Source organism: Carex rostrata, chromosome 8, assembly GCF_964058835.1.
Source record: "Carex rostrata chromosome 8, lpCarRost1.2, whole genome shotgun sequence".
Classification (NCBI taxonomy): Eukaryota; Viridiplantae; Streptophyta; class Magnoliopsida; order Poales; family Cyperaceae; genus Carex; species Carex rostrata.
The window spans coordinates 7,173,453-7,245,541 of NC_135925.1; the positions used below are offsets into that span (position 1 = coordinate 7,173,453).

Here is a 72,089-nt window from a genome sequence, read left to right on the forward strand (position 1 = left end):
CCATAGACATGCAACATCTTCCAACGTCACTGTCATCTCACCGACAGGTAGATGAAATGTATTGGTCTCCGGCCTCCACCTCTCAACCAGAGCACTAATCAAATGCGGATCAATCTTGCAATCATTAAGGCGAGCAATTTGATACAACCCTAATCTCTTCAGAGCATCTTCCATCCGACTGTTGTAAGTAATACGAGTCTTATGTGAATTTATCTGGTTCAATGAAGAGGAAGGCTGCCAAAAAGAAATAAAACATTATAAACCCTTCAAATACTTCATATAATATTTATTTGCAACAAATAATTAATAGATATAATCAAAATTACCATATCACGAACTTTCCATGCTCTGTGGTTCTGTGGTGCTAATTTCAATAGCTCCGGATAATTCACATTATCCATTGACTCTGTTAGAAAATTTGATAAACAATATTTTTGCAACTAATGAGAGTCATCACACATAATTATATAAACAAACATTTTTTCCAAGCATCTGGCTACAATAATCAAAATTTATGTAAACAACATATCATCTAATTTTGATTTTAATAATAAACTTCATGAATATTACTAATTTTATACATTATAATTTTATCTAATTTTAAACTTCATGAATATTACTAATTTTACACATTTATAATTTTATACAGATTATAATACATATTACTAAAAAGTTACATTATACTACATGAATACTTAATTACACAAATTTATTCTACATAAATACTAAATTACACTAAATTAACATCAAATGAACTATAAATTAACACTACATTAGCACTACATTACACTAAATTAAAATCAAATAAACGCTAAATTAATACTACATTAGCTTAAATTACACTAAATTAAAATTAACACTAAATATACTCCAAATTAACACTAAATTACACCAAATACTAATTTCACACTACATTTCACAAAAACAATCTAAAAATACTAAACAAACTAAATTAAATTAGTTATTTATTTTAATTCGGCTAAAATAAAAAAAATAAAAAAGAGGATTTTTTATCTTATCAAAATCGTAGATCTGAAGAGTTTCTAATTCTCTTCGACGATCTGAACATTTTGAAACAATTGGATGGAGAAATGGTTGAGTATATTGAAAGAATAAAAAAAAAAATTAGAAAAACTTACCGTTTGGAGAAGAAGCCTCGGACGGGGGAGAAGAAGGAGAAATGGGTGAGCTGCGGGACGGATTTTGAGAACAAAGCTCCACCGATCCCAGGGATCGGTGTAGAGCTTGCTGGGATCTTCTGTGGCCGAGTAATTGCGCTGAGGAAAAGTGAGCTACACCGGTCCCTAGGACCGGTGTAGTTTTGATTTTTTTTGCTCCACCGATCCTAGGGATCGGTGGAGGCTAGTTACAGAAAATCAAGTCTTGGGAGGCTTGTTTGAATGAATTATTTTAACGTAATTCTAAATAAAAAAAAAATCTATTATTTTTAATGAATTTCTAAATATTAAAAAAATCTTCTGTAGCACGCTCCCACCTAGGCGCTATCAAAAAAGCTCGCGGCTCGTGGCTCGCCTCTAGCTTGCTCGTTCGGTAGTGGACCGAGCTGTTAACGAGCCAGCTCGGTTCAGGCTCGGGCCAAAATAAACGAGCTGAGCCAGGGGTCAGCTCGGACCGGGCTAACTCGGCTCGTTAAGCTACAGTGGATTTAGGATTTAGCCCCGTATAATTTTAAGTCCATTCCCATTTTCAAAGACGCAATTATGCAAAATTGATGTATTTTTGGTCTGAGAAGAAAGGATATGGACTTCAGTTGCTCTTGCTCGCTCGGTAGTGGACCGAGTTGTTAACGAGCCAGCTCAGTTCAGGCTCGGGCCAAAATAAACGAGCTGAGCCAGGGGTCAGCTCGGATCGGGCTAACTCGGCTCATTAAGCTACAGTGGATTTAGGATTTAGCTCCGTATAATTTTAAGTCCAGTCCCATTTTCAAAGGCGCAATTATGCAAAATTAATGTATTTTTGGTCTGAAAAGAAAGGATATGGACTTTAGTTGCTTGAAGATGTGTCTGCTGAACAATTTCTTAAATTTTTTGAATGAGCTTTCTTATTTTTATATTTTTGAATTTGTATAATAGCAGCCCAATAAAGCCTAGCGAGCCAGCTCGTCAGCTCGCGAGCTAGCTCAAACTGGCTTGTCACGAGCGAGCCAGGAGTTTTTGACTCAAATGACCTAGGTCAAACTTGCTCGGTCCAGACTCGAGCCAAAATAAACGAGTTGAGCTAAGGACTAAGGCCCAGCTCGTTTACACGCCTACTCCCACCGCCTGTACCAGTGAATCAGACGTATACAACGCAACAGAGGAATTTGTTTTTTTATGGCAGTTGATCGTCAGCAATTACTATCGCTATCAACAAAAATAAAATATATATATTACTATCGCTACATAAAAGTTACACAGTTATGAACATTTTATCTTATCAAATCCGGACTACGTTCTATTTTTCAATAAGACTCTTTGGTGTGCTCCGTAATTGAGGGGAAAATCCGCAAAAGAGCTATAATAGAAGAGGAAGAAAGTGTTCGGAGGTGAGTGATCTTTACATTCTGATTTGGGGGTGAAGATTGTCGTAAAAAATCAGTACGCATTCACCTCTGCATAGTATGTGTTTACCTCCGCTTCTTCAGTTCTAGAGCAAGTGAAATTTTCGGAAGGCACGGTTCCCCTCCTCACAGTGTTTTCTCCTTCTTCTTCTTCCGCGTAACTCCAATTAGAGCACACCATTAGTAGCTTCTTTTGTAAATATCTGATTGGATTAATTATAGCTCTTTTTCTTTAATTCCTACTAGTAAAATGAGTTTATTATTGAATGTGCTAAAATTTCATGATTGTTTTCTATCTTTTTTTTTTTAATTTAAATATTTGAATATTTGTACAACAAATATGAATGACTAATTTGTCCAAAATTCATAAATTCACGAGAGAAAGAAATCGTGGTTTTAATGATCTGATGATGTTGACTAAAATGATTCCCAAAAATGAATTTAAGTAAAATATATTTTATTTTGTGATTTTTTTATTTATGAATTTTATTTTCTTAATAAATAATTCATGTACTTAAAATTATAATTGTTTTTCAGAATTACAGAGTGTGAAATGAAATTTTCTGTCCATTTGTAATATATAATGGAAAATAAATGTTTCATTTTCTTATTTTTAATATAACCGATGTTGTTATCTAGATAGATTGGAATTTACGTTTACAAACTTTTTGTTTAACGCTTATTAATTTTGTAACGAGTCAATTTATAAATTGATTGATTCTATAATATAAGAAATATTTGTTCCATTTAATTATCATATTTGGTTTAAAAAAACAGATCCTTGAATGACACGTGAGAGCATATGTATTTACAAGTGCATATCTTCCTCCTGCGATATTAATCGAATCTTTCTCTTATATTAAGCACGTAAGTATCTTGATATGCTAACAGCTGTGATTTAATTCGCTAGATTTTAAACGGTTAAGATGACAAAAAGTCTGAATTTAATTATCTGAATACTCGATATATTGATTTTCTCACAATTTCTTCATATAAATATTGCCATAAAAATAATTAATTGATAACATTTCTTTCTTTCCTTTTATATTACTGATGACAACAAAAAAAAGAAAGTAAGTAACATGTTTACTCACTAAAACATTGAATACTTTTGATTACTTTCCTATTTAACGGAGAGGTAAAGACAAAATAGTTCATTTCATTGCAGAAAAATCATAAGTTATAAAAAGACTAATATTGTTAAAGATGAAAATATTTTGACCTGCTTTGCTTCTATTTGTTGTATTTTCTGTTTGAATTCTGAAACGTAGCAAAGTACAAACATGATAAAAGTTTAATTTCTATTAATATGATACTAGTATTATATTAATAAAAGTAAATTATGTGTAAGATATTGATAAAATATATAAACTCGCGTTTTGATAATCTCCGATTGTCAAAAAATTATAACAATTTAATAGATTAAAAATAATTAATTCATCGCCCGTCCTTTTTCTTATGTTAAGATGTTTATCAAAATGTTTTAACTTCCAATTCAAAATTGTTTGGAGCCCAAAGAACTGAAGCGCTAATTTTTATATTACCAAGGTGATACACAAAAAGTTTAATTTCTCAATAAGCAAGGTCTTTTGTGATATTAAGGGCCTCTTCGACTGCAACAACGAAATTATTGTTTACGTGAAAAAAAAATTTACTAAGGACCTATTCGACTGCTCCCCACAAAATACTGTTTATGTGGGAAAAATAAAATTCATTTATACTGAATTTTTTTTTTTCATGTAAACAGTAAATTTCAGTTCAAAAAGTTTCTATTTCCTATTCCCATTATCACTGTGCAACTGAATAGACTCTAAAATTGAATTTTATTTTTCTCACGTAAATAATAATTTTTAATTCAAAAATTTTAAAATCCTGTACATATTCCCGTTCCCTCGTACCGCCGAACAGCCCTAAAGCTTTGACTTGATGCGGTAACCTAGGTTCCGGGGTATATACGCAAAGAGATGTTCACAAACGGATAATTTAATAGATAAACCAGCAAAGTGCAAGTTGGGAATGAATAACTGAGAACGTGTCTTCTATTGTGGAGCCAGCTCCTCGGAATAGGAAACCACTTGGCCACACATCTGATGGAACTCGGATTTCTGACAAATGGGACCACACTAGTGACTCGCTCCTCATGAGTCGCCGGTCTAGCCAATAATATAGTAATTTTCTGTCACGCCTGCATATTGTAACCAAAAAAAGAAAAATAATAATATACATATAATACATTTGTCCTCAAAGAAATGGAAAACTTCGTAGGTACCCCATGAAAGTGATGAAACAACGAATCACTCACCTAAGGTACATAATATTTCTGCTTAGATCCGGACCGTCCAATCAGAACAGCAGGAAATATTAATGAGATCTGGTACAATTTTTTATGTACCGAATTAGTTTGAATTCCGATTGAACGGTCCGATCTAAACAGAAATATTTTATTACCGTATGATATGAACTCTGGAACAACCTCATACTTCCTCTTTACCTTCTCGTATCTCCACGAACAAAGAAAAACAAAAAATGTGGGGCTGTAAGATGAAAAACCAGTGCATTGGATGATGTATTCAGAAGCGGAATCCACATTTTCCAATTGAAGATCAGTTAATCGATTACTCTAAAAGTATTTAAAGTTACACAATCAAATGTTTATTGTTATTTTCATGACACTCATACAAATTACATCCATAAAGATCCGAAGTTTCAATTTTTGATGTTTAAGACCTTTCAAATATCAAAATGAAACTCTAGCTATTAAGATACAAGCATATATTTAAGTCACACTTTTTACGAGAGAGCTAAAGTATTACAAACTTTAATAAAACAAAAATTCGATTAAATTTCAATATATATAATTAAAATTATATAATTTACATCTAATATTTCAATATTTTAATCGTACTATCGAGTGCTTAAAATATGTATCGGGTGCTTGAAATGCGTACTTGTAAATATCATGTTTACAGGGGCAGACCCAAGTGAGCCCACAAAGCATATTATCTGTAATACTATATTACTGTACACAATCTCAGTCGAGAGATGGTTTTTTCAGACCAATAATAGATGCAGAGAGGAGTTTTAAGATTCATACCAAGTTGTGTAAGATTCGTGTAAGTTAAAAACGGATAGTACAAATGTTTCATTTTACACAATAGAGTACTTTATTGGATCTGAATCTAGTGAGTCCGGGTGTCAACTGTCCTCTGGATTTTGAAATTTTGTATAAAATATATGAGAAAAGATAATGTTTCCCGGGCTACAGTCCCCCAAAAATTCCCGTGTATAAAAGCTTTCCCTTTTTAGTTTAGTTCTGACGCGTTTTTAACTGCCACAACTGCCATAATTTCAACTGCTATAATTTTAAGTACATTATGTATGTTTACAGAATTATATGTGTATGTTTATAGAATAATATGTGTATGTCTACAGGATAATATGTGTATGTCTACAGGATAATATGTGTATGTTTACAGGATATTTCAACTGCTATAATTTTAAGTACACTATGTATGTTCACAGAAGGTGGTCCCCAACAGCTGTCACGCGTTTTCGACAGCTGTCACGCGTTTTTAACCACTTTCACGCGTTTTTAACCACTTTCACGCGTTTTTAACAGCTTTCACGCGTTTTTATGTTTACAGAATTTGTTGAATTAGTTTACAGGATTTAGTATTGATGTTTACGAGATTTAGTATTGATGTTTACAGAATTAGTTGAAAATCTCCGGGGATTTTTGGGGGACTGTTAGCTGCTTCCAAAATATATAGGCCCACTAATCAAGTAATCCCCCCTCCCAAAATAATTTATTTGAATTCTTTATAATTGTATGTACAAATTAAGTAAGTAAATCGCTTCCTTTCTTCAAATTTGTCAATTAGAGTAGTAATTGGAATTAGCTAATGAATTTGAATCTGATTCACTATTTTCTTGCTCCCTCTAACGAAAATTCTAAATCCATGGTTAGGTGTTATACTAAAATATCTTAATATCATAGACAAATATTTAAACTAGCACACTCTGTTTTTGAACTTGTGCTCAAAAGTATTTTAGTGTTTAACTGTTTATGCTGAATAAAAAAATGTAAAAGACAGAGAAAAAAGTTTGTCGTAGAAAAGAGAGACTGAAGAAAGAGTAGTGTAATTAATGATGCCCAAAAAAAATAGAGCGGAGGTGGAGCGGAAATATTTTCACAAAATAAAAATAATAAGTATTTATAGAAAGAGGAGGGTTCAAATGCCTCCATTTTTTGTGCCTCCATCGTGCCTCCATTTTTTAAAACTTTAATAACTCAAGATTTAAAACTTAAAAGTCAAAATAAAACCGTTAGATGTGATCTATGTTATTTTCTCTATGTGCTCATAAAAAATTATTATATTTCAATTTTATTTTTATGTGAATCAATAAGTTCAAAAATCAACATCTAGAAATCATCCAAATTAGTGCATTTTTTACAAGCTCTTGATGACAATCAAAATAAAATTGAAATGTCATAATTTTTTGCATGTGCATAGATAAAATGATGTAGATCACATCCAACGGTTTTATTTTGATTTTTAAGTTTTAAATTTTGAATTATTAAAGTTTTAAAAAGTGGAGGCATGGTGGAGGCAAAAAAAATGAAGGCATTTGAACCCTCCTCTTATAGAAATAGAGCCTGTTGTCCTGTTATATGGATGAGGAGGGTTCAAATGCCTCCATGTTTTTGTGCCTCCAGCATGCCTCATCTCTCTCCTTCATTTTCAAAGTTCAAACAGTCGATCCGAACCGCTCAATCTAACCTCCATACTAAAATATGTTTGAAGACCAAATTTTATATTTTTAGAAAATTTTTTTACTATTTTTTTAGATAGGTACAAAAATACTATTTTTAGATGGTTCAGATTTACTGATTTTGTACCTATCTAAAAAAATAGTAAAAAAATTCCTAAAAATATAAAATTTGGTCTCCAAATATATTTTAGTATGGAGGTTAGGTTGAGCGGTTCGGATCGACTGTTTGAACTTTGAAAATAATGGAGAGAGATGGAGGCATGATGAAGCCACAAAAACATGGAGGCATTTGAACCCTCCTCTGTATGGATAATGTTTTCTCAAAGCTGTAATGATAACGGACTACTACAAGTTACCACTTCCACTTTAGCTTGATAACATAAAATAGCCTTTTGGATGTTTCCTCTTTCCTGTTCGGCAATTAGCTAAGTTGATTATTATGACAAATTTAAGGGTATGCGTGAATTAACCATTAAAAAAATAGAAAATAATTAAGGAAGGGCCGAGAACAAGGCAACGAGGCAAAAAAGGCCATTAGATAGCTCAGCTCAAGTCCTCTCCTCTTTCTTTCTTCCACCTTGCTCTCCCTTTCCCAAGATTGGAGCCCAACCAAAACCACTCCCAATCATCTCTCTCTTTCCTTCTTTCTTTACCTCACTTTCGTGTTTGTCTTCTCGGATTTAACATGTGAGAGGAACTGGCTAAAGGTAAATCCTTCTTTTCTTTTACAAATGGAATCACACTCATTCCTGCGCACAGAGATAAGGTTTTTACTTGATCCAAGGTGTTTCTAAGCTCAGAGGTTCACTTTGTTACTGTTCAGAGGCTGGATTGTTTATCTCAAGTTGCAATCACTGGCGGAACCCCGTTTGACCACAGAATTTATTTGGCTTAGATTGGATCTTTTCTGCAGTCCTCTTTTCCTAAAGTTTTATTGTTAATTTTTTATATATCCAAAAGTAAACCTTATCAGTAGATAGCTTCTAATTTTGGATAGCCCTTTCACCTTTGCATGCTCTTATTTCAGGATAGAAGGATCGGTGTTTAAGCACTAAAGCAACGATAATAGTTAAGGCATTCAATCCAGAAATAGAAAAGCGTTCTTCTGAGTTCATGTGTATTACTAAGGACAAGATATCCTAAAATTCGTAGCGAATAAAGACTCAAATCAAGAGATGGTGCACAAGCTGTAAGGATCCAGCCACATGATCAACCTTCAGAACCTGAAAAATCAACTGAAAATAACCATCTAGCTTCAATCCCCATGTTTTCAGTCAACTACATAGTTACGCTCTAGAACTTTCTCAAGTCACTGCCTGATTTGACATAAAACTCGTTTTATTGGTGTAAAGCTCGCTTTGTTGTTCTTCTTCTTGTTTTTTTTGTTTTTTTTTTCTTCTTCAACCGGTGATTTGAAATGGAGACCGCTATCAACAGAAACCATCTTTTCCCTTCCCTGGGGCCCGCACTAATGATATCAATGGGTTACATTGACCTGGGGAAGTGGGTTGCAGCTGTAGAGGCAGGTTCTCGGTTCGGGTCGGATCTTATCTTGCCATTGCTGTTTTTTAACCTCTGTGCTATCTTGTGTCAGTATCTGGCAACCTGTATCAGCACTGCCACTGGAAAGAACCTAGCCGAGGTACTTTTTTTTTTCCAATATCGATGTATATTCAGAAAGGTAGAAAATTGAGAGAGCAGTTACATTATTCGGTGCTATTAACAGAACAAGTGTGTTGCAGTAACAACTTGAATTTCTTATCTAATGTGAACTTGAACTTCATATTACGAAATTCTCTTTTAGCTTAACTAATTTACTTCTTTTTCTGTATATATGAATTATAGGAATAATTTTGTGTGTGCCTCATAAGACATCAAAATGTCATAGTATAACATTGCAACTATGTCCATGCCCCTGTATAACATGACACCAATCACATGTGGCTATCAGTCTATATTCTTCTGAAATTCCAAATTTGCTGTTATGTGTTGAAAGGTGATAAAAACAGAGGTACTTTGGAAATATTTTGAAGAAAAATGTAGAATGAAAAGTACCAGCATTACTTTTAAGTCATATAGCTGTACATGTGGCATTGTTATGTATGTAGGAGTATAATACATGACATTCTTCTTTGCATGATATACATGATACCTTTTACGTATTGTGAGCTGCGCATTTGTGAGCTGCACATGAAGGTGGTACTTTTCAGAACATTGAATCCAGAACATGGATGAAGGCTTTCCAAATTAGGTAGATGTTACATCACTTGTTGCTTTTTCTTGTGCTAAATAATTGTTATTTTGCATAAAAAAAGATTTGCGAAGAGGAGTATAGCAAGTCGACTTGCATGTTATTGGGAATTCAAGCTGAATTGTCCATCTTGATCTCCAAGCTGGCTATGGTACTTGATGTTGTTCCTCTTCTTTCTCTTCTTCTTTATCACATCACACTGATCTACAACTTGATCTTTCTCCAATCTTAATTACGTGAAATTTAAATTGATAGTAATTGTTCTAAAACTCTGTCACCTTGCTGAATAATTGCTTTTATGCAGTCATGTACCTCATTTTAATATGCACGGTGTGTTTAGTTAAATGTCATTATGATAAAAAAAATACTCAACATGTACCGGAAAACTGCATTGATGTACTATTAAAATTATCACTATAAATTGTGTCAGGTACTATGATAGTTTCAATAAAATGTAATTCTTATTATGTTGGATTATTTCAGGTGCTTGGCATTGCGCAAGCATTCAATCTTATGCTTGGTTTTGATCTCGTGACATGCATCTTTGCCGCGGCTCTTGCCTCTAATATTCTTTCCTTTTTTGTCACCAGTTTGGTATGACTTAATATCCCTTCCCTTGTTTTCTTTTTATAGATAAGTTCTAAAATGGCTTCTATCTTTTATTTTTTAGAGATTTTTTTTTCCAATTTATTCACACATGTGGTTCTGTTTTAATCAAAACAAGCTTCCTTTCATTTTAATTGTTTCATATACTATTACTTGGTCAATTAAAGTATCCTTTGTCTATCCACACAGCTCGAAATTGATAAGATTTTGGTTTATGCTGAATAAAAATTAAAGAGTTTAATACACTACACAATTTGCTTTATTAAAACTTAAAAATTTGTCTTTATATCAGTTTGTGTTTTACACTTCAAATCAATTAAGCAATCATAAGCCTTATATATCAATCACAAATTTGAGCAGTGCTTCTGTGCACCACATTTTGTGAAAGAAAATTCAGTACTTAATTTTGACCATCTGAACAAACAAGGGTTAGTCGGGAACGTTTGCTTTATTTTTAAGACTAGTTCCTAATTTTTAGTAAGAAAATATTCACTAATAAATATGGATTACCTTTTGTCAAAAAGAAAAATATTTTTATATATATATATAGATAGAGATTGGCTAATATCAAATCGATTGTTCCTAAGGTCTTGTGCAGCTAAGTTGTTTTTGAATTTTCATAGTCCAAAAAGTTGATCCAAACTGTTAGATATGATATCTATATTAAAAAAATGTGCTTGGTTCCCAAATTTTACATTTTTTTGAATTATTTTACTCTTTATTAAGCCATATTGAAAATCGTTGATCCAATGGTCCAGTCTGATTTTACTGTTTGGTTAAGCCACCGTTGAATTAGCAGTTTTCAAAGTGGCTTAATAAATAATAAAAAAAATTAAAAAAAATGTAAAATTTGGTCTCCAAGCACATTTTAATATAGAGATCACATCTAACGGTTTGGATCGACTTTTTGGACTTTGAAAATTGAAAAATGACTTAGTTGCATGGGACCTCAGGAACAATTGATTTGATATTACCCAACCTCTATCTATCTATCTATATATATATAGAGAGAGAGAGAGATAAGCTACCATGCTTTGCAAATTAAAGTGGCTGTTTTAATTTGCACTCATATCTCTAGTTTCAAAGTTCAAGTAGTCAATCCGAACTTCTCAACATGTTCTTCGTATTGAAATGTGCTTGGAGAAAAAAATTTACTATTATTTTAGAATTTTTCAAAATCAGTGTTTTCATTAAATAAAAACACTGATTTTGAAAAATTCTAAAATAATAGTAAATTTTTTTCAAAAAAGGTAAAATTTGGTCAACAAGCACATTTCAATACGAAGAACATGTTGAGAAGTTCGGATTGACTATTTGAACTTTGAAACTAGAGATATGAGCGCAAATTAAAACACTCATTTTAATTTGCAAAGCATGGTAGCCTATCCCTCTCTCTATATATAGAGAGAGAGATTCACTTACACCATTTTTTGGTGACACCAGATTACACCTTGCATTTTCAAAACCCAAACAGTCGATCCAAAACGTTCAACACGATGAATATATTAAAATGTGCTTGCAGAAAAACACTTTTCTACTTGTCTAAAAAAATAGTAAAATTTTTTCAAAAAATGTAAAATTTAGTCTCCAAGCACATTTCAATATGGATATCATGTTGAGCAGTTCGGATTGACTATTTGGTCTTTGAAAACAAAAATATGAGCGTGAAGTAAAACAGGACCCTTACTCCGCAACTCACCATATCCCATCTCTCTCTCTCTCTATATATATAAGTATATGTATATGTGTGTATATATATATATTGGATTACAAGAAAATTAATTTCATATCGTTGTAATTGATTTTAGGAAACCTCAATAACAAGTATAATCATCCAATAAAATGAATATGAATAATCAAACAAAAACTTGGTGCACTGGAATAATTTCTCATAAATAGTCTTGCATATCGTTTGTTTGTTTTTTCTTTCTGATAGACATGGGATAAGTGAAAAATGAAGTTCGCCGGTTGGGATGGTGCTACATGACTATTTTATACTTTGCATTTTTGCATCATAGGAATTTTGCAGCAGTTTAGACTATTACATTACTTCAGCTGTTGACGTATAATTTTCTCTTGTTTCCTTTTTTCTATTATTTTTACTTCTTATACAGGAGAAGCAGAAGGCGGGAACTATTTTCACAGGCATTGCAGCTTATGCATTGCTTGGTTATGTGCTTGGGGTTTTATTTAACCAACCCAAGATCCCTCTCCCAGCGAATGTGATGTTTCCAAAGTTGAGTGGTGAGAGCATCTATTCCCTTATGGCTCTTCTAGGGGCAAATGTAATGGCTCACAATTTCTACATCCACTCGTCACTTGTCCAGGTAAAACGACTATGAATTTCTCGGTCCTTGAAAATTTAGAAAAATTGCCTGTCTCCTTGCATTAAGCCTCATTCCTATTTGGCCCAAACCAAATTTCAGTTGTGCAATTCTTTCATTTAAGGCTGCACCCCCTATATTGTACCTTCATATGTACATCAGGATAATATTAGACAAAAGTTCAGAAACAGTTAATAAAAAATGTACTAACATGCTGGTAAATGCTGGCGCCTAAGAAACCAACAATGGTTTTTAATTCATGACGAAGGTATTATTTCAGTCCTTGTTGTTGGTACTCATCAATGAGGATTAGAATGCACATGACAGTTTTGGATCACCAAGCGTCTGACATTGATGTGGATCTTATTGGTTGATAAAAATTTGTTGACATAAGTTTCCATTATATTTCCAATAAGAACTTTACATTATATTTCCAAGAAATTTGTTTAATTCCTCTTCAAGAGGCAAATTCTCATCATTTTTTAATGCAAACCATTTATACTGTTTGCCTGCAGAATCAAAGAAGCCACCCTGTTGCTGCAATAGGTGCCATGTTCCATGACCATTTTTTTACTATCCTATTTATTTTTACGGGGCTGTTTCTCGTTTACTTTATCATCATCAACTCGGCTGCCGTACTTTCTAGCACAGCTGATGTTATTCTTAACGTCCAAGATGTTGTTTTGCTAATGGACCAGGTACCCCCTTTTCCTTTCCCTTTCCCTTTCTCGTATAAGTGTGTGTGTTTTCTTTTACCTTGATAGTATCTTAACTTTTCCATTAAAATGTCACTTTGTGTAGAAGTCTAGTCAGAAGACAGTACAACAGTCGAGTAAAGAAGCTCCTTATAAAGCTGTTTAAAATGACATTTTTAACAGAAGATGTGTTAATTTAGAATCTGCATAGAGATATCAAACATAACAATTGGAAGCAAAATACACTCGGGTAAAATTCAGGGTATATTATCACTAGTACAGTTATGTAGAACTGGATCGGTGTCATTAAGAAAAGATAAGGAAGCAAAATCAAATACAAAAATTGTAGGAGGGTGCACAAGGCGTGTACTTATTGATCTACAGGTATCACATTATGCCACCCTTCTGACTGTTTGTTTTATTCTTTTTTTCTCATCAGGTATTCCCTATGGTACCGCTCCTTTTTCTCTCTATTCTCCTTTTCTCAAGCCAGATCGTCACACTGACATGCAACATAGGTGCTCACATGGTCTCTCGCCACTTCTTTGGTGTAAATCTCTCTCCCGTATACCATCATCTCTTGCTGAACTCTCTTACTATAATACCTGCTCTCTACTTTACAAAATACAATGGTGCCGAGGGAATATACCAACTTCTAACAATATGCCAAGTGGTGCAAGCCATACTTCTTCCTTCATCAGTCATTCCACTTTTTCGGGTTGCCTCTTCGAAGGTTATAATGAAGGCCTTTAAAATATCTTATTGCTTGGAGATATGTTCTGTTGTGGCATTTCTTATGATGCTGTCACCAAATGTTATTTTTCTCACTGAGATGCTGCTTGGAAATAGTGGCTGGATGAACAGCCTGAAGGGGAATGTTGGGAATATTGCAGTTATTCCTTATCCCGTAATTCTCCTTGTCTCATGCCTCTCTGTTGGTCTTGCGCTCTTTTTGGCAGTTACTCCATTGAAATCAGCTAATGATGAGGTGTCAAGTCACAATTATTTGAGTAACCAACAAACCAGTTTTTCTGAGAGAAGGGAGATAAACTCTACAGGAACAAAAAATGTTCATTTTGAGCAAGACAGATGTTTTAGTGGAGACATGAATAGAAGATCTTATGAGTATTTTGAGCCTGTATCTGAAAAGGCTATTGGTGGTGGTGGTACTGATGTCCCTGTCACTACTAGTACCACATCATTACACACTCTGCCCGAGTCAAATTCAGCAGTAAAATTAGTTGACTGGACTGAGTCGATGGGCAAGATTTCTTCCCCTGCTACAGAAGCTTTTACTATGCATAAATGGCGTAAAGTAGACGATGATGATGATGTGGAGACGGCCGGAGTTGTGAAACATCCACCAGCATCCAAGTGCTTTGTTGAGAGAGAGGTGGTTGTAGAGAAAGAAGTTCCAACAGAGAAGGCTGGAGATATGAAACAAAGCCCCGCGCTCAAGACCTTGGTTGAGAGAGAGGTGGTGGTTGAACAAGAAGTTCTCATGGAGAAAGACACAGATGTGAAACAAAGCCCCACAACCCAAAGCTCTGTTGAGAGAGAGGTGGTGATTGAACAGGAGCTTCACGTGGAGGAGCAAAAAGTACCTAAGGAAGTTGAGCAAGGAACCAAAAGTGAAAGTGAGAATTCAATTCCTCAGTCTGAGGAGCAGTCTGTGTTTGATGAACAGCTGTCAGTTAATTCTCTTGCGGTTAAAGATTTTGATTCTGGCAATGACAGCAGGAGCTTGTCACACCTATCTGGTTTGGGTCGATCTGCAAGAAAACAACTTGCAGCCATTTTAGATGAGTTTTGGGGCAATTTATTTGATTATCATGGAAAACTAACTCAAGGTGCTAGCACCAAGAAGCTAGACGTATTGCTTGGTTTAGATTTGAGAATTGTTGGGTCAGGTGACAAAACAGGTTGCAAGACAAGTAATGAACCCATTAAAAATAATGTAATTAGACCAGCTGGTCAGATGTCTAATCTTGATCTGTCTTATGGGTTAAATGCGGGTTCGCCGTCTTGGTCCCAAGGCATGCACTTACCACCCACTAGCAATGGCTTAATGGAACAGCAGAGTGGGAAGCTTTATTCCAATTTTTATTCCTCAACAAGTTATTCTGACAATCAGTTCTATCAGCCAGCGACTATTCATGGGTACCAGCTCGCGTCATACCTCAAAGGGTTAAGCACAAATCGGGGACCATATTCTGGTGCACTGCCTGACCCAATGCAGCATTCCTCTTCACCATATGTTTCAAATGGTCTCAATCTGAGTGACTCGGTTTCAGTTTCGCCATATGCACAGAACATGCTGGGTTCTCCGAGTGCAACATCTGCAGCTGGTTTGCAAAACCCGATATCTTCTAGACTCAGCCAGCTCATTGCAGAGAAAAGATATATTGATTCTTCTCTACTTGATACGAGTGAAACACTGGAGGGGTATACTGGGTATACAAAAAAATACCATAGCTCTCCTGATATTTCTGCCATGATTGCAGCTACCCGTGCTGCTCTGTTGAATGAGGCAAAACTAAGTGCAGGTACTGGTACCATTGGGCCACAGTCGTATTACAGTAGGATGACATCTGATAAGAGCCAATCACATCTTGGGCCAATATCTCGATCAGGGGTTGTTGCTGGTACTGCTGCCAGCACACCTATAGGGTTTGATGAACTTGGTCCACAAAGAACCCAGAGGGACATGTTCTCTACTCAGTCTAACCAGAGTTCAAGCACCAAATCACTCTGGTCAAAACAACCTTTTGAACAGTTGTTTGGCATTGACATGAACAAGGACCCACAGGACTTCACCTATGCAGATGCTCAGAAGAAGCTCCTCCAGTCTCTCCGGTTCTGCATAACTAAGCTGCTAAAACTGGAGGGGGCCCATTGGCTCTTTTCACAGAATGGAGGGTGCGATGAGGAGTTGATTAACCGGGTTGCCGGGTCTGAAAAGCTTTTGTTGGAGAAAGAAGGTACTGTCTTGGATCGTGGATTTGATCAGGTACAACATATGAAGGATGGCATAGATGTTGTACCTTTTGGTCGGCCAGTACCAAATTGTGGGGAGGATTGTGTGTGGAGAGTGGCGTTGGTGGTGAGTTTCGGTGTTTGGTGTATTCGCCGGGTACTAGATCTGTCACTTGTGGAGAGTAGGCCGGAGCTTTGGGGCAAGTATACTTATGTGTTAAATCGCCTCCAGGTAGTATTCCAATTTTTTAAATCTGATCTTTTATTTATTTATTTTTAATTTATTATTATTATTTTTTACTTATTGGTTATAGTAGTGTCCTGTATCCTTTACTGACTAGTGCTCATGAATAAGGGGCAGTGTGCAGCATCTCTCTACCAAATCTAACAATATATCCAATGCTTGAACCACCATGGTGGTGAATTGGAAATCATTAATCAAATAACGCTTGGTGCTTTATTCATTACTGGCTTGATGCCAGCTATACCATTTAACCTTTCCTATTACTCTGTGCTTTTTCAAATTTTTATTGTTAGTTGAGACTACTGAGTAATTTGATCTTCATTTGCTTACATTTATTTGATACAGGGAATCCTCGATCTGGCATTCTCCAAGCCGAGAAACCCGCTGGCAACATGCCAATGCCTGGTGACAACAAATGATACCGAAATACTAACCAGACCACCAGGATTCAAAGTGCCCCTCAAAGCAAATTTCACCACTGCAAACACTGTATTGGAGGTGATAAAGGATGTTGAGTTGGCTGTGTCGAGTCGTAAGGGCCGTACAGGCACGGCAGCTGGTGATGTTGCATTCCCCAAAGGAAAGGAAAACTTGGCCTCTGTCCTTAAGCGGTACAAGCGCCGCCTCTCTAACAAGTCTGCCGCATAGGTGCCTTGTAATTGTAATGCCAAGTAGTGTGTTAGACACTTTTGGTTTAGGGTTTTTGTTCAGATCTTGGATTTTTTCGTTTGAGAAAAAAACGTTTACGGGGATGCCAAAGGAAATTGTTTGTTCCTTATCCCTTCCAACCTTTTTTTTTTTTTTTCCTTTTTTTTCGCATGTATAATGCTTGTAATTTTGTATAAGCGGCTGGGGGAAACAACACGGTGGGGTTTGCCATCCTATGATTGGCTATAAATAAACAAATAGATAGTATTGTCAGTGTTGCGTCCTGATGTATTTTTAAATTATGATGACCCACGTATTTATCTAATTTCATATCTTTATGTTATTTTTCAATCTACCATGAAAAGGAAAAAAGTCCATGCACGTACTCTGTTACACAAATCAAACAGATTAAACTGCAATTATTAGACAAAGATAAGAGAAGGTGCCGGAGTTGAGCAAATCGATTCAATCAAGCACGGACACAGCAAAGAGCTGGTCAAATCGGCAAGAACAGAAAAAATATAGGAGGTAAAGTACTAGTATAAAAATCAGAGCCAAATTAAGGTATACGGGAGAATTATCCTTTGGTCTACTGTCAAAAACAGTGTCTTGTTCGAAATTTAAATGAGAGAATTATTATTACAAGTAGATATTAAATCAACTTATTAAATAGTTGATTGATTTGATCTCTAATTTTTTACTCAAAAAAAAAATAGGTATAGAGATTGACCGAAATTTTTATTAATAAAAAATTAATCAAATAAATATCCATAATGGATAACGAATCTGAGTTTTTTCGAGATATAGGGAAACGTGATAGTTTATAACGTGCTCTAGACGTTATGGACTATCACAGTCAGGATTAACGATAAACTAATTAACACACTTATTAATTAACTAAAAAAAAAATAACCAGACGTGATTAACAATCACATCCAGCAGCTAGGCCCAATTTGAATGAAATGAGAAATCATGCATAGTCATTTGAAGTGGAGCTGGACGTGATTAACAATCATGTCCAGTGTTTGTTTTTTTTTTGCTTTTTTAGTTAATTATTAAGTGTAAGTGCGGAGATTTACGGTTAATCCTGACTGTGATAGTCTATAATGTTCTCTCTGGACGTTATAAACTATCACGTTTTCTCTATATCTCGAAAAAACTCAGATTCATTCTCCATTGTCGATATTTATTTAATTAATTTTCTATTAATAAAAATTTCAGGATAGATCGAGCCAGGCACAACAGATCAAACCAGATAATCGCACAAGAGCAATATGCATGCTAAACTAACAAATTCAAAGCCATCGTACGGACTTGGAAAGTACAGAGGGTAAAGTGCTAAACCCTCGAGCAATAAACACAGAGACGGAAAAGAAAGGGAAGGAGTAAAATGATGTACATTTTATTAATTATGTGTTTAATTATAATTTTTGAAATATTAAACGCAATTACCTTTGAGTTTTTAATATATTAGATATATATTAAAATTATATTGGGTAAAAATGTGTGTTATTGTAGTTTTTGAAAAGAGAAATATGCAATTTATAGTTTTCGAAGGATATATTTGAAATTATGCGAAATTTTATAAAATCATACTATAAGTATTCATTAGATAGCGATTTGATATTTTTTTATTCAAATATGACAACTATAAATGAGATTGACACTTAGGAGGTTAACTGTCACGGATTGAGTAGTTTAGGGAGGTGCGTGCTGACTGCTAATGAATATAATGTATTGCCAAAGATTAATATAGTGTCCTAATGAATATGGTAACCAGTATTGTAAATAACGATATGCGCTTGCTGGACAGAAGGGATATTGGGTATTGTCAAACAATTAGTCAGTATGCGGTCAATTAATTAGAATTATGTGGCCAATTAATTATTTTCATTAAAATTATTCATATATATTTATGATTTATTAAAAATAATTTATTTACCTCATCAAACTTATCAAATAAATTTAATTTAACTTAGTTCTATTATTATAACATTTTTTTGAAGAAAAGTGGTATATACCACCGATTTCATTTGAAATCAAAGCATATCTGATTTAGTACCAAATTGGTACCAAAATCAAATATAACAGGTCCATACAAAAAAACAAAAGTAAAAATAAAAGAATAACAAGTTCACAGAAACAAGCTCACAACTAAGAAAAGTAAAAACATAAGAATCTACTAAAAACACTGAAAGTATATAAAGCTAAGGACTATATATCCAATAAATCTTCATCACTCTCCTCTTCTCCAGACATTGGAGAGGGAGGGTTGCCAGCTCCAAAACCCTGCATATCCTCTAAACTGTCCACTTGGAAAATGGACATTAGAAGGTCCACTACTTGAGCCAATTCTGGACTTCTTACCTCTTCCTCTTGTATTTGATCTGGGAGATCCTTAACATCAGAAGGGAGCATTAGACTCAATTTAAAAAATGAATTATCTAATCGAGATTGACACCAAAAGCTAGCTAATGAAATAATTTTTGTTCCAATAGATTTAATCGGTAGAGGGTTAGCATCATTAAAACAAATTCTATTTCTTTCCAGCCAAATAGTCCATAAAATGGATCCTCTAAGTAGCTCAACCAATAACATATCCTTTAAAGGAATGTATGCATCTAATACCCATAAATCCTCTAAAGATGCACAAGTGAATGTAAAGTTATTATGATCAGCAATCCAATTCCAAATTAATCTAATGTAAGAACAATGTATAAAAAGATGTTCAGTATCTTCAGGTTGACCACAAAAAACACAAGAAATATCACCTGGCCAACCTTTATTAGCTAAATTAATTTTAGTAAGGATTTTATCCCGTCTAACTAACCATAAGAATATTTTTATTTTCAAAGGGATATGCGATTTCCAAATAGAATTGTACTCCTTGTTAGGAATACCCCCATATTCAAGCCATTGATAAAAAGAATGTACAGTAAAATTATCATCCTTGGACCATCTCCAAATCAATCTATCTTCTAACTGATCAGACAAAGTGAAATGCTGAAATCGACATTGTAAAGCATGCCATTCTTCTAAACATACCCCAGTCAACTGTCTTTTGAAAGACAATTGAAGAGTAGAACTATTAAAAGCCTCTGCAACCGAAATAAATCTATGAGATACAATGGAAAACAAATGTGGATATTGATGTTGTAAAGCATGCTCAGAACACCATCTATCTAACCAAAAAGAAGTAGTTTGAGCATTACCTATTTCTTTGTTTAAACCTAAATTAATAACTGGAATATCCTTAAGAATAGATCTCCAGAAGGGAGAGCAAATTGTAGTAGTAGTTCTTGACCCATATTTACTTCTAATTATATCCTTCCATTTACCATGTACTGTATTATCTATAAATCTAATCCACCATTTAGCCAATAACGCCTTATTCATAAGTTTCAAATCTAAAATACCCAAACCACCTTGACTTTTACTCTTACAAACTATCCTCCATTCCACTAAATGATATTTTTTCCTTGTAGAATTACCTCCATGCCACAAGAATTTTCTCCTAATCTTATCTATTCTATGTCTAATTTTAACTGGTAATCTATAAATAGAAAGCCAATATAAAGGAATAGCTGAAATGACAGAATTGAGAAGAGTAACTCTACCTCCTAAAGATAATAAGGAGCCCTTCCAAGTTTGCAATTTTTTCTCAATTTTATCGATAAGAAGTTGCCAATCAATGTCTGTAAGAGACTTATTATTGACCAGGACACCTAAATAGGTAAGAGGTAAAGTAACTACTTTGCAACCCAAAACAGAAGCTAAATCAGCACACTCTAAATCATTCAAATTTAAAGGGTACATCTCACTTTTGTCATAATTAATCTTGAGACCGGAGACATTTTCAAATGCCAAAAGAAGCCATTTAATATTAGCTAAAATATGTCTATCAGCTTTAAGAAATAGTAAAGTATCATCTGCAAAATGTAAATTTAACACATTACCTAAATTAGGAAAATTACCTAAACCCTCTATAAAACCCCCGTTTTGTGCTCTCAACAGAATCTTATTTAACGCATCGGTAACTAAAATAAAGAGAAAAGGGGACAAGGGATCTCCTTGCCTCACCCCTCTTTTACAAGAAAAATATGGACCTAGAGTCCCATTCAGATTAACACAAGTTCGACTACCATCTAAAGTTAATCTAATCCAAGAAATAAATCTAGGACCAAAACCTCGTAATTGCATAACCTCTATAAGAAAATCCCAATTAACATGGTCAAAAGCTTTTTCAAAATCTAACTTAAATAATACTCCTTTCTGTTTCGTAATTTTAATCTGATGCAATACCTCATGAGCACAAACTACATTGTCAAGAATAAATCTACCTTTAATATAAGCTGTTTGTGATAAATCAATTATGGAATCCATAACATTTGAAATCCTATCGGCAAGAAGTTTAGTAATAAGTTTATAACTACAATTGATTAAACTAATAGGTCTAAAATTTCGTACCGTAATGGCATCCTCTTTCTTGGGAATTAAAGTTATTGATGCTAAATTAAATTTGGCTACATCCAACTCATGATTGTAGAATGATGTAAATAAACGAAATAAATCATCCTTAAGAATGTCCCAAAAGGTCTGATAGAAAAGAAAAGACATGCCATCTGGACCAGGTGCCTTAGTTGGATTACATGCAAAAACTACTTTTTTTAATTTCATCTAAAGTAAAAGGTGCCTCTAAAAAACTACATTGATCGAAAGATAAATGAGATGAATTTGACCATAAATCAGAATGCAAAGATATTAATCGTGGAATCGAAGTTCCCATGAGACTCTTATAATAATCCGTAATATGTCGCAAAATAACGGACTGATCATATGACACCACCCCATCAATCTCTAAACAACAAATTGTGTTTTTCTTTTTCCTAGCCGAAGCTACTACATGAAAAAATTTCGTATTAAGGTCACCCTCTAGTAGCCACTTTAATCTAGATCGTTGGTGCCAATATTGTTCCTCCTCTAAATAAATCTTATGTAGATCTAATTGGCAAAGTTTCCAATCATCTAAATTAAGATTAGTTAAACAATTATCCTCTAATTGTTGTTCATAAATCCCTAACTTATTTAACAAATCAGATTTAATTCGTTTCTTTTCACCTCTTACATTTGAGTTCCAACCTCGTAATTTTCGTCGTAAAACACATACTGTTGTGTATTTTAGGTATAGGAATTCTGGATCAATTTGATACACTTTTTCACTTTTAAATTTATAAAACCTTAGTACACAACGATAGGTCGGTTGCAAGCAGACAACCTATCATTGTAGTAAAATAGGTATTGATCCAAAAATAATGGAAAATATTACTTTTTACTAAATTAATTAATAAAAGTAAAACAAGGCTTGTTGCAAATTGATTTTTGTGGGTTCAATATCCGATTGAGAGTTGAAAGTAAAACAAGCAATTTAAACAAATAAATAAAATGAGTTTTGTGATTCAATAAGAGATGAGTCTAGGGGTTATAGGCATACAATCACTTAATCAAATCCACACTTAATTGGTTTTTAAATTCATATTTGCTTTGACGGGGTTTCTAAGCCTAAAGTATTAATAAGGGTCACTTTCGTGAATTAATGATTTGCCTAGACAATTCAGATTTCACGATTAAGTTCTTCACCCTAGCAGTCTAGACCATAAGTGTTATATTCTGAAATTTTAAAACTGAACTAAATTGCTAAATCGATAATTACGCTTAAATAAAACTTTTAATTAAAATTAATGAGCGATCAGATTTTAACTGACCGATTAAAATAAATCTAAAATTTTGAAATATAAATGAATTATAAAATTATGTACATTAAAAATTAGAGATTTAAAAATTAAAGGATTGGTGTAAAGAAATAAATAAATGAAGTTCTAATTTGAAGAATAAATACACGATTTTTTCGTACGAATAAAAGTATATAAAAGTTATGAATTACGTTAATTAATTAAGTATGGAGATTTGAATAGATAATTATACACATATATAAATAGATATTTAATTGAAATCAAATTTGGCGGATTTTAAAATCAAATTATAAAATACATGAAAATATTCGTACGACATTATAAAAATATTACAAAACCTCAATTCGAATTTATAAAGAAACCGTAGTTGTAGATCACACGATCAAGTTATATGCATTTCTAAAATGGTTGAACCCTTTGATCTGATCCCTCAGCACGAATCTTAAAGCTAGGATTTTAAAACTCCAGCCTCCCTTTCCTCTCTCTCCCTGTCTCTCTTTTTGGTCCCTGCGCACCGACCCTACTCTCTCTTCTCCTTCGTTTGCTAATGGAGACGAGAGAGAGAGAGATCCCCCCCTTGGTCGCCCCGTCCCTTCGGTTGTTAGAGAGTGGGTGAGGCGAGATGGCCTCGCCACCTGCTCGGTACGGTGCTATAGCGTGTGGTTTTTCTCTCTTTCTGGGTATATAAACACCTCTGTCTCTCTCTCTTGGGCTTGGCTCTAAAATTTCGCTCATGTGCTGAGAAATCCCTCTCTTTTCCCTTCTTTCTATTGTTCTGGTTTGCTTGTTGTTCCGTCTGGCTTGTTGATCTGGTGCTTGGCTGGTGCTGTTCTGGTGTGTGATGCCCTTTTGCCCTCTCCCTCCTGTGCTAGCTCTAATCGGGTAATTTTTCGAGTCCCTTGTTCAATTGGTCGGATTTCTGCCTTGAGGGATTTGTAGTTAATTATACCTTTTGCTCGGGTTGTTGATTTTCCCGGCAATTGGTGCTGACTTGAGGCTTGTGCCGCGCTTGTTTGCGCCTTACCTGTTCTGTGCTACTCCTTGCCTTCCTCTGTCATTGTCTGATGTGTGTATTGTGGTGCTTGTATGCTTGTATGCTTGTATGCTTGTATGTTTTGCTGGGCTTTGTGTGCTGTTCTGTTGTTGTTGGTTGTGGCCTTGGTTGTTCTGTTTTGCTGGTTTGTTGTTGTGGCTGTTTGGCTTGGTTGCTATGCTGACTTGCGAAGTGCTGGTACCAGTGGTACCAGCCCAGTATACTACCGGTACTGTACTGATTTTGTGTGTATACCAGCCTTTGAACTGACATGGACCATTTTGTGAATTTTGGAAAGTTTAGGGGTTGCTATGCGAATTACCCCTAAATGGTGTAAATAATTTAAGTGAAGGTGACACGGTCCGGCCACGGAGAGATGCACAAGGACACAACTATCACAACTAATAATCACTCAAGAGGAGCAAGCTCAACTCACAGAGGAAAAGAGGAGATAAAACTCAACTCAAATTGATAAATTCGTAATATTTCATATAGTTTCATTACAATCTGACCTTGGGCTCTTATATAGCCATATTTCATCTCTAGATGCTTCCTAACAATTAATACAACATTCAACCACTTTTTCTAATACCAAAATACAATTAATAAACTCCTAAAGACACTCAAAAGACACTCCTAAAATCCCACAAAATAAAACTTGAAAACAGAAAACAAATTATAACTCTCACAGACTCCAACCAGATCAGTTGACTTAACACGCCCTTTAGACCAAGATAATTTATTTTTCTGGGATAAGTCCAAACATGAAAGTTGTAGAACATTCACTTATCTTTCCACAGAATTTTGAATCACCTTAATTGGACCTCGTATGAAGGAGATATGGCCCAAACACTAAAGCCTGTTTTTCTGTCCAGCAAGCTATCAAGGAACGGGCTTAGTTTTGACTCGGGCCAGGATCATCTTGAGCATAAACTAGGTTTGTCTTGGCCAGAGAAGGTTGATAGGACCCTTGTTGTTGAATTGGTCCATTGAAGCGTCCCATATGACATGTCACTGAATGATGAGGTCTATAAGCTTCAAAAGTTTTAGAACAGTGCAATTCGGGCGGTGTCATTCTCCCCTGGTTGAAAAGAACTCGCTCTCGAGTTCGGCTCTTTTTCGTCTGCTCATCTTTGTAAATTTCTTTGCAGCAGTACAACACTTTAGAACTAACACCGTTAAAGAACAATTGGACTGCAATAGATCCTGGGCACATAATGCTAGCAAACCACCATGCTTCCACTACACTACTCCTCGCTTAAACAAATTTTCGGAGCAGGGAAGAGTAAGAACTTGAGCTTGAGCAATGCCGATGTTGAGCTCAAAGCTTGCTTGCACTTGTTTATTTGAACACCAAGTTTTATGTTGAAATTTTTGGAGTTGTGCAATTGTGGTTGAGAAAGAACAAGCCTCCAAGTTTGTCAAGTTGAAAAGAGAAGTGGAGGACATCGGTAAATTACCAACAATGGCATCATCAAAGTTTTTGGGGTTGTCAAAAGTCACACTTTCTGTTTGAGACTTTCCCACATTGGTAAAAATATCATTCTCATCATAGGGATAGTCATCATAGATTGGAGGAGAATCAAATAACATACCGTCATTTTCTTCAACCGTGATAGGCCAATCAACAAGCTCATCGGGATGTTCAAGGTGTTGTTCAACTGAAATGGCTATCTTTTCGTGTGTGGCCCGTTGGAAACAAGTGTTCCTTCGGGTGTGGTGTTGATGTAGAGCCTCTTCATCACATGACACCAAAGAGTTGTTGTCGTGGAAGGGGTTGGTCTTTTCATCTTCTCCACTGGAATTTGCTTCTTTTAAATCACAATGCAAACTATTGTGGTTTTCGGAATGGTTATTTCCCTGTTGAAGGTGAGGTGAAGGAGAAACATTATCGCTGGAGATTTTGTGAAGGTGGTGGTGATAAAAAAAGTCGGTGTAGCTCGCAGATTCGTGCCTCGGCCGGCGGTCTCGACTCTCACGAGTTATGCTTGTGGAAGAACCGTGCCTCATTCGGCGATCGCAATTCTCACAAGTTTTGCTTCTCGAAGATACATGCCTCATTCGGCGGTCTTGGTTTTGATCGACAGCCTCCACTAGAGAAATATGCCATAGGAGTTGTTGGACATGCTGTCTCAACTCGATCATCTCAACGTCTCGTCGGTCTTGGTCTTTATACCCAGGCCGGTTGCGTGTTGCACGATGCACCATCTTCAACCTTGAGCTCTGATACCAAATGACACGGTCCGGTCACGGAGATTCACAAGGACACCAGCGAGTTCAACTAAACATCACTCAAGAGGAGCAAAACTCAACCCAATAGTGGAAAAGAGGAGATAAACTCAACTCAAACAATAAAATTCGTATATATTTAATAGTTTCATTACAATCTGACCTTGGGCTCTTATATAGCCATATTTCATCTCTAGATGCTTCCTAACAATTAATACAACATTCAACCACTTTTTCTAATACCAAAATACAATTAATAAACTCCTAGAGACACTCAAAAGACACTCCTAAAATCCCACAAAATAAAACTTGAAAACAGAAAACAAATTATAACTCTCACAGACTCCAACCAGATCAGTTGACTTAACACGCCCTTTAGACCAAGATAATTTATTTTTCTGGGATAAGTCCAAACATGAAAGTTGTAGAACATTCTCTTATATTTCCACAGAATTTTGAATCACCTTAATTGGACCTCGTATGAAGGAGATATGGCCCAAACACTAAAGCCTGTTTTTCTGTCCAGCAGGCTATCAAGGAACGGGCTTAGTTTTGACTCGGGCCAGGATCATCTTGAGCATAAACTAGGCTTGTCTTGGCCAGAGAAGGTTGACAGGACCCTTGTTGTTGAATTGGTCCATTGGAGCGTCCCATATGACATGTCACTGAATGATGAGGCCTATAAGCTTCAAAAGTTTTAGAACGGTGCAATTCAGGCGGTGTCAGAAGGGGGCCAAAATATAAATTGGTAAAATTTACATATAAGGCCGGTCATATGTATATATTTGTTGTGAATGGACTTGAATTGGGAATTGATAAGTCAAATGGGCCGAAAGGTATAAAGGAATTGACGGATTTAAATGACGGCTTTTAAAAATTTAAGTTTTGATAATGTAACCGAATAAAACCAAATGCTTATGTAAACTTAAATTAAATCGGAAAATGATTATACTTTCTAGGGTCTTGATGCCTCGATGATAACTCATAACATAATTTGAGCAGATATTAAAATAACCCGATTGGACACCTGTATGATCCCGAAACAAACCTAAATTAAATCATCCAGCACATTAAATAAAATAAAAGTCCAATAAATAAGTTTTTAATTAAAACTTTTAAACTTTTCGAAACTTTTATAAAAACTTCATTGCTAATTAATAAAAGACAATTAATTAGCAATGAAAAGTATTGTTTTATACTTAGATTCGAAACGCCGAGATAAACGTAAAATTAGAGTAGTTATAAAATATCAAATTGTGCGGCTTAGTTAGAAATAATTTAAAACGCGTAAAATAGATAAACAATTCGTTTTTAAAATTTTATAACCAAATTACGTATCTAAATTATAAAGTAACTAAAATATATTAAACTAACAATATAGTTTAGTAATAATTGCACAATTTACAGATTTTTATTAAAATAATAACATTAGGAATTTTTAATAATAAGTTAATCTTTGATACCGCATTTCGACCGATTTAAAATAATTAGAGTTAAGTTAAAACAAATAAAATAGATAAGTAATTATGATCTATTAATAGGTAAGGTACGTTTAAAATTTTCGTAACTAATGAATAATTATTTTTGCGAATATTTCGATATTTGAATTTTTACAAGTAATATATCTTCAAATTAAATTATTAAAAATATAAATTATGTTAGGATTAAATTAGATTAATTTAGATCAAAGTGAATGATCAATATCTGACGAAATTATAAATTGAGATTAATGCTAACCTCGATGGCATGAAAGTAAATAATTAATATCTGACTAACCGGTTCAGTTAGACTAACTGAATCGGTAATATTTATAAAACTGAAATAATCGAGAATTTTAATTACATGTTAACTGGGGCGAGGGTTAGAATAATTTAGAATAGATTTTAATTAGTTTAAATTACGTAATTTCATATCAACATATCCCGTATGAGTCCGATCATTAGACTGATCCAACTGACCCGCAGTTCGAAGCATACGCGGAGCCCGCTGATTTTGCTAAGGGTTAGCCAAAGAGTCTCCAGCCCTACAGGTGTGGGATATATGAATTATTCTTTTCGTGGGTGTACTCTTACCAATCGATCCATCTGACATGACATTCGCACTTTATTTTTAAGTAGATGCATTAAAACTGTAGAGCATGTTTACCCTTTCTGCACTGTAGGTAGAATTGCATAAATCCTGAAAAACTCGAATTTACTGTATTTTAGAAGTAGAGTAATTAAATAATATTATATATATATTATTAGAATATTAGGTTATTAGTTGTCTTCTTCTCGTAGAAGATAATGTATTATTATTATTTTACGTGTATACACATTCATTTGTGAGAACTGGGCAGAGCCGAGTGACTTCGTTCCGTCTTGGCGTCACTTGGCATGGGACGGCCTGATAGCCACTGAGCCGAGCGTCACTTGAGTCTTGGATGGCTTTAGGATTATTATTATATGTATAAAGTTTGATTATATATCATTTTCGATCATTTTTTTTACTTGACGTGAGCAGTTCCAATCTCGAGTTCTGTGGCATGAACGATTCGGGAATTTATTCCTTCCCTACATTAGGAGTTACTTTGCCTAGAACGGAAGTTCTAAAGGCCCAATGCAGGCCTTGTGGAATGATGTGCAGTGCATAGGGCCGACGAGCCTTGATGCACGGGGCCGGATGCGAGCCCCTAACCCTATTGGTCTGGCCGGACGGTAAAGTTCTCTCCTGCTCATGAGGAAAGATATTAACTATTTTACTACTTGCATTATATGATTTCTCCTATTTTATATGCTTGGGTGATGAATCGTTAGGCGAGATGACACACCGAATTTAGATATAACCATTTGCTAGTGTGCTAGTGTAATGCTAATCTTGTGGGCAATGCGCGATGTCATTAGGCAACGTGTATCATTGCTCCCTGATCACAGTACTTGGATTATATCGTTAAGGATCACTCGATCCTATTTGCATAGGTATAACCATCGGCTAGTGTGCTAGTGTAATGCTAATCTTGTGGGCAATGCACGATGTCATTAGGCAATGTGTATCATTGCACTCTGATCACAGTCCTTGGATTATATCATTTAGATTCTTTTTATCCTATTGGCACGGCACAGGGTGATTTACTTTAATCTGTATTTATATTATTATTATTATTATTATTATTATTATTATTATTATTATTATTATTATTATTATTATTATTATATTTGGGGCACACAGTGCTAGGAGTACTGGATTCCGACTTGACTTCTATTCGATATTGTATTTTGATTTTGGGTTTAAATTGCATGTTGGAATAGTATATTAACCGCATCATGGCATTAATTAAAAGTATTGTAAATTCTATTAGATATTGATATAGGTTCACACTTGTGCACATTTTAAATTATATTCATTACTGAATGCGATTTATAAATAAAAGTGCTTTGACCGTAGAGGATCCCTGAGGGGATAATTCTGGGTCACATACTAGGTGATTCGTCACTCACCCATAAGTTGTTTCGTGGGTTTTAAGTACAACATCTGGTGATCCGCATTAGGAGTTGTCAGGAGCTGTCCCTGATGGCCACACCGCTTGATTAGCAAAAGTTAGGCTTTTGATTAGGTTTACGAGTCTCGTATTTCTTGTGTTATATATACGGGCTCGATAGATCATGTATCCCCTTCTGTAGTTGATGTGATTTTGGATCCGAGATGGATCAAACTTTAAGATATGTATGTGTATGTTTATTTATTTGCTATGTGACTGATGCTTGATACTTATATTATTATGCTTCCGCTACTTTTGTTTATTATGTTTATGATTAGCCTTGCGTGTTTAATGATTAATTTAGCATGAGGCGAGGTTGATCACGCCTTAATTTAGAATTTCTGGTTTGGGGGTGTGACAATAAGCATAGGTTAGCCTAGTTTATCCCTAAATACCAATACTTCACGATTAAGTTCTTCATACGATATTTGTTTCATTTCTAAGAGTCCTAATTAAATATAAGGTTTCACGATTAAGTTTTTCATCTCAATTCAACCTTTGTTTCTTGTGGTTCCGGACTAAGAATTAGATTTGGTCATTTCTAATCTCAATCTTAAGGTTATTCATGTACATAATTTGGTACCATCAATTCTCGCTCCTAATCAATTTAAGTTGTTTATACTTAAACGGGGTACTAATCAACAAGCAATGCAAATCATGCAATTACACAAATAATAAAATCAACAACAGTCATGCAAGCAAACAATCATAATAAAGAAAACAATCCAAGTAAGATAGATTTTAACACAAGTTCATGCTTAAAGCCTAAGCCCCTAGAGAGAAAATCTAGCCTCTTATAGGTGCGCTAACATCCAAGAGAAATACAAAAGTAAACATGATAAAAACTAAGAAAAATAAGAAAGAGAATAGAATACACCATTCTCCTTGCTCGTTGCCCCTTGTCTTCACTTTGTTCGCTCGATCAACCTTTAATCCTTCGCTCCAATCGCTTTGATTCACTTGGAGAAGATAGAAAAGATGTCGAAAAATGTGTAGAATAAAAGCTAGGTTAAAAGATGGAATAAAATATGCATCCCTCCTCTTGCTGTCCCCCTACCAATATATAGCAATTCATCTGTCTTGAGAAGCAATCCTCTCGAATTTGGTAGCAAATCTGAGAAGATATCGTGAAATAAGGCAAGATTGGCATTGGTGCGGCCTTCATAAAAAATCAATGTGGACTTCATAAAATTTGTGTGGCCCGCACTAGATGGGAAGTCAGCTGGATTTCTGAATGTTTGTGCAGTTCATAAAATCTTGCACGTGTCGTAGAACTCTCTGCCTCAGATGGTGACAACTTGATTTAATTTCGAAATTCATTTTTACTTCGATATTATTTCGTGCTGCCCGCACCAGCTTTGATTCTGGAATTTTTATGAACCGAATTTCAAATGGGCATAGATCATCACCCGTAACTCCCTTTTTAGTGTTCTACCACTTTTCAAAAATTTTGTGAGGAGATCTACAATTTGTTCAATTTCCTGTAATTTAAATAGACTTTGGCAGTAATTTGATTCTTGGCATATTTTAACACAAAATTACACTAAAATACAAGAAAATTGACTTAGTTTTTCAGGTTAAACCCTAATAAAAAAGCATATATAATTGAGGCTTATCAAAATCCCCCAAGCTTAAACCTTGTTTATCCTCAAGCAAAAATCTAAACTTAAGTATAGGTCCAGTTTCTAGACTAACTAAAGTTCATTGATGATCTTGCATGATGAACAATTTGCAAAAATTCTAATCTCAAGGACTCACGTGAAATTTGTGAAAGTATTTTGTCAATTTTAAGCAAACCTTATTTCATCACACAAATCACAACTTATTTTTCATGATCTAAAATGCTTATGTTTCTTAAATACTACTATTTTGAATTTTCTTAAAATATTAAATTCCTTTCAAAGCAAACATTTTCATCATACCTAAAGATACCATGAGACTTCTATTTTAGATCCCTTTTGTGGATAAATTTCAAATATACCCTAATTTGACCAAAAAGCATTTGTTCGCCTAAAAAGTCCTTTAAAACCTAAGTAAATTCAAATTTTCATTTTTTCAATCCTCAAGAATTTCTTCTTTGAAACCCTTCATAAATTGTCCAACTATTTTCAATTTTCAAAAATTTCAAAGTAAATTCAAAATTTCCGCCACGTTCTTGAAATTCACAATTTTCACAAAATTTTCACCAAAAATGCAATGCAAAAATAAAACATGATCTAGATGCAGATACAATTTTTCTTCCAATTCACCTCAAGCTTAAACAAAGCATTGTCCTCAATGCTATCATTCTCACTAGAAAGAAAAATAGGAGAAAATATTAAAACTTACAAGACATGGAAGTGGTGGTGGTGGCGAGAGCGCCTTATTACTTGGGTGGAGGTTCGATGCGCTTTTCTTTACCCAATGAGAAAGAAGTACAAGGTGGAACCAGTGAGTCTTTACAAAGCTTCTGGAAAATCACACAGCTTGAGCACGGTATGGCTCACGAGCACTAAAGGCTTAAGGTTGAACAAGGTGAGCAAGAGAGGCTCAAAGGTGAGCAACAAAGACTCTAGTGTATAAGTGAGAAGGTTGATCACACAGGATCACTCTAATTGATTGAGTATTATTTGGGGTAACCAAAACCGATTTAGGCTTAAGCTGCGAAAAGACCGTAAAACAAAAATTTTACTTCTAACTTAAGCCAATGATTAAACATGGTATGTCAGGAAACTTTCCAAGGCTGTCCACCTTCAGTATTCCTTTGGCATCAAAACCCAATTTAATCTTTTTACATATCTACTCCATGATTGATTTCTAAAACTTTAATCTACTTACAAATTAAGTAGATTAATATAACAGGTTTATACATTGTTTTCAAATTCTAATTGGAAAACAGACAGAGCGAGAAGAGCGACTATCAGGAATGATTCGTCTCGGAGTATCAGACATCTGATACCTTTATCGGTTATCCACCAGGACTAACCAGAGAGCGGTTTATTTCTTTTGCCAGAAATACCGTAAATCGCGGAATTATGCAAAAACACTATTCACCGAGAAAAGATGAGATAGTATTAGTGTCGAGCCGCTAGATGTCAAAGGTTATCACAAGCATGCGAGCCTTAAACACATGGGATACTGAAAGAATACTATTCACCGATCTCGTGAACTCTAAACAACCATAAACCGAGAAAGAGAGAAAATAGATTAACGAACTGATCAAACAATTCGATAACACGTGAATTAGTAATTTTTCTCTTTCACCTCACCCCTCTATTTATAGGCAAATGAGGAGGTTTGTCAAAAGACCAAAATGCCCCTCAAGTTCGGCCTATTTACAAGTCATGCCATTAGATAGCGGTTTTGGCGGAGGTAGCAAATTTGGTTTTTCCACTTTTCAATCTAATCGATTTGGGCTTTGATTGTTAATTAAGACTTTGATTGTTAACGGGCTTTAAACCCATAATTCAAATCCATAATTAATAATTAAAATCCAAATCAAATATATATATAATTGTCATGTACAATTATATTTCTCTCGGTCGTTGTTTCGGTAACTTTTATACAACGTATTGTGTACGCTTATAAATTAACCTTTGTTTCTGCTTGTCATCTTATATGACATTTATAATTTAATTATATCACGTATAATTAATTATAGCTATCTTAATATTAATTATAATCAATTTATAATTAATCAATAAGATTCTCCGATTAGCTCCTATACGGTGTGACCCAATAGGATCTGTGTTATGTTGGTAAATAGAATTAAAACTGTTTTAACTTCTATAATCATATGAGGCATCTAACATCTGCACTATGACCATCCAATTACACAAATGATGCTGTACTGTACAATACCACGATCCAGTAAATTATTTTACTCGTGTTAATTCTTTCGTCTCATAGCTATCAGATCAGTTTCAAGGTAGGTGTGTGTCATCCTTGCAAACTTAATCTTTTTTTGATCTTGAGCAGATTATCAAATATAATTACTCTTGTAATTATATCGCTAGCTGATAATCTTACTCTACCAAGGGGCCCAGTGATGCTATAACTCGTATAGAGATACGAGGGACAATAGTACTTTTGGTAGACTATCACTTCCTCAGCTAAGTTATACATACCGAAGAGCTATCGTTATAACTATTTTTTACAGACAGCGTTAGGTAACAATTACACATACACATCTCTTAGTAGGAAAGATGAATACCTAATATTTTAGAGCTAACACTGAATGAAAACATTAATGACACGAACACAATTTCATTTAATGTTTCATTCGGGGTCTGTCAAATACCATGTTCCTGGAACATGTATCTATGTGATTAAAATGACATCCCTTGTCAAATAGTTTGTAAAACTTAACCATTTTTAATCCACATACTAACCTTGTAACGGTAAATTAGCGTTCCTAGTAAATACCTCGCTTTTAAGAATATATATCATGTATATTATGAAGTTTCACAATTCTAGTTATTAACTCTAGTCAGTAAAATAAATAATTAATAAATACAATAATACTTAAGGCAACAAAATGACAGTTTATTAATCACTCAATTCATGAACAAAGCTTTATATGATAAATTATCGTATTATTGACTTCTAGATTACAAACTAACAGAATAAGTTTGAGATTGAATATGAACATTGAAGTTGAAGTGCACAAGCAACAATGACTTTTTTATAGATTTGAAAATTCGTGTTTTGAAGTTAAGGGAGATTAGAGTGATAATCCAAACTTAGATTTTGCTTCTATTTATAGAGAGCTGATCAGAATGAAGTAATTTGACCTTAACTGTTATAATGGTTGACTAACTTATGGCGGGTTTGGTCTGCCGTTAACCCTAATGGTAGTTAACCGTTGCCATGGATGCATAATGGTAGATAACCGTGGTAACTGGTCCATAATGGTTGTCAAGGAATTGTTCCGTGACCTCACTTAGGTCAATCTCAAGCTTATTTTACCAATTTTGCAGATTAATAATCATAATCTTGAAATGATGCTTCTGATGTCCAATGTCCAGTGGTTCATGACTTCATTCTTGATAAATATAACAATTGTTCATCCATCATTAATGTGTATATTACAATCTCTATAGTTATGTACCTGCACAATATCTCAAGACAATAAAACTGTAAAATTCAATAAATATATGGTTTGCACAAACAAGTAGATTATGACACAATCCAACAATATCCGCACATACACTCTACATATGTGATCGCATATTCAAAAATGTATGAGAGAGATTGCATGACGTTTTGAACATGGCTACCAACTACATAGACATATGCAGTTCATGTGGCCGCATTTTAAAACACTGGTTCGGATTATGCGTTTTTCTTTTGTTTTACCCTCCACTATGATCAGAACAAATTAGAGTAAGAAATTCAGCTCATTTCAATAGAAAAGAAAAGAAAAGAAAATAAATGATATGACTATGAATTGAATGTTGTTGATCGTCACAATGAAAAAAAGAGAATTTATCGAGCAATGAAAAAAAGAGCATTAATAAGTTAATTTACTAGAGATGTCATTTATTTAGTAGGCTTTGACTGCAAATAATAAAAGGGAACTATGTTCGAAAAAATCACAAAAAAAAAAACAAAAAAAACAAAAAAAAAACGAAAGCAAAATAAATAACATCTATAGTAAAACAGAAGTAAAACAAATCACACAAAAAAACATAAAAAAACAAAACAAAAACAAAACACAGAGAAAGCACTTTTTATTTGAGAGAGCCCGACAAAAACACACAAAAAAAAGACAGAAGATGAGACTATTTTTGCCGACATTTTTATTTTTATCCAATTAAAAAATTATTTTAATAATAATAACCAAGGTTTATCAAAAATTTTAAAAATACCCAATCCGTGGAATTTTTTAACGGGTTGGAATTTTAATTCCCACCCGTGGAAAAATTCCACGGGCCCAACTTTTTTTTTTTATTTTAAAAAAAACAGAATTTTGTATTTATTTTTTATTTTTTGTATTGAAATATTAGAAATATTGGATATATTTCTTTGAAAATAGATGGAATACAATATAATTTGATTTATTAGAAAGACTGCAACAAATAACCCGGATCAATATTTTTCAGGTCGGATTTTTCGCGGCTGTAAGAAAAATTAATATATTTCTTTATGTGTTATTGGAAAAAAATAAAAATGCTTAGATTCCGAGTTATTGATCCCGGTTCAAAAGTCACTTCTATGTAATCTAGAAAATATTATGATCTTTCTAGTACATTTAATTTATTAAAAGTTTTATCTATTTTGAGAATTATTTTTGAATAATAATCATTAAATAAATTAAAGTTTTTGTTTTTTATTCAAAATAGATATAACTTTTAATAAATTAAATGTACTAGAAAGATCATAATATTTTCTAGATTACACAGAAGTGACTTTTGAACCGGGATCAATAACTCGGAATCTAAGCATTTTTATTTTTTTTCCAATAATACATAAAGAAATATATTAATTTTTCTTACAGCCGCGAAAAATCCGACCTGAAAAATATTGATCCGGATTATTTGTTGCAATCTTTCTAATAAATCAAATTATATTGTATTCCATCTATTTTCAAAGAAATATATCTAATATTTCTAATATTTCAATACAAAAAATAAAAAATAAATACAAATTTCTGTTTTTTTTTTTAAAAAAAAAAAAAAGTTGGGCCGTGGAATTTTTTCACAGGTGGGAATTAAAATTCCAACCAGTGGAAAAATTCCACGGGTTGGGTATTTTTAAATTTTTTGATAGACCTTGGTTATTATTATTAAAATAATTTTTTAATTGGATAAAAATAAAAATGTCGGCTATTTTTGTACTTTTCGTTTCTGTAAATCAATTCTCGTTAAATCTGAACTATTTTCACGTGATTTCCCAACCTCAATTCGGACTCTTCAAATCGCGTCGAATCGAATCATTTCTGGTTCGTGCTTGTCTTCCGATCTGTAAAGTTGGTTCCGGTCACAACCTTTGTAATTAATCCAAGTCACCGGCTCACCCCCTCCTCCATTCGCAAAGTCTTGCTCATCTCCAGCGAGAGAGCGCAGCCCTCGATTCAGCCTCCTCCGCCGTACACCGACGCCTCTCATCCATCGTCCAGTACCCTACTCCGGTCACCCCCAGCCACACCCCGACCGACCCTGTTATCTTCAAAAAACGAAGCCACCATCAGTCCTCCCCTCTCTGGTGGTAACCACTATCCTGATCCAGAGCTCTTGTGCGCCTTGCTTTCGTTTTCTCTCTCTTCCAGTAGCAGCTCGTGGGTCGGATCTTCGACCCCAGTTTCAGATCCACTCAAGGTTTAGTATACCCAGGTACGAACGTTAGGAGTCTTAGGATCATCTCCATTCTGTACGGAAACTGGAGGCATTCTTTTAAGTGCTGCTGTCATGTTAGAGGTGGGGAAGATCCAATGCCGGATGCTGACTGTCCATACTTATACTGGCATCTCTGCTAATCAGTACCCCCCTACAGTTGACATGGCAGCATCCTAAGGCGTTGTGGAACGTTTCCTACTTCTACCTGTAGATGCTTTAGCAAACAGTTTGACTCACTGGTTTGGTTAGGCCTAGTACCAAAGGAATTTAATCTAGTTACTGATCAAAAGACCATGTCGTTGATGTTGCGCACTGGTTGTTTGCGGTTTATTATTTTCTTTGAGAGAACGCAGTTTATTATTTGCTTCCTTTTTTACCTTGGGTTTATTTCTTGCTTAGTGTCCTGCTGTTGGGTGCTTCAATTCCATAAAGCTATTTAATAGTTCATGAAGCAATACACGGAACTATTAAATAGCTTATGGTACACCCTTAGACATTTTATGGCACCAATATGGTCACGCATAACACAAGTACGGTTCGCACTTATGGTACATCAAACTTGCCTATTGGTGTGCAAGCCAGGGGTGAAATCGCCTTTGGTGACTGTTAGAACCCTTCTTATTAAAATTGAAAACAAAAGTTTGACATTCCCACCTCAAAATGAAGCCAACAGATAGGTTTTCTCATCTGCAATGTTCTAATTTTTTATTTGCAGTCTGAGCAAATTAATTTGGCTAAGCCTGTAAATTTTCAAAAAGAGGTGCTTCTGTGATAATCTGATTATTCTGAAAGAGCAAAAAGATGGATCCTATCAGAACTTATTTGGGGAGGCTTTTACTTGAAGAAATAACACCTGTGGTCATGGTTATCACGACTCCTCTTGCTGAAGAGGCTTGTCAAAAGAATGGTTTTAGCTTTGTTGACATGCTTCTCCCCTTCTCTCTTTTCCCAAGAATTGACGGTACTTTTGTATTTTTGTATTGATTACTTGGATTTAGTTAAAGAGAAGGTATATTATTCATCTATTTATTTTTGGTTTCAGTGCCTGTTCGTACTGCCAGTGACCAACCCTATAGGCTGCAAATGTTCAAGCTTCGACTTTTCTATGCTTCCAATATACGGAAGCAGAATTATGAGGTGGTTATACACCATTACTGATTATTCTCCATATTTCAGTTATTAATAAAAGCTTCTACCTTAGCCTTGCAATAAAAAGAGTTTGAAGCAAGTAGTGCAATAACTTGTTACTGTTTAATTTTATTATGTTTTTAGTCTTCAATATTTTGAGGTTTAGTTTGACACTGTAAACATCATTTAAGTGCAACTCAGTTCAGAAAAAAAAATAGAAAAAAGGGAAATGTGAACAAAGGTGTGGAGTGAAGTTTCAGTTAGTTTATACTTTATACCATATTTGGACTGCACCAGAAAAATACTAAAATCTTACAGAAAGTGGCTTTCAAAACAAAAGAGACTCAGGTGATAACAATTTCTTCTTCTTTTAAAAGTCTATACTCTTGTCAACTTTGTAGGCAGCTGAGGAGCATTTGAAGCGGGTGATATCTGATTTGAATGAAAAGAATCCTCCTGACTTGCTCTCTGAGCCACCACAGCTTGATACTGCACTTACAAGTCCGATATTTTTCCTTTTCTCTTAGCATACCCTCAAATACTTGCAACGTAGGTTGTGAATGTACTATACTACGAAAAATGTCATTATTATAAGATCACAATTACCAGGATTTTGTGATTGCTGGAGCAAAATGACTCCTCTCATGGTCAGTCTGGTAATGATATGGCTGCTGGTTTTGCCAAATGCTTACTAAGCTACAACCAAAGGAATCTTAATTGTGCAATTTCCCCCTTAATGTCATATTAAAACACAATTTACCTAAATTTGGGAGTAGTGTGTCAACTGTCATTATGCTAAACCCTAGCGGGGCATATAGGTACTTGCTGGTACAAGACCTGGAATAAATCAGCAAGGAAAAAAAAAACTTAAAAGTAACCATTTACAAAATTTATCTTGGAACTGCCCCTGGTTGGCGTCCTGCTAATTACAATGATTGGAACAGCTCTCTCGCTCTCCCTCCCTCCTCCCTCCTCCCTCATAGTTCAGTACAACTAACTCATGGCAGTAAAATAGCACATTTTATGTGATATGTGCAGAGTCAGAGTCTGATCTATCCCCTGGATGGATCAAGACATTCAACAAGGAGCTCATATGCACTGTCTCCTTTTCAGAGCACGAAAGTTTTGACCACCCTGTGGCATGTAAGATTTCCAATGTATTATTTGCATATGTTTTGTTCATTTGTAGTGTTATACTGCTTTTGCAAATTCACCTGACATTTTGTAGGTTTTAACACTCATACCTCTAGATGTTGGTTAAAATAGTTATCTTTTAATGGGTTTCATTGTTGGTTCATCCAACTTTGATGCAGGTATTTTGGTTGCATCATCTAAGGATGAAGAGCCTATCAACAAATTTACAGATTTATTTAATATGGATCAGACGCCTCCTCTTTTAAACGAAGGCGTTATGGATCCAAAGATGTTGAAACATTATGTTCTACTTCATGATAACCAAGATGGCTCTACAGAGAAGTACTATAATTTAGTTAATTATTTTATTCTTTTTTTTTTTAGTTTCCTTCTATGAAAGAGCAAATGTTGGCAACTTTGAGGGACCAGATAATAAACTTATATGATTATCTGTGAAGAAAAACCTTGTAGAAGGTTGAGTATACCAATTATTATGTTACTGTCCATTTATCACCAGAGACAGTACAAAGCAAACCCTTGTGTTTTTTGTTGCTTTGAATGTTTTTTATTGTTTTTCTTTAAGGTTTATAGTGATTTGTCTACACATGTTTCTTTTTTTGTGGATTGGCTTACTGTACTGGTTTTAAATTTCAAGTTCAGCTATTATTGTTCTGATTGTTTAGCTAATAGAAGTTTGAAATTACCTTTTTATTATGAGAAGGGATCCAATTACACCATTTTATGGTAATACATCTTGACACCGTATGTATATAAGTCATTATTGTGATTTCAAAATCCAAACAGTCGATCTGAACCATTCAACACGATCTCCATATTAAAATGTGCTTGGAAACCAAATTTTACATTTTTTGGAAATTGTTTACTATTTGTTTAGAATTTTTTAAAATTGTTGTTTTTCATTGGTCCAGAATTGTTCTGAAAACAACAATTTTGTACACATCTTAATAGATACTAAATTTTTTCCAAAAAATGTAAAATTTGGTCTCCGAGAACATTTTAATATGGAGATTATGTTGAATGGTTCGGATCGACTGTTTGGACTTTGAAATCGCATAAATGACTTGTAAACACATGATGTCAAGATGTGTCACCATAAAATGGTGTAATCGGATCCCTCCTCTTTTATTATTTTGGTGCCTTGAAACATTGACTCATTATTTTTTTTTTCTTTCTCTATTTTCTGTTTGTTCTATTTATGTAGTGCTGCTAGCATATTTGCTGAAATGAGGGGCACTTTTGGCCAGTATGACTGCAAGATGCTATGCATCAATTCTTTGCGAGAAGGAGATGAAAATAACAATGAAGTCATGTGGCTACCTTATGTAAGCAAATCACCTGGGTTCCATATTCGACACAAAATATAGCTTGTTGGACAAATTTATATCATTTTTATCTCTTTTTCAATGTCAGAGAAATTATGGCATACTTGACCATGGCAAGACATGCTGCTTGAACACTGATGATCTAAATCAGGTAATAGTTTATTGTAATAATTGCCAATTATTTTAAGTATCACTCTTGTGTGTTACCCATGTTTGGGATTAGCTAGAAAATGTTAAAGTAGGACTTGGAGCAGCTTACTGGAATTGGATTGGATCTGTGTTGGTGTGGCCCACAAAAAGGAACAAATATGAACTTAAAAAAAAGAAGGCAATTGTCTGAGAAAAAAGGCTGCCATATGAACTTTCTCTGACTGCACTTTTCGTTCTTTTGACAATGTTAAATGCTGTTTTCTTTTAAATTGTTCCAGATTAGAGAGTTTATGCAAGACCTCACCTGTAATCATATTATACCATATATGGAGCAAAAGATCCGCATCTTAAATCAGCAGGTATGTGTTTGTTGTACTCATCATTTGGAAATTGAACTATCAATAATCTTCTTTGCTTTTTTAGGTGTCAACCACCAGGAAAGGGTTTAGGAACCAAATAAAAAATTTGTGGTGGAGAAAAGGAAAAGACGATATGCCTGAAGCTCCCGATGGTCCTATGTACGGTACTCAATTGCATCTAATATTTTCTATTTACATTTCTAGCTAGGATGTCAATGGCAAGGATGCAATTTTGGAACCAGTATTTCGGCTGTTACATACCAGTTCCTGTCATAACCAGCTTGATACATGGTTTTAGTACTTCAAATTTGCAATTATCTCACAATGTTAATTCTAAATTGTACAAATCATTATGTCTCAGTTTGTCTGATTGTGCTGCACTCAACCAACCCTGAACTGTGCACTTTTGCCCCTAGTAAACCTCGATCTATACCAACTTGTTTTGATGTTTCAGTTGATGATACCAATGTACAAAAATCACGATTCTACACAGAATATTTTCCATTTAGGATTAAAAAGACAAGCCAGTATCATGATAACTGCCAACATAGTTAGCATTCTATGGTTTTCCTCTGGCACCTGATGTCAGAAAATAAAAAAGCCTGATTTGGGTTAACTCGATCTTGACCAAAATTTTGAATATGACTGATATCTTACTAAATTTTATGGTCTAGTCCCTGATTTCTCTTAGTACGCTCTAATAATATTCTTCTTGGTAAATCTATCAAACCAGTTACTTTTATCTCTCCCTTTTTTACTACAGGTACACATTTAGCTCAGTTGAGTCTCAGATTAGATTATTGGGAGATTATGCATTTATGTTAAGGGATTATGAGCTTGCATTGTCAAATTACCGGCTACTTTCTACTGATTACAAGCTTGATAAAGCTTGGAAAAGATTTGCTGGTGTGCAGGTGAAAATAAACATATTTTTTATGGAGTTTCTCTACGGGTATTTTCCTTTTAAAGTTCTTGTGTTTGGTCTAGGTACTTCAGCAATCTACATCCATGGTTGTGAATTTTCGTTATATGAAGTCTCAGAATGGATTATAATATTTGAGGCATACAAGGCCAAATTATCAGATGAAGCTGATACATATACATTTGTGGACATTATCTCTGGAATAAATTTGCTAGAAAGTAATGTTAAACACAAGAATGCAATAAGATTATAAAATCAGCATCAATTAATATGGATTAGTGACTTGTGTAATTTTACTAGAACAAGATCGAACCAAAATTTTGTTACATACTCTTGACCTTGAGGCAAATTTCAAACATCATACAATATATTGAGTTATCATTTTCTACTGTAGGAAATGTGTGCACTCTCCTATTTTATGCTAGACCAGTCGAGAAAGGAAGCTGAGTACTGCATGGAGAATGCTTTCGCCACCTATTTGGTAAAAAATCATCTACTCTTCTTCTTATCTGTCTATATGCAATGATAATCTCATTTTGACAGAAGAGCTTAAAATCACATTTTTATTTACATTTTGTTTTTGGGCATTTTTATTTATTCTCAGAAGGTGGGATCTCTTGCTCAGAGAAATGCCACAAGATGTGGTCTCTGGTGGGCTGAGATGCTCAAGGCAAGAGGCCAATATAAGGAAGCCTCCAGCGTGTATACCCGTATTTCAAATGAGGTAATTGTCAAATAAATACAAGAGTTTTGTTGACTTTTACTTAATATTGCATTTCTGCTAGCTTGTATACCATCTCTGTTTGTATTGATTCAGTTCTTTCTAAATGCAAAATAATCCAGGTTAAGCGAAGTGATGTAATAAATATTGTTAAACAGACAAGGCCATACTAGTGTAAGGACCTGATTATGACTTGTACTGAAGTTAGTATGGTAACCCTTGATTGTCACCGTCTTGAAAATATTATGCATGTATTCTTCTGATTGGCTATACTTTCTTAGGAGCCAACACTGCATGCTGCAATAATGCTCGAACAAGCGTCATGTTGCTATTTGCTTTCAAGACCGCCAATGCTGAGAAAATATGGGTTTCACCTCATTCTAGCTGGTAATCGGTACTACATGTCTGATCAGGTACTGAAGATATATCCAAAATATTTGGTACATTTAAGGTTTTTAGTTGCTGGTACTGAATTGCTCTCAAATGTAGAAACAACATGCGATCAGGGCCTATAGGAATGCTCTCTTTGTGTATAGAGATAACTCCTGGAGTTACATAAATGATCATGTTCATTTCAATATAGGAAGGTAACTTCTATTTTATTGTTGCACTTCTTTGTTTTCTTTTTATCTTTGCACTTCATTGTTTGCATGTTTTAATGATTAATGTAAATCAGGTGGTATGGTTCTCTTGGGTTTCTGGATGTAGCAATCAAACATGTGCTAGAGATTCTTGCATGCGGTCACCAATCACAGACAACGCAAAATCTTTTTCTCAATGATTTTTTCAATTTTGTTCAGGTATTTATCTTTCTCTCTATCAGTAATGTCCAATACAGATGTGATGTTCTTAGTTATTTCACCATTTGATGTACGTACTGTATTTTGTATTTATAGAGCTGAGTTGCATAAAGGAGGCCAGGTTTGATCAAATTGAGGCATTAGTTTTGCAGTTGATAGTTAACTGAGACACACTATGTTATGTCAAAGCTTAATTTACAAACTCAGGTTTAGTTCACTGTCAAGGGTTAATTAACTTAGGCTAATTGAGGTTCAGTTGGCTGACTGCTACCAAACCGAGCATGGTATCATACTATTATAGTAACTAGCAGAATGGATGCAACAACCTTTGTATTGACAATATGCTCGATAATTAGAGCGCAGGAAAGAGATTTGATGTACATAAGCTCAGGCTACCTGCAATCAATATGTCATCCTTTAAAGTTATCCATGAGGACCACCGTACTTATGCATCAGCTGTTGATGTAAGCATATTTTAATCACTGCACATGCTAACTAAATTGCAAAAAAGAAAAGTTGACTGGCAGGAATTGTATGTAATTATTTGCTTTCATAGTTTGATATGCAAGAGAGCGTATGGCGAGACTTGGAGGAAGAAATGACTCCCACAGCATCTGCCCCAAGAGCTAACTGGCTGGATACACATCCTAAATCCTCCTTGAAGAAGTACGACCACTGTGTTTGTGTAGCTGGAGGTATATGTTATAACTCTTAGCCTTTCATTTTCAACTCCTTTTAGTTATTTCTATTATGTTTTCTAACCTCGTAGTAATTACTTCAGGCCTTAGATACTGGTTCAAGCTTATCTAAGTTTAATCACCACTTTGTCTTTCTTGGTTTATTTTTGTGTTGTATTTCACAACCTAATAAACATTGGTGCTACGCCAGTCATGGTACAGTAATGTTCTGTCACTAACATACGTCTTAGCATTGAATGAAATTGCAACCTGAAAGATAAACCCTATTCCAATAGGAGTTTGGTTAACACGTTATTTATTTATTTATTTATTTATGTATTTATAAATCTTTCTATGTTATGGGGTTTCAGAGGCAGTAAGAGTTGAAATTGAGCTCAAGAATCCTCTGCAGATTCCAATTCCTATTTCCAGGATTTCTCTTATGTGTGAGCTCTTAGGAAATTCTGATGCTTCAACCTTAGGTATGTTACTGGCATTTTTTAAAATATTAATGGTCAAATTTTCCTAGCAAACTATACCTCTAATATTTCTTTTAATACCTATGCAGACAATGGTGCTGCTTCATTTGCTGTTGATGAAAGCACAGGCCACACTGAGTCACCTGTTAATAGGTCAATGTCATATGCAATTATTTAATGCATACATATTTTAGAATTAAGTTTTTCCCCTTAATCAATCTTATGGAAGACAATAATGTTTATTTTGACCATCATAGGCTCATGGATGGAGATGATTCTTCCTTTAACTTGTCAAAACACGATCTAGTATTGGGTGGAGGTGAAACTAAGAGAGTATGCTTCTGTATCTTACACTCTTTTTATTGGAACTTAGCATCAATTCATCAAACTTCTTTGATGTGAATATACAAACCTCTTATTACTGAAATTAATTGTTGAATGGAGACTGTAATTGAATTTTAGGTAAAACTGAAGGTTACACCTAAGGTGGAGGGTATTTTGAAAATAGTTGGTGTGAGGTGGACATTGTCTGAATCAGTGGTGGGGTATAGGTACTTTGAGGCCGACACAAAGAAGAAAACAAAAGCAAAAAAGGGAGCCAGGATTTCTTCAGGGAAAAATCTCACTCTAATAGTGATCAAGGTCCGATCCTTATAATTTATGATAGGTCAAAGAGGAATTTACCAAACTTTAAAGACCTATATGGCTATATGTACTGACCAAAATATTATCATTGTCCGTTGATTTTTAAGCATCTTAAATATGCAATACTAACTTAAGGTTACTCGAGTGATGTGTACAAATTGTAACTGCATCTTTCTTAGATTCTTAATTTAATTGATCAATATATTAGATCCTGAGAATGTGTTTTTATTTTACTTTGTACTATGGATATTTAGGGCATAGCGAAACTGGAAGGGCGCATTGATGGGTTACCGGCAAAAGCATTTATGGGTGATTTGCAGCTTCTCAATTTGAAATTGAGAAATACTTCAGAATCAGCTGTCAAGGTATTAACTGTTTTAATTTTACTCTTGTACAGCATGTTAAAAGTACAAAACCCTTGAAGGAAAATGATTTTGTAAAATTGTCAACAATGACCAAACTAAAAAAAAGGCATCTTGAAGATGTTGCTGGACTTTGACATACATTAAGTTCAAGAGATTGGTATTATGAATTAATTCAGACATCCAGCTGATATTTCTAATATCATGTTTCAAGAGCAGGCAAATATACTCAAAAGCTTCAGTCAAGGAACATAAGGTTTTATTTTAACATTTCAGAACATAAAAATGAAGATAAACCACCCAAGATATTTGATCCCTGGAAACTCACGTGAGACAGATCTGAGCATTCCCCAGTGTTTAGGAGAAAAGAATGCACATGAAGAAGAACGATATAATCTGACTGATAACAAGGATACATACAAGAATCTTCTGTTTACTTATACAGAGGTAAGGAAATACGAGGTCTACTAATCAATTGCACTTTCATCTGGCAATAAAGCCCAAATTAGTCCGACTGAGCTTTTACTAAACCTATGGTGTTCCAATATTCCTTTTGTTAACCACATACCTTTGTTATTCCTCAACTGTGCAATTGTGAATTAATCTACCCTCAGTAGTGCACCTACCAGAAAACATGCTAAATAAGAATTACCCTGGCTAAACTTTTATCACGAAACTGCTATATATACCATGTGTCTACATTTGTTTTGTTGTCTTGTGCAGAGTAATGTGGTACAAGGGGGAGAGACATTTTCATGGCCTATTTGGTTTCATTGTGGAACTCCTGGGAGGGTTTCTTTGTTAATATCAATATATTATGAAATGGAAAATTCTACCAGTGGCATGACCTATAGAACTCTGCGGATGCATCACATCTTGGAGGTGAGTGCCAAATCCTCTTGAAAATCTAATACTTTTTTCACTTATTGTCAGACGCTGCCAATCTTTGCGTATGAATCATTCAGTTCATGCGCACATTAACTACTAAGCTGTAGGTAAGTTTTCATGTAATACAAAAAATAATACATCTTTAGTATTTTATAGTTGAAACAAATTTTGATTTATATACCGGCATATTACAGATTCCACCATTCTTCTTCCCAATAATAGATCCCATTAGTTGAAGCTGTCATAAACCTTTGTTATTCTTCTGTCGTGTGGAGTTTCATGTTTCTACATGTACCAGCCAATTTTGGTAGATAGCTAGGCCAGCTGTGTGCTAAGATTTCCATGGTTTGGCAAAAGGATTTAAACATCAATTTGGTAGACCATAACAAAATGCAGGAAATTTTGTCGTATTCAAGTCAAATTCCAATCGGCTCGAGCAAAAGAAGAAAAACAAGGTCTACACACAAAACCTAGGAATAAGTCTTTAGCTCATGTAATTAGGAAGAGAGAATTAACATGACACTTGAATATTTATGACTTGCAAAAAAAATGAATAGTGTTTTACTTTACCAAAGTTCTTCAAAATTTGGCACTGATCCAGTCTTACTGAATCCAGCAGTTTTGGCCCAATACACAGGAGTTTCATTTAGTTTTCTTTTCATGGCTTGGTATTTGAAAATACAGTTCCAGCACATGCATATACTTTCCGGTAAAAACACCAATTAGGGAATCTAAGAGGCAACAATAATTCTGTAGTGACTAATCCTTTCCTCATTTTCTTCTGTAATGTTTATTTAACCTGTAGGTATTGCCATCACTGGATGCATCTTTTGTTATCAGCCCATGTCCATCAAAGCTCAAAGAATACCTTGTTCGGATGGACATTGTAAACCGTGCTTCGTCAGAGTCTTTCTCATTGCACCAGCTGTCATGCGTGGGTGACAAATGGGCCATTTCAACATTACCATCATGCACCGATATTACATCTGTTCAAACTGTACTTGCAGGCCAGGCCTTGTCATGCTTCTTCAAAATTCAGGTTAGGGAAACAGGACAGTTGAGATTGATCTAGAGCTCCAAGGATAGAATACATGAACAGTTTCTTTTAATATGATAAAAGAATTAAAATGATGAGTTTGTGATTGGATGTGAACAAATTGAGGGCATGCTAACAACAACAACAAAGCCTTCAGTCCCAAACAAGTTGGGGTAGGCTAGAAATGAATCCCAACCGGAGTCACAAGGTCAAGGTAGGTTTCCATTATGAAATTGAGCAAATTGATGGCATGCTAACAAAATGTATTTTCTTTTTTAGGATCTTAATGGTGTGACTGAGGGGGAATGCACTGGACATAGAAGTGATATGATGATGGGTACTGAAGGAAGCAGAGAACAGTTGTTTGATATTTCCAAGTCTCCACTGGTTGATTTCCATTATCAGGAGAGGCATCACCAGAACAAGTTAGCCAAGGTATATCATCAGCTTTTCACCAAAATGCAAGATGACAAGCACACTTGTTGATGATTTGCCCTTTCGGGCATAAATGTATTTCTCTGTTCAGTGCAGTTGTAGTTTATGTGAAATCAATATTTAATAAAGAGTTCAAGTATAGACACTGTACTTTGAATAAATTGTCCCTGACCCAAAAGAAGAACACAGACACCCGCAAAAATGCATTTCTGGTGTTGGTGTAGAAATCGTTGATGGAATTTTTTGGCGTAGTTTATTTATTTTCTCTTGTTTTTGGATTTGTGGTTTTTTATTGCTCAGGGATCAGAAAGTCTTCTAGATTTCGTTCTTATATCCAAAGCCATTGGGAGTAATTTTGAGACAGAAGCAGGGTCTAGCCATCAATTGCTATCCCATCATATGTGCCATTGCAGGCTAGTCTCTAATCTCAATTATTTGATTCTTTTTGAAAGATATAGTTATTTCAGACATCATGCATGGCGACTCCAACCTCATGCAACTTATATACCAAATATAGTGCATATTTTTTACTGTGAAATATGCTATTTTCTGTTGAGAATCTTAATTTCAGAGTTGAGAAGTATTTCTTCAGTTTTTTTTTAAAAAAAATATGAACTTGTTAATCAAGAGCTGAATAGACCGGATGAGAAATAAAGGAGATCAGTCAGTAATGAACTAATGATGATGAATGTAATTTTTTCAGTGTTACAAGAAAGAGTTCGATATCATGGCGTATGGGTGGACCCTACACAATTTACCATGACTTCTCTAGTTCCATTTGTGAGGTTGATCTCCATGTAGATCTCCTCAACTGCTCTCCAAACCAAGTAAATGTACAAGTCTCAACATTTGACTATACACCAGACATGACCGAAAACACTTCTAGTGATTTGAATGGCGCCTCCAGTTTGTCAACCAAACAAAGTGGTTGGTCTGACATATCTCTAGAAAATGATATCAGGGTAATGTCCAGCCCAAAGAAGGTGCAGAAGTACCACAAGTCAACTTCTGAAAGTGCACCCCCTTTTGTGTGGTGTGGATCGAGTGCCATACAACTTAGTTTGGAGCCTGCTTGCGCAGCTAGGGTTCCACTAAAGGTTTGTGTTTTTGCACCTGGTACATACAATTTGTCAAATTATGAGTTGCGTTGGAAGGATGTGGAGGGGCTTAGTGGCGGCAGTGAAGGACAAGGGCATCCTTTCTATCTCACTGTGCTTGAGGGACCACATGGAGAAGTTACACCAGTATGAATATTGTTTTAGTAATTTATTGTTGATCTTTTTATATCTGTACATCATTTTTTCTATATATTGACAAAAAAAGTAACATATAGCTGGCTGGGTAAAATTTTGATAGTGGTGCCTTTTATCTCGAAAGATCTTTTCCGTTTCTTCCCATAGTTTCTCTTCTCTTTTCCACCTTTGTTGTAATGTTTTTAATGTAGTACCTTTGGCCATTGAACTTCTATTTTTTAATTTATTATAAAGTGAACTAGGAGATTTGACTGAGAGGGATCTGTTGAATATGGAGAGGTTCATCGGTTGTCTTTGGATAAATACATCTTTTGTAATGATTGAAAGCGAGGAATTTATAATTTGCTGTAATATTGTTTACGCCTTTTATTCTATAATTTTACTTCGTAGACAATTGTTTGGATGAGCCAACGTGAGTGCAATTGTTCAAGAGTATATACCGAATAGGAACCATTTTTTAGTTAATATGAAGTCATAAAGTAGTGGACCACACCGTGTGGTACGGTACTACAGAGGATACACGTCCTGAAGAACCGTAGTTAGGGGTGCAACCGGGTCGGATATTATCTGACCATATTTGAATTTGTATTCAAAAATTTGATATGGATATCCGAATATCTGTGCGGATACGGATATGGTTTTAAATTTTAATAATATGTATCCAAATAGTAGATATATACTATAGTTTAATATATATTATGAAAAAAATTATGTTATTTACTATTATAAAAAACAGATATCCGTATCTGTCTAATAAAATCGAATATGGATATAGTTTTATCACTATCCGATCCGTTTGCACCCCTAACCACAATGTTTTACAACAGATTTTTTTTCCGGATGCTAGTGTTATAGCGTCCATTCTTTTTTTCTACTTTGCTTAGTTCAATTGGTAGAAATTTTTATTTAAAAAAAAAAAGTAGAAATAATCTTTTAAAGTTGGATATTTTTTCAAAATTAGATGTGGAATTGTTTATCAATTGTTGAAAAATATAGACAATAACAAACTAAACATAGCCTCACTCAGAATGAGTGAGCTACATTGCAATGTACACTGTCTATTGTGTTTTAATTCAATAATCGTTGGATTTGTGTTAAGATGTGTGCTGATGATGGTGCTGAATGAGAATGAACGGAGTGCTCCCGTTAAATTTATTAATGAGCGTGATCTCTCTTTTTCCTTTCTCATCTTTTTTTTTGTTTTTTTTTGTTTTCTTTTTTGTTTTGTTTCTCCACGACCCTTTTTGTTCATGACTATTTCAATATTAATTGTATGGCAAAAAATAAACTAAAACCTACAGAATTTTTCCCGTTATGGATAGTATGAGTGTTTCAAATCTATATCATTTTAGAATAATTATATTGATCCCCTCACCCCTGTCCCCCCATTTAACCCCGCACTTTATCTCTCTCCAAATTAACTCCCTAAACTGCCTTTTATCTCCGCATTAATTCCTCTAAGAATTTTCATTTATCCCCGCATTAATTACTGCCCTTTAATAGCAATCCCCGCATTAATTAACAAGCCCCACATTAATTATACTGTCCTCTAATAACAATCCCTCATTAATTATACTATCATTTAATAACAATTCCCGCTAATAAATATTTATCTGTTTATTGATGTTTAAAAAAGTATTTATCATTGTTCTGACAAGTATTTATCCTTATGTCTGAGAAGTATTTATCATTATCCCTGACATGATAATACTTTTATTTGATTAAACATTACTTATTGACAAGTTCAAGAACAAAGTTCAAGAAAGTATTTATCGTTGTTCTGACAAGTATTTACGATTATATATGGGAAGTATTTATCATTGTCACAGATGTTTTACTGTAAGTTGCAATTATGTCATAGAAATATTTATCTATGTAACATAAAGTATTTATTCATGTAACATAAAATATTTATCATTATGTCTGAGAAATATTTATAATTGATATTTTACTGAAAGTTGCAATTATGTCTGATAAGTATTTATTCCTGTAACATATAGTATTTATCAATGTATCATAAAGTATTTATCCTTATGTCTGAGAAGTATTTATCATTCATATTGTACTGAAAGTTGCAATTATGTCTGATAAGTTTTTATCCATGTAACATAAAGTATTTATCAATGTATCATAAAGTATTTATCCTTATGTCTGAGAAGTATTTATCATTGGGTGAAGGGATAGTTTATTTAATGGTCCCCAGTTGTGCGGGGACAATCCAGAAAAAAATGGAAAATTTGTGTGGGGATAAATGACAAGTATTTATGAGGGGATTGTTTATTTAATGATCCCCAATTGTGCGGGGATGATTCAAAAAAAAAGGAAATTTTGTGCGGGTACAACTAATGGATTGATTTATTCTTTTCTAAATAGAGATCATTGCATAGGGATTAACACCTTGCAAATTCACGATAAATACTTTGATGCTTCAAGTTAAATACTAACAGTTTTTGCGGAGTATTAATTATTGAGCGGTCCCCCCCATGATATTTTTGGCAGTTTGTGCGAGGTTTTTTGCGGGGATAGACCTGCGGGGATTGTTATCAGGATCCATTATTTTATGATGATCGGGTAGTTGAAAAAAAAATAGGTTGACGCAAGAGTAAAAAACAATGTCAAAACAATAAATAAATAAATACATAACGTCTGCAACGGGTTTTCCATTTTTATCTACTATTTATATAAAGGACCAAATTAAATTATTTATGATGTTTTTTTTGTGGTTTCAGCATTCTAAATTAAAAATATGGTCTGTTGTAGTCTATTTGTTACCAATGGAATGGTACACAAAAATTTCTGTTATATTTAATAATTTTTAGAAATTGTATTTTTACCCCCATTTTCAAACTGAGAAAAAAGAATGTCGACCTTTTAATACTGGTCTGAAGATAAAACAAAATGATAGAATGCATAATACGCTCTTTATTTCTAAATTTTGTAGAAGCAAATTGCTGTTGATGATTTTTTTTTTGGCATTTTTACATTAATAAATTTTATTATTTGTTAGTATAGAATGATTCTAAATTTTGAATTACATATGATACTATTATAATTTTGGGATCAACTAACAGTCCCCTACTTCAGTCTCCTAAATGTTCTCCTAACTACTTGATATATAAAGTGCAATGAGGACCACTAATTACTTGGGGGACCACTTACATTTGTGAAAATTACAACTGGCGCGTGCATGTATTTTATACATGCAAGTATTACCATATAATATATTAAGTATTCATACCTATGACATTAAGTATTAAAAAAAAATGGACATCAACTTTATTTTCTCTCTAATCACACACCCATCTTTTACTTATTTTTAGAAGTTGATTCTTTTTGTCCGTTTAATCTCGTCAATATTTCTAACAATATGTGAGGAATTTTGCGAATATAAAACTACGAGCATCTTCTACGTAATTTTCTCTTTCAAATGAGATCCATGATGAAGTACTTTTGAATTCTTGGTCGTTCAAGTATTCATACCTCGGTGTGCAAGTATTCATACATTGTTAAGTATTTATTACTAATATGTCAAGTATTCTGCTTTAAATGCTGAGTATTCATATCTACTTCATGTGGCTTTTACTTGTTTATATTATTATTTTTTTTATATATACTTTATCTGAATTATTGATATCTAAAAAATTTAGTATTAATACTTATGTGTGATATCTATCATCTGAAGTATTCATTTTTAACTATTGAAGTATGAATTTTTAAATTGACAATATTCAAACTGTAAATATATGAAACGATAAGTAACAATAGTTAAGACATAAAGTATTCATGTCTACTTCATGTGATTTTTACTTGTTTATGTTATTATTTTTTCATACATAAGGATATATAAAAAACTTAGTATTATTACTTATGTGTGATATCTATCATATGAAGTATTCATATCTAACTACTGAAGTATGAATTTTTAAATTGACAATATTCAAACCATTAAAATATGAAACAGTAAGTAACAATAGTTAAGACAACAAGTATTCATATCTACTTGATCAAATTTTGTTGTTACTGTGATGCATATGTTCTAATAATTTTTAAGACATGAAGTATTCATATCTACTTAGTCAAATTTTGATGTTACTATAATGATATGTTTTACTAATAATTAAGACAGGAAGTATTCATATGTACTTATTTATGTTATTATTCTTTTCATACATACTTTATGTGAATTATTGATATCTAAAACACTTAGTATTCATACTTCTGCGTGAAAGTGTGTATTGGTATGAAACAATATTTAACTTTAATTTTATTGATATTTATAGATAATAATAACCATATTAACATTTGTATTCATGGTATTAACCATATTAACATTTACAGAAATTAATGATATTAACATATAATGCGGAAAATATTCATATTTATACATTAACATAGAAATATCTATATTGTAAAATATGTTGTAAAGTAATACTAATATTTAACAAATCAAGAAAATAACAAATATGCTACCACTTGCTTTCATAATTATTTCACATGACATCAATTTTGTAAGTGTTCAAGCATTCATACATATATTTATAAACAAGAATATACATACATAAGATGTAAAGTATTCATATCAACTAATACATAATCATGAAAACACTATACATTATTCAAATTAAGAACCAAAATTATTCATAACAAAAATAATTAAATATGTTACATCTAATAGCTCTTAAAAATAAGACACGTAAATCACTTGTATCACCTGATACCAATTATGTCCAAATTTGCAAGATAATGGGCAATCAAATTATGTCACCCACTTGTGTACACGCACTTGAATCTCTGAAGAGAAACCAAAAGGTCTCAAGCCTGCAAAACCTCACGGTGTGCATGCCAGTCACCTGTACTCCGCTTGTCACTTCAAGACTCAATTACTAGAGCTGGTCGGATCACTCTGCATCTATGTGCCACTCCAATCAGCACCATAGCAGCCATTTACAGATCTACACTAACGCTTGCGTTAAGCTCAATGACGCTGCTCTACCGTACACATGTACCGCCTGATTCATACATAAAGAAATGCGGGACTAGTACATATGTCTGTGCCAGTTTGGTATGAGCATGTATTCCTTGTTGGCATGCTAATTCTGTTATGTATCAGTCCCACAGTTCTTCGTACCAGCCATCAATTTTGTACCATAATCAATTCGTACCAGTCTGGTATGAGGAGCAAAGTTCAATACCAGTAAATCCATAAACTTGAAAAACTACAACTCCAGTATGCTTCTAGTTTGCTTTTGTTGCTTCTTCAAGATTTGCATACCATAACTTGACACTGGACGAAAAGCAAATTTCATCAGAAATTTGTCATTGATCCTCTTACAATGAGAAATACAATTATTAAGAAAGAAGATTTCATAACTTCAACCTATTGATCTGAAGCACTAAGCGGAGACATCCGAGCAATCTGGGGTCTGAGGTAGCGGCTACGAAGTCGATCGCACCTTTCCCCTTTCAATAAATTGATCCTTGACGTGGCAGCTACCTGTCAGTCGATCTTGATTAAGATGTGATTCCCTTGTTGAAACTTGAAATCCATATTGATCTGCAATTTAGGAGTTTAAATTTCTCGTTTCAACCGATCATGCACGTTGTCTTCATTGGTGAGGAATTGGAGAGTATTTAGTATGAATTCTTTATGGATTTGGCACATCTTAAGTAGGTTGAGGTTGAATTAAACCTACTAAACTCCAGGTGCAACGAGAAATAGTAAATTTCAAAAGTTTTACTCAAATTTCTTACAGTTGGGAGGGTCAGTGAAGAGAATCTAGTCAGCTTCATGAAATTAATCGAGGTGATCAGATTCGCTTCCCAAGCTTACTTCATCTCCTCTAGGTACACGCTCCTTGTGCTATCTAAGAAGCTGTGCGGTGCTTGAGCAACCAATCATACTTTAGAAATACCAGATGGAGGAGCAGGAGTACGTTGGGATAGTGGATCGGAGGCTGCTCAGAGTGGAGGAAGGCAGAGATGGGTGGTGAAGCTCAGGACAAAGTGGATCGGAGGCTGCTCAGAGTGTTGATCGGAGGCTGATCGGTGGTGGATCAGAGGCTGATCGAAGGTTGCTTAGAGTGTTTATCAGAGGAAGGCAGAAATGGGGAAGTGAGGCCCCATTGACGGTAAGGACTGGGGAGAGAGAGAATGGAGTGGAGGAAGGTAGGGAGGTAAGGCTCCATTCACAGTAAAGACTAGAGATGTGCTATGCGTCGCAGGAATGAAGAAGAGAGAGAATGGAGTCTCATCTTGCTGTGTTTTTTATGGCCATCTTTTATTTAAGCTTTTTTCTAGAAGGTGAACTCTTACTTTTTTTGAATCATGGGTTGCCAATTGCCGCTAATCTTTTCTTTTAAGGAAGTTAAACTATCGCGGGGACGATTAGGGGACCAGACAGCGGGGTACAAAATCTTTACTCTATAATTTTTACATTAGTTTTTAAGTTTTCTTATAAATATGCTCGCCGAGTCTTGATGAATGGAAATCTACAATTCATTTTTATTCACGAAACTCAGATCTGATTTGTGGATCACTCACGGGACTACGGGAGGCACACAGAAAAAGATCGTTTGAAGTTTCTGATCCACAAGACCACAACAGTTTGTTTTTACATATATTACAAATTATTTTGAAGGACTAATAACCACAAATATTAGTACGTAACCTTTCAATTGCAATGACAATTAATACGTAATTTTGTAAGTTAAAAAAATAAGTAAAAAAAATCAGAGCGACACGCATACTAAGTCTGTGTGCCGCCTCCAGTGACATGTTTATACTAATTTTCTAGATTTTGTGAAATCTTACTGCTTTATTAGTTTTATTATTTTAAAATGCTACAAATAAAAAATTCGACACATGCTACCAAAATATATTTAAAAAATATATAAAGTTCAAAGTAACTAATCAATTTTGTTCCATGATTGGTAATAATCTATGCTCAAACACCAAAAACAAAAACGAACAAAGAAATAAAAAAGTGGCCGATTAATCAACAATGCGAAGTTTGTCAAAAAATAATCGAATTTGATAGCTGATTAATTAGTTTGATGGTCGGCTAGCGGCCAATTAATTATTATTATTATTATTATTATTATTATATGTAAAGTAATCTTTTGAAAAAAATGTATGTAATATGTGACGGTTTGTCCGTTAATTTCCATCTGTCGGCCTTTACGATGAAACTTTATAATACTTATTGGAATATTATAACCTGAATTGTTCTATATTTTTTTTTTAAAGCTTACTGGTGCTGTTCGGCTAGAGAGGATTAAGTTTTTTTAACGCTCATTAGACTCTTAATCCATGTTAAACCGTCCGAGCAGCTACTCCTTAGCAAGATTAAAGGATTCTCCTTAGTCCAAATTCTTAATCTAGGGTTCTCTCTCTTTAAGCATTTTGACCTCCTTAAGAAAAAGTGTATTTTTCTTTTTACAATTTCACCCCAGTAGACGGTCTCCTTAAGGCCTTCACATTTCTTTTCTATTTTTTATTGTATTCTTCCTTAAGGAGAGGAATACTTCCCTAGATACAAGAAAGAAAGAAAAAGAAAGCTTATCTTTTTGACGTCAGATTCACGACTTTCCGACGAACAACCTTCAAATCTGACACCACACGTGCATTCTTCTCAATGTGTTCTCTCCATTGACACCCACTTGCCAAGTCGTGAGAGGAGTTCAAACTTTCAACTTTTAAATAATTACAGTTTTAGAACTTTTCCTCTTAACCATGTTACTGCCTCATCTTAAATTCGGCCATTTTTATTAATATCATACAAAAAAAGTTAATTTTATAAATGTCTCTGCCATTTTTTTTTTCAAAATTGCCCCGATCGTTAGGCCTGCGGGCGGCCCTAAAAATCCACCAGACCGTCCCCCACGGGCGGGTCACACCACTAGCGGACCGCCCACCCCCCTGGCGGTCCTCTCTTCTTCTTTTTTTTCTTTTTTTTAGAGATCTTAGTATTTTGATTTAAATAATTTTGTAAAGAAAAAGTTTTCTTTGTTTAGAGTGTATGCTAAAAAATAAGACATTTAATATATTTATGAAGTGATGTCGTAACTCTTTACTACGATTTATATAGGATATGCGCATGTGAATCAAATCTGCAACTCACATGCATTGTTTTAACTTTTGTCAAATCAACGTTTTACTTTCGTCAAATCACCACTCAAAAAAATAAAAGAGCAAACCGGAACACCACACTCAAAGAATCCATATCTTATGGGACCCGAGGTGTAATTTATATAAACAGTCCAGATTAATTCTCAGCCGAAATAAATTCAATGTCTTAAAAAAATATAAGAATACTAGTATCATACCCGTGCGTTGCAACGGGGACATATTATAAGAAAAAAATATCAATGAAAATAATAATTATCTACAATTAAGACACATGTTAATAGAAAATTTATATGATTCTTTATTTTTAATAAATCGTAAACTCTGATAACAATTTGATGATGTGATGATTCTTTATTTTTAAGTACCAATGATATCAAATAATAGCTCGATTCGAATCTAATATCATACAAAAATTCAATATCAACATATAATGATATCAAAAAATATAAATAAAAAGTATTATCGTGTGTATGTATAGGATATATACACACACACATATTATAAGAGAAATATATATTCACACACACGTTCCAATTTATATTATTCTTCTTCTTTGTTTCTAATTTAGAATATACACATACACACACACACATTGATATATTATATATTGGAAATATATTCTAAATTGCCCACAACAATATGTATAGAAACAAAGAAAGAGAAAGAAGAAAATAAAAAAAAATAGTTTCCATTGTGATCCATATAGAAACGAATAAAAAGTAAGGAAACAAAGAAATAAAAAAAATGGAAGGTAGAGTCTTCTTAATTGAAGAGGAGAAATATGGAAACAAAGAAATAAGGAAATAGATAAATATATCGCTAAATTTCAGATTTGTTCAATTTTAATTGTAACGTATTGTGTGGCAGCACATGTGGTGAGTATGTTTTTAACTAAATTTAAACTTTTATACATAAATCAGATGTATTTAATCAAAAGAAGATAAATTATGTAATTGGAGGGCTGAGATTAAATCCGAAGTTTCATCTTTCAATCGTAGCCGTTGGCGGATCGGACACCCAACGTGCTTAATAATAGAATGGAGATGTTTCAAGATGCATGCCAAGTTAAAAAACGATTTAGATTTTATAATTGAACCTCAGGTATCTAGGATCTGAATTCCACACTCAATAGCGCGCAATAGCGGTGAAATAAAGGTGCAATAGTGTTTTTAGACCTCTGTTCATGCACAAGCACCCTAGAATGACCTCTGGTATGGTACCAAGTCCAAACTCAGCAGCCAAGCACTAGGGGGTATAGTGTAATGCACTAAAAACATCAAATTTGACCTCTGATGGTAAATCATCAAGTCTGGACTGATACAGGGATCAAACTGCAAAAAAGATTACACCAGCATGTAGAGCATTCAAAAATACACAAAATTGATACAAATTTCAGTTTATTTGAATTTTTCTACAATTAGTTATGAATTTCCAAAGTTTAGCTTTCGAAAAAACTTTAAACAGCCATAACTTTGGCTAAGAAAGTCGGATTTGCGCATATGACGACTTTTCGAAAAAGGGGGGACGAGACGGATCCGAATATCATCCGGGGATTATCCCCGCTTATTCAAAGCATCAGAATTTCAAAAAAACATTGTTTAGGGCCTCAAAAATCCAGTTTAAGTTTTCGTTCGATGGTAGTCATTAAAAAACAGTGATTTTCAAACCATCTTAATAAATAGTAAAAAAATTCAAACAAATATAAAATTTGGTCTCCAAGCACATTTTAATATATATTAAACATTTATCGATTTGGATTGGCTATTTGAACTTCGAAACTAGAGATATGAGCGCGAATTAAAACACCCCGTTTAATTTGCGAAGTAGCGTAGCCTTACTCTACATGTATATATATGTATATGTATATATTTATATATAGTGTGGCTAATTTGCTACCGGAAGCACTTCGACCGAGGTGCTTCCGGAGCTATATTAACATATGTGATGTTCAAACAACAAATCCAAACCGTTAGATGTTTAATCTATATTAAAATCTACTTGGAGACCAAATTTTATATTTTTGGAATTTGTTTACTGTTATCACATTATTAGACCTATCATTTCGACTTGTTTCCATACAAAAATCTATGTTTTGAACCAACAAATAGTGCCTTTTACATTGAATATCCATAGAATGTGGTACTGCTAAGTTTTGGTTCTTACTTTGCAGGAATCAGGCGAAATTGGGCAAAATCAGGCAATTGGCAGACTTCAGGAACCTATGATGCGACCCTCACTCATGCCTTGCGACCCAGGTGATGCGACCCTCACTCATGCCTTGCGACCCAGGTGATGCGACCCTCATCCCAGCCTTTGCGACCCATATGATGCGAGTCGCATCCACCTGATGCGAGTCGCATCAACTGTTGCCGCCCAGTTCAAATTAAACCTGACAAGCCCAAAGTCAGCTCTGTTGCCTATATAAGGAGGTCCTATGCCAGAATTTCGAGAGCCTTTTTTCCCCCTTTACATTCCAGAACACTTAGAGAGCAGAGATCAAGAGAGAAGAAGGAGATTGGAGCTTACTTGAAGAAGAGGAGAAGAGAAGATTGCAAGATTCTCTCCAATCCACCTTGGATCTTCGAGCTTCATCATGATCTGCCTATTCTATCTCTCTTTTATGCTTTGTTTCATCATGACTGAGTAGATCTTTAGTTCCTAGGGTTAGGATGTAGTCTCATAACTTTGTCTTTGAGTTGCATGTTGATTTGATCTAAGTTTGAACTTGTGTGATTCTTTGTTTGAGTATTCATTGATTGCTTGATTGATTCTTGATTGTCTACTGTTAGATGTCTATAGCATCTCTTCTAGTAATTTGACATTGATGTTTCTTGCAATTGAGATTTAGTATTTGAAGTAGATTTATGATCAATAGTAGCCGAGAGGTGAATTTTCCATAATTGAAAGGTTGTGGATACTTCTAGCAAACCAGACAATCAATTTAGGTTAGATACCAGTAGGTGAGAGCCACAGGTCGAAGCCTCGCACAAGAAATCAACTTAGATACAAACACATGTCAGCTCTGCTCGAGGGCCATGCGACCCGCATCAGAGATGATGCGAGTCGCATCATACGGGTCGCATCAGAGATGATGCGAGTCGCATGATAGGTCCAGAGAAGGCAAAGTTTGAGATGAAACCTGAAACCCTGGGAGCGCCCCTTTTATCATTGTTCAAAACTAAAACCTTTAATTGTTTTCATTCACTATTAATCGAATTGCTACTTGAAATTAGGAAATATAGACAAACCAAACCCAACTTTTCACACTTCTAGTACCTAACTCGGATTTGTAGGAATTTAGAATCGAATTAAACCGTCCCTGAGGATCGATACCTTAATATACTGTACGGATAGGGTTGTGCACTTGCAACCCTAGACGAGAGTAGATTCAAGGTTTAAACTGGTATAGCTTGCTGTACCTGAGACTTTGTAGCCTACCTTTGTAAGCGAACAAGTTTTTGGCGCCGTTGCCGGGGACGGCTATCAATTCCTTTCTAGATTTACACTTTTCTTAGTTAATCTAGATTTTAGTTTGTATCTTTTCTTTTGCTTTACTTCTTTATTACTAAAAACTGGCTTTCATCCCCCCTCCTGCAGGTAAATACAAACTGACTTACCAACTGAGGAGCAGAGGACCACTCTTTGACGAAACACCTCCAGAAGACACAGTTCCTGCTCAGACCTCAACTGAAGCGACCCGCATAGAGGTTGACGCGACTCGCATCACAACTGAAGCGACTCGCATCACAACTGAGGCGACTCGCATCACAGAGACAATGTCAGAACATCCGAGCAGGGAGGACAGGGATGCAGAAAGAAATAGAGAACGAGAAGATTTGACTGACCAGTCTGACGACGACATGGATGTCTTCATGCCAAGGACCTTGCGAGAGTTCAATGTACCAAGGGCTGGAGATGTGAGAGGTGCAATCCGGCTGCCACGCATTCCGGGACAACAGCCCAACTTCAATCCGGGGGTTGTCAACATGGTGCAGCAGAACACTTTCCATGGACTCGACCACGAGGACCCGCACTCCCATCTCCAAACATTCCTCGAGTGCATCACGACCATCAAAACCAACGGTGAGAATGCTGATTACACCAAGCTTGCTCTATTTCCTTTCACTCTTAGGGACAAAGCAAAGAAATGGTTAGGATCTTTACCTAGGGACTCAGTTTTGACTTGGAGGGAATTGTCCAAATTGTTTCTGACCAGATTTTTCCCTCATAAACGAACTGCCAAGGTAAGACATGACCTGACCAGCTTTAGTCAAATTTTTGATGAACCCTGAATGAGGCATGGGAAAGGTTTAGAGAACTGCAGTACTCTTGTCCACACCACGGTATACCAGACTGGCTCTTGATCCAAACGTTTTATGACGGCTTGAACGAGAGCACTCGTGCTTACGTCGACGCTGTTGCTGGAGGAGCGCTGATGTCAAGGGAGCCTTTAGAGGCTATGAACTTGATAGACAGCATGGCGCAGAACCAACAATGGTCCGGCCGTGACAACTCAAGACGAAGAGGAGGCCAAGGAGGTGGCAAGTACAAGGTAGATCACATCACGGCTCTCACCGCTAAGATGGACGCCATGCAGAGAGCGATGGACAAGCTCAGCGTCAAAGCAGTTGAACAGCAACCTCAAGCATGCGTCATGTGTGGTGATGAGAGACATGCTTACGAGCAATGTCCATTGGTGCAAGCTGATGAGGAGAGCGAGCAGGTCAACTCCATCAACAATGAACCTTCCTTTTTTCCAAAACCTCCCTTCAACCGATCCTACTCCAAGGATCCAATGGAACAACAGAATTGGAATAGGAATCAAAACAACCCTGCGCCTTTCAACAATGCTCCCAGGCCCCCTTTCACCAACCCCACCAACAACAATAACTCCTTCATCAATCCATCATCTGGCAACAACTGGAACAATTCTTCTGGAGGAGGCAACAACAGAAACTTCTACCAAAACGCCTCCTTCCCCAATCAGAACAACCGAGCACCTCAAGCTGGCCCTTCCAGACCATATGTGCCTCCCTATGCGACGAACTTCACACACGAGCAAGGGAAGATGAACCAAATGATGTGGGAGCAAATGCAATCGATGGCAACTCAAATGGCCACCCAAAGCAAATTGTTGGAGCAACTGAGTCATATCGTCACTTCTAGCCAACCTCAACCTGGAAAGCTGCCCGCACAACCAGAACCAAACCCCAGAGGAGAAGCTAAGGCGATCACACTGAGGAGTGGGACCCAGTACGATGAACCAGCCTTTCCAACTGATCAGATTCTAATTGATGCGACTGGCACCACCACTGAAGCGACTCGCACACCCACCGATGCGACCAGCACCACCCCAGTGCGGCTCGCAACATCACCTGAAGAACCTGTGGATGCGACCCGCAATGGTACCATGCGACTCGCATCCAATGAATCTGACAGAGAAAAAGGGAAAGGAGTTGAGAAATCAGCACCTTACAGACCACCTGTGCCCTTTCCCCGACGATTAGCTGAGAACAAGTTGAACGCACAGTTCGCGAAATTCACTGAGGTGATCAAAGGCCTGCAAATCACGATCCCGTTCACCGATGCCTTGACTCAAATGCCCTCTTATGCCAAGTTCCTGAAGGATATCCTATCCAACAAGCGAAGCTTGGGGGGAAATGAAACGGTGAAATTGACAGAACAATGCAGTGCCATTCTGAAGAGCGATCTACCTCCCAAATTGGACGACCCAGGTAAGTTCTCCATTCCTTGCATCATAGGAAAGGCGACAATCAGGAAAGCTATATGCGACTTGGGAGCAAGCGTGAGTCTCATGCCACGCACGATCTACGAGCGAATGGGAGTAGGTGAGCTCAGGCCTACGCGAATGTCGTTACAGCTGGCAGACTCCTCGGTACGGTTACCACTTGGCATTGTGGAAGACGTACCAGTTCAAGTCGGTAAGTACTTTGTGCCTGTCGACTTTGTGGTCATGGAGATGGAAGAGGATAAAGAAGTCCCGATCATCTTGGGACGACCTTTCCTCAGAACAGCAGGCGCAATCATCGACGTCTCTCAAGGAACGTTGACCATGAACTTCGGAGGAGAGAAAATGTGTTTCCCAATCGACCGCGCCATGAAGTATCCTTCAACCGAATCTTGTTTCCGAGTAGATGTGCTCGAAGAATGCCTGACGGATTTGGTAGAAGACTACCTTCTTGAGCGGACCAATGAAAGTCTGAACACACACTTTGAATTTCTCTCTGAAATGCAAGTTGAGACAAGGAGTTCAGAAGCATGTGGAGCGGATGTGAAAGCAGCTGACCTGGGAGAACTTGGATGCGAGTCGAGTCCACCCCATGCGACCCTCATCAGAGATGATGTGAGTCGCATCATACCCAATGCGACCCACATCAATGACCAGGCAGAGAAAACCACCCCTGAGCTAAAGCCTCTTCCAGCTAATCTCAGGTATGAATTCCTTGGTCCCAATCACTCTTTCCCAGTCATTGTGAATGCTGAGTTGGATCCTGATCAGACCGCCAAACTTTTGGAAAAACTGAAGCTTCACCAAGGGGCAATCGGGTATTCTATCAATGATCTAAAAGGAATCAGTCCATCCATCTGCTCGCACCGAATATTCTTAGAGGATGATCACAAGCCATCTGTTGAACACCAGAGACGGCTCAACCCGAACCTGAAGGAGGTAGTCAAGAGAGAGATTTTCAAGCTTCTGGACGCCGGTATCATATACCCTATCTCCGACAGTAAGTGGGTGAGCCCAGTCCACGTGGTGCCAAAGAAAGGAGGGGCAACGGTGGTAAGAAATGAAAAGAACGAGCTGGTCCAAACCCGTGTGGTGACGGGACATCGCATGTGCATCGACTACAGGAAGCTGAATGCGGCCACACGCAAGGACCATTTCCCTCTGCCATTCGTTGACCAACTCCTCGAACGACTTGCATATCACTCCTATTTCTGCTATCTGGATGGTTACTCTGGTTTCTTCCAGATACCGATTCACCCACAAGACCAAGAAATGACCACTTTTACCTGTCCCTACGGTACGTACGCGTACCGTAGGATGCCATTTGGTCTGTGCAATGCACCAGCAACCTTTCAAAGAGCCATGATGGCCATCTTTTCAGATTTCATTGAGAAAGAGGTTGAAATTTTCATGGATGACTTCTCGGTGTATGGAACATGCTTCGACACTTGTCTGACCAACCTGTGCAAGATCTTGCAGAGATGTGAGGAAGTCCATCTCATTCTGAACTGGGAGAAATGCCACTTCATGGTCCAATCAGGAGTCGTCCTTGGACATGTCGTGACCTTAAAGGGCATAGAAGTCGACAAGGCCAAGATCGAGGTGATCGAGAAACTAGAGATTCCGACGAGCGTCAAAGGAGTTCGAAGCTTTCTTGGACATGCTGGATTCTACCGTCGATTCATCAAGGATTTTTCCAAGATTGCTAAGCCATTGACCAATCTGCTCATCAAAGAGTCTGACTTTGTCTTCACTGAAGAATGCGTCAAATCTTTTCGCAGCTTGAAGGAAGCTCTCATCTCAGCACCTATCCTGCAACCACCTGACTGGTCTCTTCCCTTTGAGATCATGTGCGATGCGAGCGACTACGCAGTAGGAGCTGTTCTTGGGCAGAGGAAGGGAACGATGCCGTGTGCCATCTACTATGCTAGCAAGGTGCTAGACCCTGCCCAGATGAACTACACGACTACCGAGAAAGAACTTCTTGCTGTTGTGTTTGCTCTTGATAAGTTCAGGTCGTATCTGGTTGGTTCAAAGATCATCATTTACACCGACCATGCCGCGCTCAGGTACTTGTTGAAAAAGCAGGACGCGAAGCCTCGACTGATAAGATGGATTCTTCTCTTGCAAGAATTTGATCTTGAAATCAGAGACAAGAAAGGGGTCGAAAACACCGTAGCCGACCATCTCTCCAGACTTCGCTTGGATGACGAGAGTTCTGCCGACTTGCCAATCGATGATTCCTTCCCCGACGAGCAGCTCTTCTCCACTTCAACTCTGGATCACCTTGATGCGACTCGCATGGAGTGTCTTGCGACTCGCATTCTTCATGATGAGACTCGCATGGGAGTCAAAGCGACTCGCTTGAGCAGGTATTCCGACCCTTGGTACGCAGACATGGCCAATTACCTTGCCTCGGGGATTCTACCAAACACCATGACTTACCAGCAGAGGAAAAAGCTAAAATCTGACGCAAAATTCTATTTCTGGGACGATCCCTTTCTTTTCAAGTTAGGGATCGACAGCATCCTCCGACGCTGTGTACCACATGAAGAGACACGTTCCATTCTCAAGCACTGCCATTCATCCGCCTATGGCGGACATGCCTCGTTCTCCAAAACAGCCGCCAAGGTTTTACAATGTGGTTTCTTCTGGCCATCTCTCTTTAAAGATGCGAAAGCCTTGGTGATGTCATGTGACAAGTGTCAGCGCACTGGGAACATCACTAATCGCAATGAGATGCCTCTCAACTCCATTCTTGAGGTTGAAGTCTTCGACGTGTGGGGCATAGATTTCATGGGACCATTTCCAGCTTCATGTGGAAATGAGTACATTCTAGTTGCGGTTGACTACGTTTCAAAATGGGTCGAGGCAGTGGCCTGTCGAAGAGCTGACTCGGACGCGGTGAAGCGATTATTCAATGATGTCATTTTTCCTCACTTTGGAGTGCCAAGAGCCGTCATCAGTGATGGAGGGAAGCATTTCATAAACCGTCAATTCAACAATCTCCTGCGGCGACATGGAGTGACGCATAAGGTCTCCACCTCTTACCATCCTCAGTCGAACGGCCAAGCTGAAATCTCCAACAGGGAAATCAAGTCTATCTTGGAGAAGACCGTGGCAAGAACAAGGAAGGATTGGTCTTTGAAATTGAGTGACGCACTCGGGGCCTACCGTACAGCATTCAAAACACCGATTGGGATGAGTCCTTTCAAGCTGGTGTATGGAAAGCCGTGTCATCTGCCAGTTGAGATTGAGCACAAAGTGTTCTGGGCCACTCGGGCTATCAACATGGATTTGTTGGCAGCTGGAGAGAAGCGTATCCTCGACTTGCACGAATTGGAGGAGATGCGTCAGCACTCGTATGAGAATGCGAGGATCTATAAGGACAAGACCAAAAGGATTCATGACAAGCGCATCATGTCTCGCGACTTCAAGGAGGGCGACCTGGTCCTTCTGTTCAATTCCAGATTACGACTTTTTCCTGGAAAATTGAAGTCCAGATGGTCGGGTCCATTTGTTGTACGAACGGTGCACCATTTTGGTGCGATTGAAATTGGGAATGACGCATGTGGGAATTTCAAGGTGAACGGTCAGCGTCTCAAGCACTATGTGGCTGATCAAGCCTATCAGGAGCGATTTGTTCAGGACCTCTCTGATCCCGTCTCACCAGAGGATTAGCACAAAGAAGGTCAAGCTCGAGACCCGAAACAAGCGCTTCTTGGGATGCAACCCAAGCTTTTTCAGTTTACTTTCCATTAGATTAGTTAGCCGTTCTTTTCTGTTTACTTGTCGTACTGTTCTTTCCTTCCAAAACCAAAAAGAATTGCTAGTTCCATCCTTGATGCGACCCACATCAGTGATGCGACTCGCATCCCTCTTGATGCGCCTCGCACCCCTAATGATGCGACTTGCATCTCCCTTGATGCGACTCGCATCACTGCGAACCGTCGCAGCATTGAAGGGGTGCTTCGAAACGATGCGAGTCTCACCATATAACCCTCACCCGCACCCCCTGTTTCTCTCTTCTCCTCTCTGCGCAGATTTCCCATTCTTCCTCTTTTTCGTTGCGACTCGATCCATTTCCGTGCGAGCTTCAACGAAGAACTTCAATCAGAAACCCTAAACCCTTCTTCTCATACCCGTCGGCCTTCATCACCTCTCCACTGATCAACGCTCCAACTCTCCCTGCCGACACCTTTTCTTTTCACCTTTCCACCTTCTCCTTCTCCACTCACCATCAAAACCCACGCTCTCTTCCTCTCAATTGGATCGCCTCTGCCGTCAGAACCAGTCAGTGCGACTCGCATCATTCTCAGTGCGACTCGCATCACAGTCAAAGCGACTCGCATCACTTTCAGTGCGACTAGCATCAACAACAGTGCGAGTCGCATCACAGCCACCATGGATGACCCAGAATCACCAATGTGCAGAGAGCTCCAATCTAAGCGAAACCAAGAGCGCCGTCAAGCCGAGCTCCGCCGTCAGAGGGATCTCCGAATCCAACAGGGGATACCAGACCCCACTCCCTCTCCTTCTGAGTCTTCTGAGCAGCCCGACTGGTCCCAACAAGGCTCGGGTTCGGCTGGTAACAGTGGTAACTCCTCTCACTCTTCTTCTTCTCATTCTTCCTATCATCCTTCTCCTTCACATGTAGGGGCTGGGTTGGGCGCTGTAGAGTACAATTCTGATGACTCTGACCCCGTTTCGGGTAAGGAAACTCCTCGAGCCGCAGAGTACCCATCCCCTCACTTCTCTGTCTCTAGCCATGGCATGATGGAGCGCTTTCTCATCCTCCGGCAGCGCACGTATGAGAACACGCGCCGAGTCGATTTCGACACTCTCGAGGCCTTTGGGGTTCATGAGGACTTTCTCCGTCTCACTGGGAGGATCGGGATCACTCCCGCCTTCTGGGGTATCGAGCGTAACTGTTACACGGAGATTACCCTCGAGTTCCTCTCCTCTCTCAAGCTTCGACAGGATTTGAGCGGCAACTACTACATCAAATTTCAGATGCTCAATGAGACACGCCGGGTCACTCTTGCCCGACTTCGCGAGTGGTTCGGTTTTGAGCGCGACCCCGATACGGATTTCCTTGACCATCGCGTGGGGTTCGACAAGGCTCATTTCTGGCGTCTAATCACAGGGATGATGAGTGCCAACAGTGCCCAGTACCGCAGCATTGTCATTCCCCACCCGGTACTGCGGTGCATCCAGCGTACCCTCGGCTGTTCCATCTTCGCACGCGGCGAGACTGCCGCCCGTGTCAATGAGGAGGATCTATGTCTGCTTGACCACATGCTCCGTCCTGAGGCTGAGTTGGCGCGACCCGACCTGATGTTATTCATGGTCCGTCACTGGCTGGATATCCAGCGCAATACGAAGGTCGGAGGATCTGTTCGCATTGGCGCCTACGTCACCCTGATCGCTGATCGGCTTGGCGTCTCGACCGCAGGCCTCACTCTCTCTACTGGCCATCTCACACTGGATGCCAAGGCGTACGAGCGGGCGACTTTCCTCAAGATCGAGCGCGGCCCTGCCAACCACCGTCCTCGCTACTTCTGGACTCTGAAGGGTCATGGCTCACATCTGATGCCTCTCCGTCTTGCACCCCTGTCTTTTGATGACGAGAGCACCTGGTTCTTCACCCAGCCTCTGCCAGACATGCCAGCACCACCTTCTCCTCCTGTGCAGCCCTACTCTCCTACCCATGTCGATGAGCCCATGCCTGATGTCCTTGTCTCTCCTGAGCATCTTCCTGTCTCCACTGAGCATCCTCCTATCTCTCCTGCACATTTCTGTGACTCCACCTTCTATGCTGGCCCATCCACCTCTTACGCTGGCACCTCCTATCCACCTCCCGTTCCCTCACCCACTATCCAGGATGTCTACAGCCTCGTCTATGACATGAGGCGTGAGCAGGGTGCCATTCTCTATGATCTACAGCGCAGAGTGGGTGACATTGAGGATGTTTTGCGCGATTGGAGGTTCGACCCCTCCGATGACTGAGCAGGTTTGATTTTCTTTTCCCCTTTCCTTTGCTTTATCTTAGAGTCTTGAAGCATTGAGGTCAATGCTCAGACTAAGCTTGGGGGGGTGACTTTAGGATTTATTTACTTCTACTTAGACCATGTTTACTTGTTTATTGCATTTTTAGGTAGGCATTTATGTGATTGTTTAGATTGGAAACTTCTTGAAAATTGTTGGTGTTGATTAGGATGACCCTAGGAGATTAGAACTATTCCATAATTGACCAAACGAACCGATAAGGACGAAATTTTTGAACTTTTGAAACAATGAAAACTTGAAATTTATTGAGAAACTCATTTAGAAATTGACTTGTGCCTTTCCAAACAAAGAAATGGGGATTATTGATAAAGAAAGATTTGTGATACTTATTGGTATGAAGGAATACCAATGGGTGTGTGTATTCATGATATGTGCAAATAAATAAATAAATAAAAAAAAAAGAGAATTGAAAAGACGGAGAACATAAGAGTACTGGCAATAAGTCCTTTTAGGGCGCCTTTGAGCTCGTCTCCCACTTAGAAAAGAAGAATTGAAAAGACGGAGAACATAAGAGTACGGGCAATAAGTCCTTTTAGGGCGCCTTTGAGCTCGTCTCCCACTTAGAAAAGAAATGAATTTTTGCACATATCAACACGCGAAGTCCGCAACTTTCTGACCTAAGCTTGTTCCAAGCTTGGGGGGATAAAAAGGGAAAATCTCCACAAAAGAGGGCATTGGTTAAATTGATACATGACAACTTGATCAATTCAAGTACTCAGTTTTACAAGTATTCAAATATTTCAGAATTTGAAGTTTGGTTGGTCAGTTCGTGTGGAGAATCAAGGTTAAATAGGGAAAGACCAAATTATACTAACATGATTCTTGAAGTTCCTAATTAAAACAACTCATGTAAATTCTTGCACTTAGGAAACTTGCATTTAGAGTCCAAACCGGTACCAATGTTTAGATCTCTGCTTGAGGACAAGCAAAGGTTAAGCTTGGGGGAATTTGTTATCACATTATTAGACCTATCATTTCGAATTGTTTCCATACAAAAATCTATGTTTTGAACCAACAAATAGTGCCTTTTACATTGAATATCCATAGAATGTGGTACTGCTAAGTTTTGGTTCTTACTTTGCAGGAATCAGGCGAAATTGGGCAAAATCAGGCAATTGGCAGTGTTACATTCTGAAATTTTAAAACTTGATTAAATTGATAACTCGATCAATTGACTTAAATAAAAAGTTTAATTAACTTAACGATCGTTCGGGAATTTTCTGACCGACTAAAACGAAACTAAAATTTCGTAATATAAATAATATATGAAATTATGTATAATAAAATTTAGAGATTTAGAAATAAAATAAGATAGCATTAGGAATAAAATTATAATTATTCGGTAAATCAGAAACTTAGAAAATTCGCTACAATTCCTGGAATTTTTAGAAAAGAAGAAATTTGTTAAATTAGATTTGTGTAAATAAATAAATAAATTGGATTCCAAATAAGAGCACAATTATACGAAATTATTCGTATGAGATAAATTATATAAAAGTTACCAATTTTGTTTATTTGAGAATTTTAAGGATTTGATTTGATATTTATATATATAGACATAGATACTATCCGATATCGATTTATTCGAATTCTAAAATAATTATTTATAATTATATAAAAGGAAAAGTAAATTATTCAAATCTTAAATTGAGATATAAATATAGGAATTATATGTACGAATATAGTTACAAAAATATTATGAATTTTCGATTCGAATTTATAAAAGAAACGGAATTTAAACCAATTAAAATGACCATAATGAAATTCTGAAATTGTTTGGACCATCCGATTAAATCTATCACGGATCTTAAAAGTTATAATGGAAATTTTGGAACTATCACAAACACTCATCTCAGCCAGCACGAATCTCAAAGCAGTCCCATTAATACACAACCCTCTCCCTTCTCTCTATTTCTCTCCTTTTCCTCCCTACCCGTGAGACAGCCCCCCTGTTTCTCTTCTACGCCAAACCAAGGGGGCTCCGCCCCCCTCCCCTTCCGCCGCTGCCACGGCCAGCCCGCCGCCCCATCTCCCTCTCCTTCTCTTCTCGGTCCGACCCGCCAGACCCGTCCGCCCTCTCTCTCCCTTTTCTGCCTCCCCTCCTCTCTCATGAAACCCTAGAAGTTAGGGTTTCGGTTCTGTGACGTGGCTGTTGCCGTGCTTCATGATCTGACCTGTGCTTTGGCTGCGTTCTCTGCTCTATTCTGGTTCTGTTTGTCTCTGACTTGATGCCTTGCTTGTTGTTTGGCATGCCTTTGTTCTGGTATGTCTGTCCTGTTTGCTGACTTACTGGTTCGGGTTTTGTTGGCTGTGTTGCCATGCCCTTTTAATTGGCTGTTTTGCCTTGTGCTTGCCGTAACTTATCTGGTGCTTGTGGTTATGATTTGTGATGTTGTCAATGTGGCTATGTGCTTGAATGTTGTGTGTTTGTGTTGCTTGGCTTGTGCCTTGCTACTGACTTGTTGATGCTTGTCTTGTGCATTGTTGAATTTGTGGTGTTGTGCTAAATACCGAAGTTGGTGCTGTGACTGGACTGGTTTTACATGTTTATCAGTATTTGACCTGACAGGGACCTTAATGCAAAATAAATTTATTAGGGGTCTGAATTGCAAATTATAAGGCCTTATGTGAATTTTATAAATATAAGGGGCCAATTTGTGAAATGTAAATTGTGAGGCTATGACCGACCCTGCATGTGAAGTATTATAAATTGAGCCATATGTGAATTGAAATAATTGTAAAGAGGACTGAAATTGAAATGTTATAAATGGACTCGGAATAAATTGTGAATTTTTAATTAGAGGCGTAAACCTTTGCTAAATTATGGACCTTTAATTAAATTGAATTGGAATAAAATAATTGATACGTAAATGGGCCAAAGTGAAATAAT

General features: G+C 36.2%; 2 protein-coding genes across 2 annotated transcripts; both read left to right on the forward strand.

Annotated features, from left to right (window-relative positions):
- Positions 1-7,880: 7,880 nt before the first annotated feature.
- EIN2 (NRAMP metal ion transporter family protein) lies at positions 7,881-17,350 on the forward strand. The gene is made up of 8 exons (XM_078306347.1): positions 7,881-8,040; positions 8,361-8,975; positions 9,649-9,735; positions 10,068-10,178; positions 12,305-12,517; positions 13,030-13,212; positions 13,649-16,417; positions 16,775-17,350. Exons 2-8 carry the CDS (start codon positions 8,751-8,753, stop codon positions 17,075-17,077), a joined length of 3,891 nt encoding a protein of 1,296 aa, XP_078162473.1. The 5' UTR covers positions 7,881-8,040; positions 8,361-8,750; the 3' UTR covers positions 17,078-17,350.
- A 19,161-nt stretch (positions 17,351-36,511) lies between these two features.
- On the forward strand, positions 36,512-49,605 carry LOC144558183 (Tetratricopeptide repeat (TPR)-like superfamily protein). Its single transcript, XM_078306953.1, has 29 exons — positions 36,512-36,919; positions 37,638-37,883; positions 37,965-38,059; positions 38,452-38,551; positions 39,089-39,193; positions 39,364-39,526; positions 40,407-40,527; positions 40,616-40,678; positions 40,956-41,036; positions 41,101-41,195; positions 41,800-41,950; positions 42,353-42,439; positions 42,563-42,682; positions 42,961-43,092; positions 43,169-43,266; positions 43,356-43,479; positions 43,836-43,943; positions 44,036-44,174; positions 44,528-44,638; positions 44,725-44,788; positions 44,893-44,968; positions 45,098-45,277; positions 45,535-45,645; positions 45,919-46,089; positions 46,366-46,524; positions 47,336-47,569; positions 47,846-48,001; positions 48,302-48,414; positions 48,705-49,605. The coding sequence occupies exons 2-29, from the start codon at positions 37,724-37,726 to the stop codon at positions 49,249-49,251; spliced, it is 3,864 nt and encodes a 1,287-aa protein (XP_078163079.1). The 5' UTR covers positions 36,512-36,919; positions 37,638-37,723; the 3' UTR covers positions 49,252-49,605.
- The last annotated feature ends 22,484 nt before the right edge of the window (positions 49,606-72,089 follow it).

What these genes read in the sequence shown, in the direction of transcription:
- EIN2 (XM_078306347.1), top strand. Translation starts at nt 8,751, where the DNA reads ATGGAGACCGCTATCAACAGAAACCATCTTTTCCCTTCCCTGGGGCCC. An exon ending in CTGGAAAGAACCTAGCCGAG is followed by an intron (nt 8,976 to 9,648) that starts GTACTTTTTTTT and finishes GCATAAAAAAAG; the next exon opens with ATTTGCGAAGAGGAGTATAG. An exon ending in ATGTGTTAAATCGCCTCCAG is followed by an intron (nt 16,418 to 16,774) that starts GTAGTATTCCAA and finishes TATTTGATACAG; the next exon opens with GGAATCCTCGATCTGGCATT.
- LOC144558183 (XM_078306953.1), top strand. Translation starts at nt 37,724, where the DNA reads ATGGATCCTATCAGAACTTATTTGGGGAGGCTTTTACTTGAAGAAATA. An exon ending in GCTTGATACTGCACTTACAA is followed by an intron (nt 38,552 to 39,088) that starts GTCCGATATTTT and finishes TGATATGTGCAG; the next exon opens with AGTCAGAGTCTGATCTATCC. An exon ending in ATGCTTTCGCCACCTATTTG is followed by an intron (nt 42,440 to 42,562) that starts GTAAAAAATCAT and finishes ATTTATTCTCAG; the next exon opens with AAGGTGGGATCTCTTGCTCA.